This window comes from Lolium perenne, chromosome 3 (assembly GCF_019359855.2).
Source record: "Lolium perenne isolate Kyuss_39 chromosome 3, Kyuss_2.0, whole genome shotgun sequence".
In the NCBI taxonomy this organism is placed as follows: Eukaryota; Viridiplantae; Streptophyta; class Magnoliopsida; order Poales; family Poaceae; genus Lolium; species Lolium perenne.
Genome location: NC_067246.2, coordinates 217,513,097 through 217,585,185, shown reverse-complemented (window position 1 = coordinate 217,585,185; position 72,089 = coordinate 217,513,097). Strand labels below are relative to the sequence as shown.

General features: G+C 43.7%; 2 protein-coding genes across 17 annotated transcripts; both read left to right on the top strand.

The window, feature by feature from the left end:
* Positions 1-35,427: 35,427 nt before the first annotated feature.
* On the top strand, positions 35,428-39,261 carry LOC127343368 (protein DETOXIFICATION 12). Of its 2 annotated transcripts, none has more exons than XM_051369486.2 (7): positions 35,428-35,817; positions 37,198-37,742; positions 37,849-37,935; positions 38,020-38,076; positions 38,197-38,435; positions 38,520-38,725; positions 38,846-39,261. In XM_051369486.2, exons 1-7 carry the CDS (start codon positions 35,587-35,589, stop codon positions 38,915-38,917), a joined length of 1,437 nt encoding a protein of 478 aa, XP_051225446.1. In that variant the 5' UTR covers positions 35,428-35,586; the 3' UTR covers positions 38,918-39,261. The 2 variants fall into 2 exon arrangements, with proteins under 2 accessions (XP_051225446.1, XP_051225447.1); XM_051369487.2 differs by lacking the exon at positions 35,428-35,817 and adding an exon at positions 35,897-36,917.
* Positions 39,262-40,903: 1,642 nt separating this feature from the next.
* On the top strand, positions 40,904-45,053 carry LOC127343367 (uncharacterized). 15 transcript variants are annotated; one of them, XM_071828333.1, is made up of 10 exons: positions 40,908-41,295; positions 41,374-41,449; positions 41,596-41,701; positions 42,518-42,711; positions 43,045-43,154; positions 43,291-43,380; positions 43,465-43,545; positions 43,625-43,733; positions 43,834-43,907; positions 44,049-45,053. In XM_071828333.1, the coding sequence occupies exons 1-5, from the start codon at positions 41,123-41,125 to the stop codon at positions 43,075-43,077; spliced, it is 582 nt and encodes a 193-aa protein (XP_071684434.1). In that variant the 5' UTR covers positions 40,908-41,122; the 3' UTR covers positions 43,078-43,154; positions 43,291-43,380; positions 43,465-43,545; positions 43,625-43,733; positions 43,834-43,907; positions 44,049-45,053. The 15 variants fall into 15 exon arrangements, 14 of the variants coding, with proteins under 14 accessions (XP_071684436.1, XP_071684434.1, XP_071684429.1 ...); XM_071828328.1 differs by having other exon boundaries at positions 43,834-43,984; positions 44,060-45,053; XM_071828331.1 differs by having other exon boundaries at positions 43,834-43,984.
* The last annotated feature ends 27,036 nt before the right edge of the window (positions 45,054-72,089 follow it).

Sequence of the window (72,089 nt, the reverse complement as noted above, 5' to 3'; positions counted from 1 at the left end):
ACTTCTGGACATTGCCCAAACCTACTGGAAGTCAATGGAACAAAGAAATCCATCCAACATAGCAAAAGATGCAATGCGAAATAAAAGGCAGAATCTGTCAAAACAAAACAGTCCGTAAAGACGAATTTTTTAGAGGAACCATACTTGCTCAAATGAAATTGCTCAAATTGAATGAAAATTGCGTACATATCTGAGGATCACTCACGTAAATTGGCAGATTTTTCCGAGTTACCTACAGAGAACACTGCCCAAATTCGTGACAGACAGAAATCTGTTTCTGCGCTGTAATCCAAATCTAGTATCAACCTTGCTATCAAAGACTTTACTTGGCACAACAATGCAATAAAATAAAGATAAGGAGAGGTTTCTATAGTAGTAACAACTTCCAAGACTCAAATAGAAAACAAAATTGCTGTAGCAAAGTAAAAACATGGGTTATCTCCCAAGAAGTGCTTTCTTTATAGCCATTAAGATGGGCTCAGCAATTTTAATGATGCACTCCCAAGAAATAAAAGTTGAAGCAAAAGAGACCATCAAGAGGCAAATTAAAAACACATTTAAGCCTAACCCACTTCCTATGAAAAGGAATCTTGTAAATAAACAAGTCATTTAAGCATAATGCAACAAGCATAGGAAAACTAGACAAGCTCAACTTCAAGATTTTTAGCATATAGAGAGGTGTTTTAGTAACATGAAAACTTCTACAACCATATTTTCCTCTCTCATAATGATTTTCAGTAGCATCTTGAGCAAACTCAACAATATAACTATCACATAAAGCATTCTTATCATGAGTCTCATGCATAAAATTATTACTCTCCACATAAGCATAGTCATTCTTATTAATTGTACTGGGAGCAAATTCAACAAAGTAGCTATCATTATTATTCTCATCAAGTGTAGGAGGCATAGTATAATCATAAAAAAATTTACTCTCCATAGTAGGCGGCACCAAAAGACTACTATCATTATAATCATCATAAATAGGAGGCAAAGTATCATCAAAGAAAATTTTCTCCTCAATGCTTGGGGGACTAAAAATATCATGCTCATCAAAGCCAGCTTCCCTAAGCTTAGAATTTTCCATATCATTAGCAACAGTGGTGTTCAAAGCATTCATACTAATAACATTGCCATTAGCATGCAAATAAGGTTCCATAGGTTTTTCAATTTTTGCAACACACCATTTATGTCTTAACTCAGGAAGTAGATTAAAAAGCTCACAGTTGTTTTCCATTATGCCTTACTAGTGTTTAACAAGAAACAAAAAGATGCAATTGCAGGATCTAAAGGAAATAGCTTCGAGCACTCACCCAGAAAATAGCTTAGTAGCCGAGATCCGGAGTGTGAGTACCTTTTACCTTTCCTCAACGGCAACGGCGCCAGAAAATAGCTTGATGTCTACGCACACTCCTTTTCCTGTAGACAGTGTTGCGCCTCCAAGAGCAGAGGTTTGTAGAACAGCAGCAAGCTTTCCCTTAAGTGGATCACCCAAGTTTATCGAACTCAGGGAGGAAGAGGTCAAAGATATCCCTCTCAAGCAACCCTGCAACCACAATATAAGAAGTCTCTTATGTCCCCAACACACCCAATACACTTGTCAGATGTATAGGTGCACTAGTTCGGCGAAGAGATAGTGAAATACAAGTGGTATGAATTAATATGAGCAGTAGTAACGGCGCCAGAAAATAGCATGCTGTCTATAACTGGCGTGCAGTTGATGGTGGGAATATTGCAGGAAGTACAGATGCAGTAGAACAGTAAACAAGTGATGATTGCAGTATTTGGAAACAAGGCCTAGGGATCATACCTTCACTAGTGGACACGCTCAACATTGATCACATAACTGAATAGATAAATGCTATACTCTACACTCTCTTGTTGGATGATGAACACCACTAATTGTGTAGGGCTACAAGAGCACCTCAATGCCGGAGTTAACAAGCTCCACAACATTCGATATTCATATTTAAATAACCTTAGAGTGCATATAGATCAACACAACTATACCAAGTACTAACATAGCATGCACACTGTCACCATCAAGCTATGAAAGGAGGAATAGATCACATCAATACCATCATAGTAATAGTTAACTTCATAATCTACAAGAGATCGCAATCATAAACTACGCCAAGTACTACATGATGCACACACTGTCACCATTACATCATGGAGGAGGAATAGAGTACTTTAATAACATCACTAGAGTAGCACATAGATGAATAGTGATACAAAGCTCATATGAATCTCAATCATGTAAGGCAGCTCATGAGATCATTGTATTGAAGTACATAGGAGAGAGAGATTAACCACATAGCTACCGGTACAGCCCTTAGCCTCGATGGAGAACTACTCCCTCCTCACGGAAGATAGCAGCGGTGATGAAGATGGCGGTGGTGTCAATGGAGATGCCTTCCGGGGGCACTTCCCCGTCCCGGCGGCGTGCCGGAAAAGAGACTCCTGTCCCCCAGATCTTGGCTTCGTGATGGCGGCGGCTCTGGAAGGTTTCTCGTACCGTGGCTTATTCGTCTCGATGTTTTAGGTCATGGGGCTTCTTATAGGCGAAGAGGCGGAGTCGGAAGGGTTACGGAGGCGCCACACAACAGGGCGGCGCGCCCCCCTCCTGGGCTGCGCCAGCCACATCTGTGGGCCCCTGTGGCCCTCCTCTGGTCCCTCTCGGGTGTTCTGGAAGCTTCGTGGAATTATAAGATGCTGGGCATTGATTTCGTCCAATTCCGAGAATATTTCCTTACTAGGATTTCTGAAACCAAAAACAGCAGAAAACAGGAACTGGCACTTCGGCATCTCGTCAATAGGTTAGTTCCAGAAAACGCATAATAATGACATAAAGTGTGAACAAAACATGTAGGTATTGTCATAAAACAAGCATGGAACATCAGAAATTATAGATACGTTGGAGACGTATCAACGCTCCAAGTAAAGCACATAAGATGTGATGGAATAAAAATATAGTTTCACTAGAGGAACCTGATAATGTTGTCGATGAAGAAGGGGATGCCTTGGGCATCGCCAAGCTTAGATGCTTGAGTCTTCTTGAAATATGCAGGGATGAACCACCAGGGCATCCCCAAGCTTAGAGCTTTCACTCTCCTTGATCATATTGTATCATCCTCCTCTCTTGATCCTTGAAAACTTCCTCCACACCAAACTCAAAACAACTCATTAGAGGGTTAGTGCATAATCAAAAATTCACATGTTCAGAGGTGACATAATCATTCTTAACACTTCTGGACATTGCACAAAGCTACTGAAAGTTAATGGAATGAAGAAATCCATCAAACATAGCAAAACAAGCAATACGAAATAAAAGGCAGAATCTGTCAAAACAGAACAGTCCGTAAAGATGATTTTTTTTGGTGCACCAGACTTGCTCAAATGAAAATACTCAAATTGAATGAAAGTTGCGTACATATCTGAGGATTACACACGTAAATTGGCAGATTTTTCTGAGTTACCTACAGAGAACACTGCTCAAATTCGTGACAGTAAGAAATGTGTTTCTGTGCAGTAATTCAAATCTAGTATGAACCTTACTATCAAAGACTTTACTTGGCACAACAATGCAATAAAATAAAGATAAGGAGAGGTTGCTACAGTAGTAACAACTTCCAAGACTCAAATATAAAACAAAAGTGCAGAAGTAAAATCATGGGTTGTCTCCCATAAGCGCTTTTCTTTAACGCCTTTCAGCTAGGCGCAGAAAGTGTGAATCAAGTATTATCAAGAGATGAAGCATCATCATAATTTTCACAACTTGTCACATTAGGTATCTTAGATGCTCCCTTATCTATAGTGGTATTAAGAGCTTTATCAATTTTAGGCCTATAATGGTTTTTTGGTTTAGGCACCTTAGAGACATACATGAACTTTTGCTCCTTATCCACATAAGCTTTCTCTTTAAACTTAATAGAAGAAAAAGTTGAACCCAAGGTTCCCATAGCTTCTTCAAGTTCACTAATCCTTTGGGTTTGATTATCATGGATAGCTGATACGTCTCCGACGTATGGATAATTTCTTATGTTCCATGCCACATTATTGATGATATCTACATGTTTTATGCATACTTTATGTCATATTTATGCGTTTTCCGGAACTAACCTATTGACGAGATGCCGAAGGGCCAGTTGCTGTTTTCTGCTGTTTTTGGTTTCAGAAATCCTAGTAAGGAAATATTCTCGGAATTGGACGAAATCAATGCCCAGCATCTTAGAATCCCCGGAAGCATCCAGAACACCCGAGAGTCGCCAGAGAGAGGCCACAGGGGGCCCACACATGGGGCTGGCGCGGCCCTGGCCCTGGCCGCGCCGCCCTAGTGTCTGGTGGCCCCAGACCCCTTCTGACGCCGCCTCTTCGCCTATAAGAAGCCCCTCGACCTAAAACATCGATACGGAAAAGCCACGGTACGAGAAACCTTCCAGAGCCGCCGCCATCGCGAAGCCAAGATCTGGGGGACATGAGTCTCTATTCCGGCAGGCCGCCGGGACGGGGAAGTGCCCCCGGAAGGCTTCTCCATCGACACCACCGCCATCTTCATCACCGCTGTTGTCTCCCATGAGGAGGGAGTAGTTCTCCATTGAGGCTCGGGGCTGTACCGGTAGCTATGTGGTTAATCTCTCTCCATGTACTTCAATACAATAATCTCATGAGCTGCCTTACATGATTGAGATTCATATGAGTTTTGTATCACTATTCATCTATGTGCTACTCTAGTGATGTTATTAAAGTACTCTATTCCTCCTCCATGATGTAATGTGGACAGTGTGTGCATCATGTAGTACTTGGCGTAGTTTATGATTGTGATCTCTTGTAGATTATGAAGTTAACTATTACTATGATGGTATTGATGTGATCTATTTGGTTATGTTGATCTATCTTGCACTCTAAGGTTATTTAAATATGAACATTGAATATTGTGGAGCTTGTTAACTCCTGCATTGAGGGTTCGTGTAATCCTACACAATTAGTGGTGTTCATCATCCAACAAGAGGGTGTAGAGTCTAGCATCTATCTATTTATTCTGTTATGTGATCAATGTTGAGAGTGTCCACTAGTGAAAGTATGATCCCTAGGCCTTGTTTCCAATACTGCTATCGCTGCTTGTTTACTGTTCTACTGCATTTGTACTGTCCGCAATATTACCACCATCAACCACACGCCAGTCCTAGGCAAAGCACTTTTCTGGTGCCGTTGCTACTGCTTATATTTATTCATACCACCTGTATTTCACTATCTCTTCGCCGAACTAGTGCACCTATTAGGTGTGTTGGGGACACAAGAGACTTCTTGCTTTGTGGTTGCAGGGTTGCATGAGAGGGATATCTTTGAGCTCTTCCTCCCTGAGATCGATAAACCTTGGGTGATCCACTTAAGGGAAACTTGCTGCTGTTCTACAAACCTCTGCTCTTGGAGGCCCAACACTGTCTATAAAGAATAGAAGCTCCCGTAGACATCAAGCACTTTTCTGGCGCCGTTGCCGGGGAGGAAAGGTAAAAGGCACTCATACTCCGGTTGCAGGTAACTAAGTACTTTTCTGGCGCCATTGTGTGTGTACTCGAAGCTATTTCCTTTAGATCCTGCAATTGCATCTTTTTGTTTCTTGTTTACACTAGTTTGGCATAATGGAGAACAATGAGCTTCTTATTCTATTTCCTGAGTTAAGACATGGATGGTTTGATCCGAAAATTAAAAAACCCATGGAACATATTAGTATGAATACTTTGAACACCATTGTTGCTAATGATATGGAAAATTCTAAGCTTGGGGAGGTCGGTTTTGATGAAAATGATCTCTTTAGCCCTCCGGGTATTGAGGAGAAAGTTTATGTTGATTATGATATGCCTCCTATTTATGATGATTATAATGATAGTAGCCTTTTGGTGCCGCCTGTTATGGAGGATAAATTTGATTATGATCACAATATGCCTCCTATAATTGATGATGAGAATAATAATGATAGCTACTTTGTTGAATTTGCTCCTACTATAATTAATAAGAATAACTATGCTTATGTGGAGAGTAATAATTTTATGCATGAGACTCATGATAAGAATGATTTATGTGATAATTATATTGTTGAGTTTGCTCATGATACTACTGAAAGTTATTATGAGAGAGGAAAATATGGTTGTAGAAATATGTGCTGAAATTTTTGAAGCTACACTTGTTTTATCTTCCTATGCTTATTGCATTATGCCTACATAACTTGTTTATTTACAAGATTCCTTTTCATAGGAAGCATGTTAGACTTAAATGTGTTTTGAATTTGCTTCTTGATGCTCTCTTTTGCTTCAAATATTATTTCTTGCGAGTGCATCATTAAAACTGCTGAGCCCATCTTAATGGCTATAAAGAAAGAACTTCTTGGGAGATAACCCATGTGTTTATTTTGCTACAGTACCTTTGTTTTATATTTGTGTCTTGGAAGTTGTTACTACTGTAGCAACCTCTCCTTATCTTTATTTTATTGCATTGTTGTGCCAAGTAAAGTTGTTGATAGTAAGGTTCATACTAGATTTGGATTACTGCGCAGAAACAGATTTCTTTGCTGTCACGAATCTAGGCAAAATTCTCTGTAGGTAAATCATAAAATTATGCCAATTTACGTGAGTGATCCTCAGATATGTACGCAACTTTTATTCAATTTGATCATTTTCATTTGAGCAAGTCTGGTGCCCCTTTAAAATTCTTCTTTATGGACTGTTCTGTTTTGACAGATTCTGCCTTTTATTTCGCATTGCCTCTTTTGCTATGTGGGATGGATTTCTTTGTTCCATTAAATTCCAGTAGCTTTGGGCAATGTACAGAAGTGTTAATAATGATTGTGTCACCTCTGAACATGTGAGTTTTTGATTATGCACTAACCCTCTAATGAGTTGTTTTGAGTTTGGTGTGGAGGAAGTTTTCAAGGGCCAAGAGAGGAGGATGATATACTACGATCAAGAAGAGTGAAAAGTCTAAGCTTGGGGATGCCCCGGTGGTTCATCACTGCATATTTCAAGAAGACTCAAGCATCTAAGCTTGGGGATGCCCAAGGCATCCCCTTCTTCATCGACAAATTATCAGGTTCCTCCCTTGAAACTATATTTTTATTCGGTCACATCCTATGTACTTTACTTGGAGCGTCTGTATGTTTTTGTTTTTATTTGAATAAATGCTTGTGTGGGAGAGAGACACGCTTCGCTGGTTCATATGAACACATGTGTTCTTAGCTTTTAATTTTCATGGCGAAGGTTGAATCTTCTTCGTTAGATTGTTATATGGTTGGAAACGGGAAATGCTACATGTAGTAATTGGTAAAATGTCTTGGATAATTTGATACTTGGCAATTGTTGTGCTCATGTTTAAGCTCTTGCATCATATGCTTTGCACCTATTAATGAAGAAATACATAGAGCTTGCTAATTTTGGTTTGCATAATTGGTCTCTCTAAAAGTCTAGATAATTTCTAGTATTGAGTTTGAACAACAAGGAAGACGGTGTAGAGTCTTATAATGTTTACAATATGTCTTTTATGTGAGTTTTGCTGCACTGGTTCATCCTTGTGTTTGTTTCAAATAACCTTGCTAGCCTAAACCTTGTATCGAGAAGGAATACTTCTCATGCATCCAAAATCCTTGAGCCAACCACTATGCCATTTGTGTCCACCATACCTACCTACTACATGTTATTTCTCTGCCATTCCAAGTAAATACTTCATGTGCTACCTTTAAACCTTCAAAATGCTTCTCAATTTGTGTTAATGTTTTATAGCTCATGAGAAAGTATGTGGTGTTTATCTTTCAACCTTGTCATTTACTTTTGACAGACTTTCATAATGGACTAGTGGCACATCCGCTTATCCAATAATTTTGCAAAAAGAGCTGGCAACGGGGTTCCCAGCCCCAATTAATTAACTTTCATTAATAATTCTCTTCACATGTTTTGCTCTGATTCATCAGTAAGCAACTTAATTTTGCAAATAGACACTCCTCCATGGTATGAGATTGATGGAAGGCACCCGAGGATTCGGTTAGCCATGGCTTGTGTAAGCAAAGGTTGGGGGGAGTGTCACCCATAATAAAACTAAAGTACATGTGTAAACAAAAGAGAAGAGGGATGATCTACCTTGCTGGTAGAGATAACGTCCCTCATGGGAGCCGCTCTTGAAAGTCTGGTTGGCGAGGTAGTTAGAGTACCCATTACCATTCGTTGACAACAACAAACACCTCTCAAAATTTTACTTTTATGCTCTCTTTATGATTTCAAAACTTAAAAAGCTCTAGCACATGATTTAATCCCTGCTTCCCTCTGCGAAGGGCCTTTCTTTTACTTTTATGTTGAGTCAGTTTACCCACTTCCTTCCATCTTAGAAGCAAACACTTGTGTCAACTGTGCATTGATTCTTACATACTTGCATATTGCACTTGTTATATTGCTTTGCATTGACAACTATCCATGAGATATACATGTTACAAGTTGAAAGCAACCACTGAAACTTAATCTTCCTTTGTGTTGCTTCAACACCTGTACTTTAATTTATTGCTTTATGAGTTAACTCTTATGCAAGACTTATTGATGCTTGTCTTGAAAGTACTATTCATGAAAAGTCTTTGCTATATGATTCATTTGTTTACTCATGTCATTTACCATTGTTTTGATCGCCGCATTCATTACATATGCTTACAATAGTATAATCAAGGTCATGATGGCATGTCACTCCAGAAATTATCTTTGTTATCGTTTACCTGCTCGGGACGAGCAGAAACTAAGCTTGGGGATGCTGATACGTCTCCGACGTATCGATAATTTCTTATGTTCCATGCCACATTATTGATGATATCTACATGTTTTATGCATACTTTATGTCATATTTATGCGTTTTCCGGAACTAACCTATTGACGAGATGCCGAAGGGCCAGTTGCTGTTTTCTGCTGTTTTTGGTTTCAGAAATCCTAGTAAGGAAATATTCTCGGAATTGGACGAAATCAACGCCCAGCATCTTAGAATCCTCGAAAGCATCCAGAACACCCGAGAGTCGCCAGAGAGAGGCCACAGGGGGCCCACACATGGGGCTGGCGCGGCCCAGGCCCTGGCCGCGCCACCCTAGTGTCTGGTGGCCCCAGACCCCTTCTGACGCCGCCTCTTCGCCTATAAGAAGCCCCTCGACCTAAAACATCGATACGGAAAAGCCACGGTACGAGAAACCTTCCAGAGCCGCCGCCATCACGAAGCCAAGATCTGGGGGACATGAGTCTCTGTTCCGGCACGCCGCCGGGACGGGGAAGTGCCCCCGGAAGGCTTCTCCATCGACACCACCACCATCTTCATCACCGCTGCTATCTCCCATGAGGAGGGAGTAGTTCTCCATCGAGGCTCGGGGCTGTACCGGTAGCTATGTGGTTAATCTCTCTCCATGTACTTCAATACAATAATCTCATGAGCTGCCTTACATGATTGAGATTCATATGAGTTTTGTATCACTATTCATCTATGTGCTACTCTAGTGATGTTATTAAAGTACTCTATTCCTCCTCCATGATGTAATGTGGACAGTGTGTGCATCATGTAGTACTTGGCGTAGTTTATGATTGTGATCTCTTGTAGATTATGAAGTTAACTATTACTATGATGGTATTGATGTGATCTATTTGGTTATGTTGATCTATCTTGCACTCTAAGGTTATTTAAATATGAACATTGAATATTGTGGAGCTTGTTAACTCCGGCATTGAGGGTTCGTGTAATCCTACACAATTAGTGGTGTTCATCATCCAACAAGAGGGTGTAGAGTCTACCATCTATCTATTTATTCTGTTATGTGATCAATGTTGAGAGTGTCCACTAGTGAAAGTATGATCCCTAGGCCTTGTTTCCAATACTGCTATCGCTGCTTGTTTCTTTGTTGTCTTGCATTTGTCTTGTCGCAATATTACCACCATCAACCACACGCCGATCTGGGCAAAGATCTTTTACGAGTGCCGTTGCTCTTTGCTTATATTTATTCATACCACCTGTATTTCACTATCTCTTCGCCGAACTAGTACACCTATTAGGTGTGTTGGGGACACAAGAGACTTCTTGCTTTGTGGTTGCAGGGTTGCATGAGAGGGATATCTTTGACCTCTTCCTCCCTGAGATCGATAAACCTTGGGTGATCCACTTAAGGGAAACTTGCTGCTGTTCTACAAACCTCTGCTCTTGGAGGCCCAACACTGTCTACAAGAATAGAAGCTCCCGTAGACATCAATAGCACAAGCTTCTAAGATGGCAATTCTCTCATTAACTCCACCTAGAGATTTGTCAAGTTTACCAGTGCTATTAAGTAATTCTCCCAATTTAGTCTCAATACTTGGAAGATTTTTCTCTATGGCTTCCAACTTTTTCATGACATCTTCAAAAGAGATTTCAGTTTTAACTTCATTAATAGGTGGTATTCCAAATAGACTCTCAATAATGCAACTAGCTTCTAAAGCAGGAGTGCCTAGGAAATTACCTCCCGCGAGACAATCAAGAACATACCTATTCCAGCTAGAGATGCCAACATAAAAATTCCTAAGTAGGATAGTGGTGGAGTGTTTCTTAGTGCACCTATTATGAGCATCACTAATTCTATACCAAGCATCTTTTAAACATTCTCCGCCTTGTTGTTTAAATGAACGAACTTCAACTTCAGGATTACTCATTTTAGCAATAGTAAATAAAGCAAACTAGATAAAGTAAGAACAAGTAGCTAATTTTTTTTGAGTTTTTTTTAATATGGAGCACGCAAACAAGATAATAAATAAAGTAAAGCTAGTAACTATTTTTTTTGTATTTTGATATAATGCAGCAAACAAAGAAGTAAATAAAATAAAGCAAGACAAAAAAAAAGTAAAGAGATTGAAAGTGGAGACTCCTCTTGCAGCGTGTCTTGATCACCCCGGCAACGGCGCCAGAAAATGAGCTTGATACGCGTACAACACACGTCCGTTGGGAACCCCAAGAGGAAGGTGTGATGCGTACAGCAGCAAGTTTTCCCTCAGTAAGAAACCAAGGTTTATCGAACCAGTAGAAGCCAAGAAGCACGTTGAAGGTTGATGGCGGTGGAGTGTAGTGCGGCGCAAGACCAGGGATTCTGGCGCCAACGTGGAACCTGCACAACACAACCAAGATACTTTGCCCCAACGTAACATTGAGGTTGTCAATCTCACCGGCTTGCTGTAACAAAGTATTAGATGTATAATGTGGATGATGATGTTTGCAGAAAACAGTAAGAACGAGTATTGCAGTAGATTGTATTCGATGTAAAGAATGGACCGGGGTCCACAGTTCACTAGTGGTGTCTCTCCCATAAGAAATAGCATGTTGGGTGAACAAATTACAGTTGGGCAATTGACAAATAAAGATGGCATGACAATGCACATACATGTTATGATGAGTAGTGTGAAATTCAATTGGGCATTACGACAAAGTACATAGACCGCTATCCAGCATGCATCTATGCCTAAAAAGTCCACCTTCAGGTTATCATCCGAACCCCTTCCAGTATTAAGTTGCAAACAACAGACAATTGCATTAAGTATGGTGCGTAATGTAATCAACACAAATATCCTTAGACATAGCATTGATGTTTTATCCCTAGTGGCAACAGCACATCCACAGCCTTAGAACTTTCTATCACTGTCCCAGATTTAATGGAGGCATGAACCCACTATCGAGCATAAATACTTCCTCTTGGAGTTACAAGTAACGACTTGGCCAGAGCCTCTACTAATAACGGAGAGCATGCAAGATCATAAACAACACATAGATGATAGATTGATAATCAACATAACATAGCATTCATATTCATCGGATCCCAACAAACGCAACATGTAGCATTACAAATAGATGATCTTGATCATGTTAGGCAGCTCACAAGATCCGACAATGATAGCACAATGAGGAGAAGACAACCATCTAGCTACTGCTATGGACCCATAGTCCAGGGGTGAACTACTCACACATCACTCCGGAGGCGACCATGGCGGTGAAGAGTCCTCCGGGAGATGATTCCCCTCTCCGGCAGGGTGCCGGAGGCGATCTCCTGAATCCCCCGAGATGGGATTGGCGGCGGCGTCTCTGGAAGGTTTTCCGTATCGTGGATCTCAGTACTGGAGTTATTATCGACGAAGGCTTCTTATAGGTGGAGAGGTAGGTTTAGGGGCGACGGGAGGGGCCCACACAACAGGGCCGCGCGGCCAGGGCCAGGGCCGCGCCGCCCTACTGTGGCGTCACCTCGTCGCCCCACTTTGTTTCCCTCTCGGTCTTCTGGAAGCTTCGTGGAAAAATAAGATCCTGGGCGTTGATTTCGTCCAATTCCGAGGATATTTCCTTACTAGGATTTCTGAAACCAAAAACAGCAGAAAATAGCAACTGGCTCTTCGGCATTTTGTTAATAGGTTAGTGCCGGAAAATGCATAAATATGACATAAAGTATGTATAAAACATGTAGGTATTGTCATAAAACAAGCATGGAACATAAGAAATTATCGATACGTTGGAGACGTATCAACATGCCGCCAAAGATCTTGGCGAGTTTTTCGCTAGCCATAGTGTTGATGAAGTTTGGCAGCGAAATCTCCTCATCGCCTGACTCGATTGATGACGTTGAATCCGAAAAGTCAGGATCGACCGCTGATAATCCCGATGAGATTGGAATTTTGAGACGATACGATCCTTCCTTCTCGACACGGAAGTGGAACTTTCCGAGCATCATCTCCATGGGCTCCTCCAGATGTGCATATGCAGCCAAACGGGAGGGTGGGTGAGGAACAAAATCGACTAGATCAGTTTCGATCCGTTTACCTCTATCCATCGCGTTGCTTGCTACCGACGAAGTCGACGATTCTGAACGTGCCATCGAGATCAGCTCCTTGTCGCCTCTAATTCCCACAGACGGCGCCAATTGACAAGGGATTAACTTATCAATTCCTACGTATGGTGGACTAAGGTTTAGTTGGAAGTAGAGGGCAAGTAGATCTCAAAGGTTTCAGCCGAAAAGTACTCGACGATTGAGAAGCTAGGGTTATGTTGATGTTTGATTCGATCCTCTCTTTGTCCCTCGACTCCCCCTTATATAGGAGGCGGAGCCGAGGATACCGTGTTACACAAGAATACAGATTCCGGGGGACTCTTTGAGTTCAACCCGCAAAGTTACAAGTCTATATTTCCTAATACAACTCTAACTTTCCTTAATACTAACTGGGCTTCCAAACTTCATATTCTTCGACTCGTGGGCCTTCAGTAAACCCCGGGTACCATCTTTGGCAGGCCCATTGGGGGTGCCTATGTCAGATAGTTTGTGAGTATGTCCAAGATCAACTTCACAACTAAGAAAGCATATGGTAAAGGATAAGAGTTAACCATAATGTAAATGGAGATTCTTGAGAGATTTAATTTGTTACACCAATCATGCAAGGCAATGAATGGCATAACATGAAGCACATGATTTTCCAAAGAGTATATAGAGCTAGCAACACAATGTGGAAAACCATGCCAAGACAAACTCCCACAAACAAAATCCAAGAGAATATCAATAAGAGCATTTTAGGCAAAATGGGATTTGTTTTAGCAACATGTCACATAGGAACAAGATAATCTAACATATCAATTCTATGTGACACAACCTCAAGTGTTCACATTTTCTAGGCTTGTAAGATGCACAAAGCATAATACTCCCCCATAATGTGATAAAGACATTTTTCATACAAGAGGCAAATAACAATCACGTGAGATAATTAATGGACATTATAGAATTTTAATTCATCACGTCGCACATTTTAAGATTGTGAAATGCACAAAGCATATCACTCCCCCAAAATGGGATAGTCCATTAATTTCTCACACGAGCCAACAACTAAGATATCAACAAGATGCAATAGGCTCGACATAAGAACAATTGTACATGATGTGCCACCCCACATATATAAGCATGAATGCAAGATAAGCAAGTAGGAGGCACAACATACACAACCACATGCAAGGTACAAAACCAACACATGTAAAAGGGGGCGAGTAACTTTCAATGTAAAGGAGTTGAGGACTCGTAACCGCAAGGAGGAGCATGGGTAAAGGATGAACGGAATAATACTTGACTTGAGGAAATAAGAATGATGAAGATCCCCTAAGTCTTCATGAACTAGTCAAGTCTCCATGCCCTCCACTTGTACCTATTGATCAAATTTTGGCTTGATGGTCTCCAACCAAGTTGGGTCCTAAGAAGTTAGTCACAATAGGCTTGGCAACCCAAATGGTTCTCAAACCACATTGAGTGCCCATATATTTGGCAAACACATTTCCAACCTTATCCTTATGTAGAGAATAAGCACCATGGATCGAGATAGGGTTGGATGAGTTACCAATAGTGCAAAAGGAGGAGATGTGGCCCCTCTCATGGCATATGTAGCATGTCTTATCTTCTCCTTCTTCTCACTTGATTTCTCCACAACGGGAGCCTTGGCTTGACCCTTCTTGGGTAGCGGCCTTTCTTCAAGTCGCGGTAGACCATGAGCTTGACCTTGAGGTAGACCATGAGCTCCATCTTGAGGCTGCTTCCCTTGTTTCTTCCCGCCAAGTGGCTTCTTCTTCAAGGGGAGTGATCTAACATGATGCCCTCAATCTTGCACTTGAAGCACACAATCTTGGCGGGGTCCTTCACATGCTCTTGGCCCTTCTTCCGCTTGTGCGTGGTGTACTTGTTCTTGTTGTTGGAGTTGAATCCAAGTCCACTCTTGTCAATGGGGGATTGCTTCCCTTCATGACCCTTTACCAAGTCCTTCTTCAAACAAGAGACTTGGGCCTCGAGCTCTTCGATTTCCTCTACATGGTTAGTAACAACACAAGTGCTAGAGGAAGTGGAAGCTTCATTATTAGAGCAACAAGGCAAGGTATGTAAATCACCACAAGATATAGTAATAGCATGGGTGGGTGAATTACTAGCACTAGCACATGGATTTGTAGAGCAACAAGGCATAGAAGGTAGTTCACCACAAGATAAATCAATAGCATGAGTGGGTGAACTAAAAGCACTAGCACATGGCAAAATAGAATTTTGAGAGGTAGTGCTAGTACTCACATGAGGCTCACAAGATTTTACCTTTGACATGAGAGCCTCATGAGCTAACTTTAGCAAATCATGAGAGACTAGAAGATCATCATGGGAGCTAAAAGCTTTCCATGAATTTCTTCCAATTTCTCATAATTGCTTCTTAGCAAAGAAAGTTGAGCCCTTAGCTCAACATTCTCCTTCAAGATGGATGCTTCACAAGAGGTAGAGTTAGTATCACAAGCATTATCAATTATAGCACAAGGAGAAGGCAACTTAGCAAGCTATATTATGTTGAGAGCCTTAAATTGCTCATGTGAATCGGTGAGTTTGATGAGCTCACTCTCAATAGCCCTAGAGCCATTTTTGAGAAGCTCAAAATCCTCAAGGAGTTTAGCATGAGCACTTACTAGCTCAACATTTTTAATTCGAAAATCATGTGCCACCTCTAAAGCTCTATATATCACGAGATTCCTTTACTTTAGATAGCTCTAGAGTAAAGGTCTCCTCAAGAGTTTCATTGGTGGTTTGTTGTTCTTTAAGAGATTCACTAAGAGTTGCAATCTTGTTTGCATACTCGCGTTCATGCTCTTCCATTTCCTCAATAATTTTTGTGCTCTCAATGTCAAAAGACAATATTTTCATAAAGTTAGAGCAAGCAAGTTTCTTATCATGGAGATCATGGAATACTAACTCACCCATCATGTTTAAGTAAGAAACATTAAGTCCTTCCATATCATCATCCTCATCATCACTAGATAGAGAGGGTTCCAATGGAGGAGATACCTTTGAAGCCATAGCCATAAGGTATGTGTAGGAACCGTGAGATGACGAAGAAGATGAACTACTTGAAGATCCATCCAAGATCTTGTCTTGGCCCTTAGTATCCTTGGTTTCCTCTACATTGTTAGTCACACAAATACTTGAGGAAAGCAAAGTATTTTCATTATGGCAACAAGACAAGGAAAGCATATCAACATGGGATGAAGACATGCAAGGACTATCAACACTAGCATGTAAGATATTTCTAGTGCTATAAGTGTTCAAGTCCAAAGATGAAACATTGCAATGGTATAGGGATGTAGAATCATCAAGAGAGAGCTCACTATCATCAATACAATGTTCATAACCACTCACCATACCATTACCTTGTGTCTTACTACACATTGGTGAAGTGGAAGGAGTGCGATCATCCTCAATGGTCTTGGACCCACCATATGTATCTCGAAGCTTTGTCCAAAACTCATGAGCACTCCAGAAAGGTGCGATGGAGGAGATCACTACATCACTCACAACATGGCAGAGCACTTTAGTAGCTTGAGCATCTAGATAAGAGTTTTTATTCTCCTCAAAATTTGGATTTTGTGGATCCTTAGGAGGAGAAAAACCCATATGAAGAATTTGCTCCACATGTGGGTGCATGCCCCTAAAATAATCAAGCATGTAGAATTTCCAAGCATCATAATTAGTGCCACCAAATATAAAAGTGGTATTGTGCACTAATCCTCTAGCCGACGTCATTACTCTCTAGGCGGTGAAGCCCAACAAGATAAGAGAGCCCTAGCTCTGAAACCAATTGAATGTACAAGGACGTCGCCTAGAGGGGGCGTGGATAGGCGGGTTATAATAACTTCTACTTGAGAGCTAAACTAGGCGGAATAAAACTACTAAGTGTTTACTAGTTTAGCTCAAAGCCTATCAACTAGGGGTTTGCCTAAGTGCACCAACAACCTATGCTAGCATGATGAGCAACAAGGTGATAACAAGCTAGGTATAGAACATCAAGCATGATAGATATCACAATGTAAAGCGCATAGGTAAAGGAGCTCGGGTTGAGAAGTAACCGGTGCACGAGGAGACGACGATGTATCCCGAAGTTCATACCCAAGGGTTTTACGTCTCCGTTGGAGCGGTGTGGAGGCACGAGACACTCCAATGAGCCACTAGGGCCACCGTATTCTCCTCGAGCCTTTCCACCAAGGGGAAAGCCTCGATCCACTAAGGGACCCTTGAGGGTGGTTACCGAGCCCGTACAAGCTTGGGCAAACTCCCAAGTATCAAGCTTGAGGCAACTCCACAACACGGAGGCTCTCAAGTACAAGGCCACAAGAGGCTACAACACGCCACACCGGTGACAAGGCCACCAAGACACCAACGCGCCACAACCGGCTCCAAAACCACAAAGGCTACCACACTCCACAAAGGCAACAACGCCACAAAGGCTACCACGCCACAAAGACGACAAGGCCACAAAGGCTACAAGGCCACAAAGGCAAAAACACCACTAAGGTCAACACACCCTCTACGAGACCGAAACCCCAGAGAGAACCCAAACCGATGCACCTAGCGCAATGGCTAATAACACCACTAAGATGTCCAAGTTCTTCTCCCCAAATTCCAACAAAGCTACAAAAGCTATTGGGGGAATAAGGGAGGAAGAACAAAATAGAGGACGAACACCAAATTACTCCAAGATCTGGATCTAGCAAGATCCCCTCACTTGGAGAGGGATTCAATTGGTGAAGCTCTAGATCAAGATCTCCTCTCTCCTTTCCCCCAAAAATATGCAAGAAATAGTGGGGGGATCAAGAGGAGGAAGAAACTCTTCAAGGTAAACAATGGAGGAGAGAGAATGGAAGGGAAGAAGTAGTTGGATCGGAGGTGGAAGAGAGGTATAAATAGAGGGGCCAAAATATAGCTGTTGGGGCTGGAAAAACGGTCAGATTCGCGCCCGAGCGGTACTACCGCTCACACGGAAACTGTGCGAAAATCATGCAAAAAATCGGCCCAAACCGATAGTACCACTCTGCGGAGCGGTACTACCGCTTGTGCCACAAAAAGCAAATCTGGATTTGAGAAGAGAGAGAGAGTAGCGCAGCATGGCATCCAGCGTGTGCATGCGGTAGCAGCAGCGGCAGCATGCGGCGTGGGGCCAGCAGCATGCCACGCACTCGCGGGCGGGAGCAGCGACGCGGGGGTTGAGGCACTCCACGCACGCTCGTGCGGGTCAACGTCCGACAGTGAGCGGCAACAGCGATCTGGCGAGCTGGCGGCGGTGGCCTGGCGTTGAGCTGGGCCTGCCAAGGGCAGGCGGCCCAGTGCAGGGTGGAGCAGGCGAGGCCCAGGTGCGGGCGCTGGCTGGCGGGCGAGCTGGGCTGGATGGCCGGTGGCGGCCCACACGGGAGAAGGTGGGAGGCAGCTGGGAAGAAAAGGGAAAAAGAAAAAGAGTGGGCCGGTAGTACCGGCCCCGGTACCGGGTCGGTACCGTAAGTGGGCTACGGTACTACCGGGCCGGTACTGGCCTGGTACCAATTGCGATCCAGTATACAAAACTGCGCGTGCGGTACTTTGGCCGGTACCGCCCGACCCAATAATATTTATTTTTGTTTTCTTTTACTCTGCAACACGGAAAACGCAATATCTCCAGCTAGGAAACTCGGAATGACATGAAACCAATTTTGCCGGAAATAGGACGACAAGAGATACCAGTACACAAGGTAAAAACATGGAAAATAGTGGATGCTGATTTTCTCATGGTCATAGAGGTGTAACCTCTCAATATGGTATATCGGGAAAATCATCACCCTCGCACACGCAACATGCGATGCAACCGAAATCCGTTTCCGATGAGCTTGCCATGAGAATGAATACAAGGTCTAACTCATCTCATGGATAAGAACCAAGAACAACCAAGAAACACGATGCAATGCATGCAAGGTTTGAGCTCTCTCCGATGATGCGATCCACTATCCTATCGAGCACAAACCTTGTCCTTGCGCGTTCCTCTCGATTCGGCAAGCTCCGTCTTCACCCTCTTCATCATTGTACATGCCACCGTCTTCCTCCAACATACACGCCACCGTCTTCTTCCATATTGTACGCACGTCACCGTCTTCATCCATCTTCTATGTCGTCTTCATCTCTCTTCATCTTATACACCGTCTTCGTCTCTCTTCGATACCGTCTTCATCATTGTACTCGATCTTATCCATCTCACAACCTTGAGACCATCATATGGCTATGGACATGTCCTAAGATTGATTCTCAATGCAACCCTTAGTCCATAGGGATTGTCATCAATTACCAAAACCACACATGGGGCAATGGACATGTTCTTTCAACGTGGCCAGACTGTAACCCAACAAATCGTGGGCTTCGCTCTTCGTTCTCCACTGACCCGACCACTCCCCTCCATATCCGCTCCTTGTTTACGATCTTCAACGGCAGTGACAAATTGGCTGCCCACGAATCGAGCCCCCTCCTCTGCCTTTGTCGTGTGCCTCAGAATCTCCTCCGGCGCGTGCTGGCGGCGGATGCGCCCGTCTCCCCTCTGATGGGGCTCACCTCTCCCTCCCTTCTCGCCGTAGCCTCGACCCCTCATCTGGCCGCTGCTTCGCCACGCGCATGTGCGCCACCGCCCCCGTCTCACCTCTCCCTCCCTTCTAGTCCCCGCCCCCGCTCGAGACCGCCATGGCCGTGTGGCCCAGCACGGACTAGAGCCACACGCGCAGCACCGAGCCCCCTAGCCCCAAAATCCTTTTCCCTGGCCGCGGTGGGGCGCCGCCGCCGTTCGCCATCTTCGACCTGAGCTCCGGCTACTACAACGACCATCGTGATTATGGGTGCTTTTCCCCTAAATTCTCGCACATCTCTAGCTCCTCCACTTCTACATCCAGTGATCCCGAATGATGTATTCTACTAGTAATTTTTAGAGCTGGGATGTATTTTTTGATCTTTTTTTTACATCCAGAATAATGACAGTTGATGTATTTTCCCCTTTTTCTACATCTATGATCTCTTTACTTCCTTTTTCTACATGTAGGATATTGAAAATAGTATGTATCTCCAGATTTGGATGTAATAATAGTAGGTTCGCCGAGACCTAGATGTCATTTTTTTGCATTCACCGTTACTATTTTTGCAAAAAAAGAAGGTGGTGGATATGCATTGGTTTTCAGTTTTTTTGTCTGGATTTTTTGTCCACAGACGTGGGTGTATTGAGAAGGTGCGACACGGGAGAATTGCAATGGAGCACGGGAAAAAGAAGCACGACGCGGGGATCAGTTTCCATTTTTGGAACGTGCGAGCTGTCGGAATATTTTTTTCTATATTTGGGTGGGGCACCCCGACTAACCAGTGCTAGGGCATTGTGTAGCAATGCCCTTAGTTATGTGAGTTTTCTTTCCTTTTCTTACTTACAGTGTTATGCAATTTTTTTGGCTAAGATATTGCTAAGACCTTAGTTATGTAGCAAATGTGGTTCTAATTTTCCTTGACCTGAGTTAGCTTTCTACTCGGATTTTAATGTCGTTTTGTAATAACAGATTGGAAAAATTATGCGTGATTTGTAAACATATTGAACACAACTATTCCTTAATGGGAAATTCTACAAGGAGGCGCCGCACGCTACGTCTTTCCATTCGGCAGTTCCGTGTCCGTTCGATCAGATACAAATGTCCAATAGAAACTGCCTCTCTTCACCTTATGTCGTCACTCAAAACCGACCACAGCCACACAAACCTTGCTTCTCCTCTCCCTTGCGGTTCACTTTATTCGTCCTCCCATGTTTGACCAGAAATTAGGTGGGGAAGGAGATGGGGTGGAAGGAGGCAATGATTTTATTTCAGGTGTGTATAAAACCTTTTCACAGCCAAACCCTAGCTGTTCATCGCCAGATTCTTCAAGGGTAAGAACAGCAACAACAGCAAGAACAACAAGAACAGGAAGAACATCCAGAGCTACTCAACCATCCAAAAACCACCAGAAATTAATCAAGACAAGCCAGCGGGAGGAGCAGGGCAAGCCTTGACCATTTCCCAGAAGCAAAACCTCTACACCAACACAAATTTCTAGGAGCTGGAGTGAGGTATTGAAGGAGATATGCCCTAGAGGCAATAATAAAGTGGTTATTATTTATATCTTTATGTTTATGATAAATGTTTATATATCATGCTAGAATTGTATTAACCGAAACATTAGTACATGTGTGATATGTAGACAAACAAGAAGTCCCTAGTATGCCTCTTAAACTAGCTTGTTGATTAATGGATGATTAGTTTCATAATCATGAACATTGGATGTTATTAATAACAAGGTTATGTCATTGTGTGAATGATATAATGGACACACCCAATTAAGCGTAGCATAAGATCTCGTCATTAAGTTATTTGCTATAAGCTTTCGATACATAGTTACCTAGTCCTTATGACCATGAGATCATGTAAATCACTTATACCGGAAAGGTACTTTGATTACACCAAACACCACTGCGTAAATGGGTGGCTATAAAGGTGGGATTAAGTATCCGGAAAGTATGAGTTGAGGCATATGGATCAACAATGGGATTTGTCCATCCCGATGACGGATAGATATACTCTGGGCCCTCTCGGTGGAATGTCGTCTAATGTCTTGCAAGCATATGAAAGAGTTCATAAGAGACCACATACCACGGTACGAGTAAAGAGTACTTGTCAGGAGACGAGGTTGAACAAGGTATAGAGTGATACCGAAGATCAAACCTCGGACAAGTAAAATATCGTGAGACAAAGGGAATTGGTAATGTATGTGAATGGTTCATTCGATCACTAAAGTCATCGTTGAATATGTGGGAGCCATTATGGATCTCCAGATCCCGCTATTGGTTATTGGTCGGAGTGAGTACTCAACCATGTCCGCATAGTTCTCGAACCGTAGGGTGACACACTTAAAGTTGGATGTTGAAATGGTAGTTCTTGAATTATGGAATGGAGTTCGAATATTTGTTCGGAGTCCCGGATGAGATCCCGGACATCACGAGGAGTTCCGGAATGGTCCGGAGAATAAGATTCATATATAGGATGTCATTTTATGTGAAATAAAATGTCGCGGAAGGTTCTATGGAAGGTTCTAGAAGGTTCTAGAAAAGTCCGGAAGAAACCACCAAGGAAGGTGGAGTCCACAAGGGACTCCACCTCCATGGCCGGCCAGCCCTAGTGGGGGTGGAGTCCCCAGTGGACTCCACCAGGGGGGGCCGCCAACCCCACATGGGAGGTGGGAATCCCACCTTTGGGTGGGAGTCCTAGTTGGGCTAGGTTTGCCCCTCCTATGGAAGGTTTTGGTTTCGGGTCTTATTCGAAGACTTGGACACCAACACTTGGGATCCACCTATATAATGAGGGGCCAAGGGAGGGGGCCGGCCACCCCAAGACCATAGCTTGGCCGCCCCCCTTGAGTGGCCGGCCACCCCCTCCCAAACCCTAGCTTTGCTCCTCCACTTCATATTTCCCGCGTAGCTTAGCGAAGCTCCGCCGGACTTCGACACCGCCACCGCGACCCCGCCGGCGTGCTGGCGGATGGAAGAGGAGCTACTCCTTCCGCGGCCCGCTGGAACGGGGAGGTGGACGTCGTCTTCATCAACAACCGACCGTGTGACCGAGTACGGAGGTGCTTTGCCCGTTCGTGGCGCCGGAACCGATCGTGATCAAGATCTTCTACGCGCTTTTGCAAGTGGCAAGTGATCGTCTACCGCAGCAACAAGAGCCTCATCTTGTAGGCTTTGGAATCTCTTCAAGGGTGAGACTCGATACCCCCTCGTTGCTACCGTCTTCTAGATTGCATCTTGGCTTGGATTGCGTGTTCGCGGTAGGAAAATTTTTGTTTTCTATGCAACGTTATCCTACGGTGGTATCGAGCCGTATCTATGCATAGATGGTTGCACGAGTAGAACACAATGGTTTGTGGGCGTTGATGCTCTTGTTATCTTTAGTTTGAGTACTTTGCATCTTTGTGGCATAGTGGGATGAAGCGGCTCGGACTAACTTTACATGACCGCGTTCATGAGACTTGTTCCTCGTTTGACATGCAACTTGTATTGCATAAGAGGCTTTGCGGGTGTCTGTCTCTCCTACTATAGTGAAGATTCAATTTACTCTTCTATTGAAAACATTAGTATCAACGTTGTGGTTCATGTTCGTAGGTAGATTAGATCTCTCTCGAAAACCCTAAACCACGTAAAATATGCAAACCAAATTAGAGACGTCTAACTTGTTTTTGCAGGGTTTGGTGATGTGATATGGCCATGATATGATGATGAATATGTATGAGATGATCATTATTGTATTGTGGCAACCGGCGAAACCTTATGGTTGTCTTTAATTTTCATGTTGAGTAGTATTTCAAAGTAGTTGTTATAGTTGCTACATGAGGTGAACAACCATGAAGACGGCGCCATGAACCTTGACGCTACACCGACGATGATGGAGATCATGCCCGAAGATGATGGAGATCATATCCGTGCTTTGGAGATGAAGATCAAAGGCGCAAAGACAAAAGGGCCATATCATATCACATATGAACTGCATGTGATGTTAATCCTTTTATGCATCTTATTTTGCTTAGATCGCGACGGTAGCATTATAAGATGATCCCTCACATTAATATCAAGATAATAAAGTGTTCTTCCCTCGTATGCACCGTTGCATTGTTCGACGTTTTGAAGCATCTCGTGATGATCGGGTGTGATAAACTTGACATACAACGGGTGTAAGCCATGTTGCACACGCGGAATACTTGGGTTTGCTTGACGAGCCTAGCATGTACAGACATGGCCTCGGGACAACGGAAACCGAAAGGTTGAACACGAGTCATATGGATGATATGATCAACATGTTGATGTTTACCATTGAAGCTACATCATCTCACGTGATGATCGGTTTTGGTGTAGTGGATTTGGATCGTGTACCACTTAACAACTATGAGGGATGTTGTATTAAGTGGGAGTTCATTAGTAATTAGATTAAAACATGAACTAATTATCATAAACATAGTCTGAGTAGTATTTTGAATTAATTTTGTAGTATTGGCATCCGTTTACTACTATGCGCTAGTCTTGTTATTGAGATAGAAATACTGTTAAAATCTGACAAGAAACTTTACGGATTGGTACCGTATTGTTAAAGAATCAAGTATTGATTAAGTCCTATTGCAAACTTTTAGTAAACCTCACATTGTTGATTCAAAGAGCTATGGTTTCAATTAGTACCTAAAGTTATCTTGTCTCCATGAAACTTGAAAGTTCAAATATGTTTGAAAAATAAGGAGCTGAAAATTTAGTTTTCAGAAATAATCAAGGTATGAGATATATGTGATATCTAAGACCTTATTGCAAGATGATAGAATATAATTTGGTGAGACTACATAAACTCATAAGTTTTATGGGAATGTATGAAGGTTGAAGACGCAAGACGTCACAATCCTCCAGCTATTGGGGCACTAATGATATTCGCATATCCATGAAGTTATCATCCTTAGTATGCACCGTTGCTAAGACTCGTCGTTTCGAAGCATCACGTGATGATCGGGTGTTATAGATTCTACGTGTGCTTACAATGGGTGCAAGCCTGATTTGCACATGCGAATACTAAGGTTAAACTTTATGAGCCTAGCATGTCTGAGACATGGTCTCAAAAAGTTGTCATGAATTGATGGATAAAATTATGAGTGAAATTGTTCATCATAGTTACTAATATGTGAAATCTAGAACACTTGTCATATGATGATCAACTTCAAAGTAAGAACCTCAAGGTTATTGGTATTTGACCAACAAACCTAGAAGTTATTGATGTTGAAATGTTTTTCTGAATAATGAGGAAAGCTAAAAGAGAAAGCGCAAAAGATATTTTGGCAACAGAAAAGAAAAGACTAGAAAGTCTAGCTCAGGTGTATATAAATGATATACATGTTATGGTTGTATTCCTAGTTAAGTCACACAATGAAATTCTTGGGTATTAATACCATATTGGTTGGTATGAAGTGTCATACAAAACAACGCAATTCAAGAATACAATGGCCTAAGTGACTGACAAGGAATATGATAAGAATGTTCGCCTGGAACAAAAATAAAGTGTTATTATGTTCGTCGTTGGCATTCTATCTAGCCCTTAGAATTTATAATAAAGAGCTTAATAAATTGTTATTTTGCTCTGGTCAAATGAAAACAATGAGTTGTTCAAATTATGACATTACTCCATGTATGATGGATAAGTTATTATAAATCTTAAATGGTGAAACACACATACATAAAAATGACGCTAAAAATGCCATAAGGCAAATGATTTGAATTCCACTTATTTGTGGAACCGCAATTTAGGTCATGTTAGAAAGGATCGCATGAAGGAACTCCATGCAAATGGATTTTTGGAGTCATTCGATTTGTTGAATCGTTTGGCACTTGCAAAATCTTTTCTAAAAGGTAATGACTGAAATACCGTTCATAGGCCGAAGAGTTGAACGGGCAACTAACTTAGTGAAAACATACATAATGATATATGTGGTTCACTGGGCATAGTTGTGTGCGGAAGATTCTTCTACTTCATGAAAACTTTCAAACAATGAATTGAGTATATATGTGGATATATTCAATAAGGAAAAGTTTGAAACATTTGAATAGGATTCAAATAAATTTCAGCATGAAGTGGAAATCATCGTAATAGAAATCAAATATCTATGATTGGATCATGGTGGAAATATTTGAATTACGAGTTTTAGCGAACATCTAAGAGAGTTATGAAATTGTTCTACAACTTACGTTTCTTGGAGTATCATAGTGATGATGAAGTATCCAAGAGATATATCCAAACTTTGTTGGATCAATGATGAGATAAAATATTGATGCCATTATATTTTTGTGGATTATGCTTTAGTGACTACCGCTTTTACACTGAATAGAGCATCATCATGATCCGTTAAAATGACACCATACAAGTTATGGCATGGGTATAAACCCTAATAGTCAACCAAAATCGGATGAATGTCTTTGTTGGTTATCCCAGAGATTTGATTGGGAATTCTTCCCACGAGACAAAGAAAAAAGTGTTTGTCAATGTTTCTTATTTCCGAGAAATTGTTTCTAGTGAAGTATTTGAGTGGGAGGACAATATATTTTGATAAGGTTTATGAACACGAGCATAATGATCGAGTAGCGCAGCATCGGAATTGGTTTCGAAAGCGGCCACAACGATCATGGCTCCCATGACTACAAAGTGTTTTAGCCATGGAGATCGAAGTACATATTGAACCTTGTAGGTATGGTTTACTTTGTGATCAAATAAATGATTTGTGGACAAAGGATTGATTTTGAACAATGATAAACCAACTACAAAACAAAGAAGTTATGATGGGCCACGACTCAGTTAAAATGGCCATACGCCATGAAATCCAAGATAGATGAATACTTTTTGAAAGAAAATAGATCTATAAAATTGATGGACTTGGATGAAATATCCTTGAAGAAGCTTAACTTGTCGAAAAGTTGTTTACGACAAAGTTCAAAGAGTTGACTACGACAAGATTAGATCTTCCGTAGCAATGCTTAAAGTCTATATGGATTATTCTAGTAATCACCACATATTTCCTTTATGAGATATGTTAGTAGGATGGCAAAATACATTACTTATCAGAAGTGTGTATTAAAGGTGTATACAAGATACAACCAAGAGTTTTGCTGATCCGTGGAATACTAGATAGGTATACAAACTTCAATTTGATGAAGTAAGTATAGCGGAGTTTGAATCTTCACTAGATGAAATAGTCAAAGAGTTTTTGATTTCATCGAAACAATGAAGAGGCTTGCATTTGCAAGAAATTAAGTGGGAGCGCTAAGACACATTTATAATACTTTATGTAGGTGACATATAGTTGGTTATAAATGATGTAATTATATACTTGATTAAAAGGTTTCATTGAGAATTAACTTCAATGAAAGGATATGGACTGAAACAAATTTAGTGTCAAGATCTATGAAGATAGATTGAAACACATAAATAAGTTTAAGTCAAAGTGCATATGATGGATATTGAAGTAGTTCAATATAGAAATATTAAGAAAATGTTCTTGTCATGTGAAGGTTTAACAAGACTTGAGTGTATCTGACACTCAATGATTAAAAACACATGAGTGATTATAGATCACGAATAATATGTACACAATCAGATATCATGTGCTATAAAGTGTTATGAGCATATACGAGAATGATTCATATGATGATCATTGGACGACAGATAAGAATATCCTTGAGTACTTTAGAAGAACTAAGGATATATATATATATTTTTGTATAAAGAAATGACAAACAAATCGATGTAAGGTGTTACACCGATATTGGTTTTATCACATATAAAATATAAATTCAATCTCAAATTAGACGAAGTGTTGTTTAAAAGGTAGCACAATGAGCTAGAAGTTGTCTATGCTAGATTTAGAAGGGTTCTAAATGTGGTGACGGATTCTACAAAAGAAGGCAGAGTATGTCATTGTTTTGACAATGACAAAGGATGTTAAGTTAAGAGGTTCTTTGAGAACTTGGTGTAGTTCCGATGAGTCGAACTTTGAAGCTATATTGTGTGTGACAATATTAGTGACATATTTCAGACAGCGGAATTAAGGTTCCACCGAGAAGATCAAACATATTTAATGCCAGCTCATTTGGAAATGAGTGATGCGTTGAGACGCAAATGAATTACAAAATACATACGTTTACGAGCGTGTCGGATCCGATGACTAAAAACCTCTCCCGTGAGCAATACATGATAAAGCACCGAGAAGGCCAAGGTGTTATATCTTTACAAATGTAAACTAGATTATTGACTCTAGTGCAAGTGGGAGGCTGAAGGAGATATGCCCTAGAGGCAATAATAAAGTGGTTATTATTTATATCTTTATGTTTATGATAAATGTTTATATATCATGCTAGAATTGTATTAACCGAAACATTAGTACATGTGTGATATGTAGACAAACAAGAAGTCCCTAGTATGCCTCTTAAACTAGCTTGTTGATTAATGGATGATTAGTTTCATAATCATGAACATTGGATGTTATTAATAACAAGGTTATGTCATTGTGTGAATGATATAATGGACACACCCAATTAAGCGTAGCATAAGATCTCGTCATTAAGTTATTTGCTATAAGCTTTCGATACATAGTTACCTAGTCCTTATGACCATGAGATCATGTAAATCACTTATACCGGAAAGGTACTTTGATTACACCAAACACCACTTGCGTAAATGGGTGGCTATAAAGGTGGGATTAAGTATCCGGAAAGTATGAGTTGAGGCATATGGATCAACAATGGGATTTGTCCATCCCGATGACGGATAGATATACTCTGGGCCCTCTCGGTGGAATGTCGTCTAATGTCTTGCAAGCATATGAAAGAGTTCATAAGAGACCACATACCACGGTACGAGTAAAGAGTACTTGTCAGGAGACGAGGTTGAACAAGGTATAGAGTGATACCGAAGATCAAACCTCGGACAAGTAAAATATCGTGAGACAAAGGGAATTGGTAATGTATGTGAATGGTTCATTCGATCACTAAAGTCATCGTTGAATATGTGGGAGCCATTATGGATCTCCCGATCCCGCTATTGGTTATTGGTCGGAGTGAGTACTCAACCATGTCCGCATAGTTCTCGAACCGTAGGGTGACACACTTAAAGTTGGATGTTGAAATGGTAGTTCTTGAATTATGGAATGGAGTTCGAATATTTGTTCGGAGTCCCGGATGAGATCCCGGACATCACGAGGAGTTCCGGAATGGTCCGGAGAATAAGATTCATATATAGGATGTCATTTTATGTGAAATAAAATGTCGCGGAAGGTTCTATGGAAGGTTCTAGAAGGTTCTAGAAAAGTCCGGAAGAAACCACCAAGGAAGGTGGAGTCCACAAGGGACTCCACCTCCATGGCCGGCCAGCCCTAGTGGGGGTGGAGTCCCAAGTGGACTCCACCATAGGGGGCCGGCCAACCCCACATGGGAGGTGGGAATCCCACCTTTGGGTGGGAGTCCTAGTTGGGCTAGGTTTGCCCCCTCCTATGGAAGGTTTTGGTTTCGGGTCTTATTCGAAGACTTGGACACCAACACTTGGGATCCACCTATATAATGAGGGGCCAAGGGAGGGGGCCGGCCACCCCAAGACCATAGCTTGGCCGCCCCCCTTGAGTGGCCGGCCACCCCCTCCCAAACCCTAGCTTTGCTCCTCCACTTCATATTTCCCGCGTAGCTTAGCGAAGCTCCGCCGGACTTCTACACCGCCACCGACACCACGCCGTCGTGCTGTCGGATTCAAGAGGAGCTACTACTTCCGCTGCCCGCTGGAACGGGGAGGTGGACGTCGTCTTCATCAACAACCGAACGTGTGACCGAGTACGGAGGTGCTGCCCGTTCGTGGCGCCGGAACCGATCGTGATCAAGATCTTCTACGCGCTTTTGCAAGTGGCAAGTGATCGTCTACCGCAGCAACAAGAGCCTCATCTTGTAGGCTTTGGAATCTCTTCAAGGGTGAGACTCGATACCCCCTCGTTGCTACCGTCTTCTAGATTGCATCTTGGCTTGGATTGCGTGTTCGCGGTAGGAAAATTTTTGTTTTCTATGCAACGTTATCCTACAGGTATACCATGAATCATGAGCAAGCAAGGTTTTGCTCATACTAATCCAACATATGCATAAAGCAAACAAGCCAAAAGGGTTGAGACATCCTGTTTGTATCATCATTTGGCTACCAGCCATAAGATGCAAGCAAAACAAGGGTAAAACCATCAGGAATTTATCCAAGGGAACACTGATTAAGCCAACAAGAATTAAAAGTGACATAACCAGGGAAATCCAGCAAGGAACCGATCCCTATCCAGCCACCCAGATTCACCTAGCACCACACAGGTAGCAAAACCATCAGAATATTGGACAGTTATCTGTCTAGTATGATTTCAACATCAAATAACCTAGCAGCCTATGGAAGACTACCAGGATTAGTGCACAGAAGCATCCACTAGAGGCAGGAGCAACCATTTCCAGCAGACAAAGTCTGCTAGGGTCACAACAGCTACCTAGCCACACATGAAAGTCACTAAAGCATCACATCATCACCCAGTAGGGTTCAGTATGAGCTAGGGTACCCAACCAGTGGTTGACATCCCTCTAGCTACATCAAATCCATCCATGAGATCACCACTGCTCAGCAGTTCACATCATTTATCTATTCAATTCATCAGAGCAACACAGATAAATGAAACAGATAAGCAAATCAAGCAATATCAGTAACTTGAGCAAGCACAAACATACACCAGCACATACATGTGTGTCACACAGACACAAGGGAGAGCATCAGTGAGACACAAGCATGGTACAACAGCCAATTATCAAGCAAATGATGATCATATGATCATCAGAGCTTGACAAAGCATGCTAGAGCCAAGCCTAGCAATAACAGCAGCATCCAGAGCTACAATTAATCAACTTATATATCACAGATAAGTAAATAGATGCATTAGAATTGTATCCCGAAGCACACCATCAAGAGAGGGAGCTGTCTAGTCGACATCTATGCTCAATGGAGCATTTCCATGATTCACAGCTCAATAAGCAACATTCCAGGGGCACTGGCTCTTGCAGATGGCAAGGATTACACACAGTAATCAAGCCAGGGGCCAAAATTATGAACACACAGGATAGCCTAGCAGCAGTAGCAATAACATGAGCAATCCAATAGACCATGAGCATCACTGGATACTCATGAACAATTACAGGAGTGCCACAGCATTGTTACAGCATGAACAGAAGCAGCTAGGAAGCACATAATCATGCACATATAGTCAAGTAGAGCAACACAAGCTAGGGCATAGAACATGCAACAGCAAGGCAGAGAACAGAGCAAGTAGAGCAGCAACAGCTAGTATCCATGGCACATAGAGCAGCAGCAGCTAGCACACTAGGGCAGCACAAGAGGTAGCATGGCGCAGAGCACATAGGCGCAGGAGCAGCAGCAGCACAACAACCTGGACACCAAGGCATCCAGTGGAGGAGGAGGAAGAACAGATAATAGAGAGAGAGAGAGAGAGAGAGGTAATGGAACACGTACCAGGGCGAGCAGACGGCAGTCGCGGCCATGGCGGCCACGGCGGCACACGCCGGGCGCACGGCAGCGCCAGGCCAGGCCAAGCCACGCCTCGACCAGCGCCGCGGACCCATCACCACTACGGCGGCGCCATGACGTCAGGAACGCCGGTGAGCGATGGATCGCCACGGATCCGTGCGGTTGAGACGCAGAGAGGTTGGGGGCAAGCGGGGACGACAGCGAAACACAGATCGACGCGGACCAGAAGGTGCATCATCGAACGCCGGTTCGATTGCCACCCATCTCATCGCCGGAGTTGGCCGGAATAAATCAGCGAAGGCGGCGGCGACCATGGATCGCGAGAGCACGGGGAGAGTTAGGGTTCGGAGAGGAGAGAGTGATGCGAGCGACTGGGTCGGTTGGACCGAGCCCAGTGGGCTGGTCCAACCTAACCAGTTCGGCCGCCTGGCAGGTGGGCCCGAGGGGCATTTTTGACATTTCAAAAATGCCAAATTAAGTGAATCTTCACTGAATTTTTATAAAATAAATATAGTTCTAAAAAATAAATAAAAATATGAAAATCACTCAGCATAAAATTCTCTATCATAATAAAATATGAAATGGAATTTTTGAGACAATTTAAAATGAGTCATATTTAAATGCAAATAATTAATCATTAAAAATTAAACCTTGTATTTTTAATGATAAAAATAAGTCCATAAATACTTTTGGACTTTAAAAACACGTTGACAACATTTCAAGGTAGTATTTTACTCTAAGCAGAGTATCCCTAAATTGTTCTTAGTAATTACCTCTTACATGAAATAATAAAGCATCGGGAAGGGGGGAACAAACACTAAAAGCTGAATCATGCATAAATGCTTCTTTAACCATTGCTCTTATCGGACAATGATGCTATTTTTTAGCAACAGAGGACAAGGGTCAGTCCACACCATCGAACTGCAACACTTTGCAGTCTTCAGGCAAGTTAATCGCTTGCTCATGTCATTTGAGTATTTTTACCAAATTACTTGCAAAGTACTATACTTATCACTCTTGCATGAAAAGCAAAAGTATTACTTTCATAACTATGAATATGATTATGTCGTTGGCAATGGAACCATGGAATGTGTTGACATGGTGGAGGTTCCATTGCAATGGGTTTATATCCATCTAGGATTAAACAACAAATGGCGTCCAGTGATTCTTGTGCCGTAAAACTCGTGTTAACCATAAGATCTGGAGTGGGACGGAGTAGTCAATTGTATTTCCACCTCTCGTACATCAACATATGCGCTTACCGTAGCAGTTGTATCTTGCGAGAACAACCGGTGGGTGGGGATCCCCCTCTAATTCCCCACGGTAATGCGGTCTATGCTGGATTGCATTGCCCGGCGAAGGACCATGGTTGCGACCTGTTAGTTGTCGAGGTCGGAAGAGATCCAAGTGATATAGCCTGGCGAGGACCCAAGGTCGGATTTGCAACAAAGGGTGGGTGTGCGAGGTAGCGGAGGAATATGATTGGCTAAGACCTTATACCGGGCCTCACACCAAAGGAAGTGTGGACGGGAAAGCTGCCCGGTTGGCACCATGGTTAAGATCTCTTATGGGTAAAGCAACACACCTCTGCAGAGTGTAATGAATCGTGACCTGTCACTCCCTGTTCCGGGTTTGGAACTGCGAACGCTGCCGGAAAGGAACTCCATGAAGTTCTAGTAAACCGGTGAAGGCTGACGGACATAGTTCTTCTAAATAAAATCAACCTCTTGAAGAAATGATTATCAAAACATGCATTGGTATTAGACTTTCTGGTCTGATATCGTAGCTAGTGCATTAAACACCTCTTTTCTATAATGAACTTGTTGAGTACGCTCGTACTCATACCACTCTTAAATCCCCTGCTTAGATTGCCTGAATCATCTTGAGGAGGACACTGACAACCAGGAAGGAGCAGAAGAAATCTGCTATGAAGAGCCAAACCTCTCTGGAGGTATTGAAGGTGTAGACTACCTCATAGTCTACGGAGCCGGGAACGGTTCCGAAGGATAACAAGCATAGAGTACCCTACTAGTAGTAGTAACCGAGTAGTGTGAAACCTTTAGTAATTAGCTGCTCGATGAGAATAAATGTATAACCTGCTAAGACTTATATATTGTAAGCTAAGCTGGGTTCACTTCGAACCCAGGAGTATTCCTCTCAAGACCCAGGAGGAACTCCGAGATGATATGTATATGGTTTGTAATAATAAATGAATAAGTTATGGACCTGCTATGTTCTGTTGTACTACTCTGAGGGATGTAATATGTGCGGATTGGTACTTCGTGAATGTTATATCAACGACATGCATACTACAACATGCAGTGGTATGCAGGGTCACCACACATGATCTCATGGTCGAAGGACTAGGTAACTATGTATCGAAAGCTTATAGCAAATTGAACTTAATGACTTGATCTTCTGCTACGCTTATTTGGGTGTGTGTCCATTATATCATTCAACTAATGATATAACCTTGTTATTAAATAACATCCAATGTTCATGATCACGAAACCATAATCATCTATTAATCAACAAGCTAGTTATACAAGAGGCTTACTAGGGACTCCTTGTTGTTTACATAACACACATGTATCAATGTTTCTGTTAATACAATTATAGCATGGTATGCAAACATTTATCATAAACACAAAGATATTATAATAACCACTTTATTATTGCCTCTTGGGCATATCTCCAACACTTCACACCAAGACCTCCGAACTGAATGGGCTTGCATATGGTGTCCCAAGCTACCATGCATTGCCCACCACTCACCTCCTTCTTGCCGGCCCAGAAAAAAGCTCTCATCCACTTTACTAACTCCTCATGCACCCAAGCTGGCACCTCTGCGACCATGAGCTGATGTATTGGCCGCGTGCTTATCACTGATTTAATGAGAATAAGCCTCCCAGATTTCTGGATCATGCCTCTTTGCCAGGCCGGAATAATGAGAATAATTCTTTGACCTTGTCAATCAGCAGAAGGAGAGCTTTTATGCAAAAAAATTATAATTGCAGTATGGAGTATCTGGAAAGAAAGGAATAATTATATCTTCAAGGGTGTAAGTCCTACCGGGGCTGTTTGGAGAGCTAGAGTGGCAGCTGATCTGCACCTTCTTAGATACAAAGTCTCTCACTTCACTTTTTTATACTTTCAGTTGATGATACCATCTGAACTTCGTAATCCTGGGATTCGAAAGGATGTTACACCCAACGATGTAAATATCTTTCTGTACTAATATATATACCACAGTAGTAGCCTCTCCTATTATTTCGCTGTCAAAACAAAATCTACTCTCCCCCGCAAAAAAAAAAACTACTCTGTTTTTTCTACTATTTTTCTATACCATCAGTTTTAACATCCTCTTTTATTTAGTCTGGCTATCTGGCACACAGAAGGATTCTGAGTTAGCACATCGCATCTTATTCTCTTTTCATACCGTTTCATATTTTCATTGGATGCAGGCTGCGATGATCTCAAAGTTTCATGCTGGTCTAGCAATGCTGAATGGCTATGGACATTTATTATTGTAAAAGCATATTGAATGGTTATAGCATTTTGGTTTTCCGCTGCTCTTAGTTTCAAATAAGATGTCCATAATTGGTCTAATGTTGGGAGCTCTAGTGAGGGACAAAGCGAGCCCTCAACACTGCAAGGAGCATACATTCCATCCATCAATTTCCTGGACAAATAGGTAGCAACATAAGCCACACACCCATCACTAAAGCAGGAGTCGTCAAGATTGTCCACGGGTGCCACCTCCGTCACTCAACTAGCCAATGCCTCCGTTTTATCGAAGACAGTTTCAATGTGGCGGCCCGGTGAAGCCTGCGCCGGCCATACCAAACAATTGACCTTTCGTGTAGAAAACCGGCGGCTCCGATTCTAAAGACGAGCTTCGAAGAGGAGATATGCAGGATGAAGATCTTCACACCAAACCACCTAATATTGGTCATCGTCGCTCGAGAAACACGACATCAGATCGAATTCCGCAGCGGCAACACCAAGACCCGTCAGACACACGCCGAAACAAGCGCCGACTGCCAATGTCTTGCCGCGACCAAAGCGTCACTCTTCGTTGCCGCAGCTGCCGTGCGAGCCACCAGTGTTTCATTTTCTACTTTTATTCTACGAAGTTTGTGTCTCGCGTTGTTGCGACCACGGCCTCAGATGTTGCGCAGCACTCTATTGAATATTGCACTCGGGTCACAATGATGTATCATAGGTGGAGCATACAGCGAAGGAATCAGCGTATATCTGGCAGTTTCCATATGTTGTGCCGTCACCGGCACGGATGTGGGCCAACATGGAGAAGATTCACGTTAACATACCCCCACGGTACCATGTTTTCGTTAAGCGTGTGTCACCAATCACCATCACGACGACGGCAACGACTCGTCGCCGTGCCCAAGCAGCCGTCCTGACCAAAACACACACACACGTTCCACCGATCCCATCCCCCAACCCCCCGCGCGCGCGCGTATAACTCAGCTCTCTGCCCGCGACCGCAGGCACACAACACAAGCGCTAGCTCCGACATCCGAGGCCCGAGCTCCCAAGTCCCAATCCCACCCGCAGAAGGATCAATATCTGCGAGCGCTCGCTATGGCGGAGGCGCCGCTCATGCCGCGGAAGGATCAGCGGGAGAAGGGGTACTGGAGGAGCGAGACCGGGAAGCTGGCGTACCTGGCGCTGCCCATGGTGGCGGTGAGCCTGTCGCAGTACGCGGTGCAGGTCTCCTCCAACATGATGGTCGGACACCTCCCGGGCGTCCTCCCGCTCTCCTCCGCCGCCATCGCCACCTCCCTCGCCTCCGTCTCCGGCTTCAGCCTCCTCGTCCGTACACTCGCTTATCCCCACCGCTCCTCTTTCCGTTCATTTTCCTTTTTTTGCGCATATTCCGCATTCTGTTTACGGTTTCTTGTTGTTTTTTGCCTGGTATATAAACAGCGTCTCGCGTTAATTTCATTTCTGAGTGTTGCATGTCGTGGCATTCCTCGGCTGTGGTCGCCGTCGCCTAGTTCGATTAGGCCACTGTAATGCGGAGTTCTTGGCTCATCCAGGCTGTTGCCATCTCGAAATTCAGACAAGGAAAACACTAAGAGTCCAGCCCACTAGTTCTTTATTCCGTTTATTTACTACTTTTGGGTGGTTGAGTTTAGTAGTATAACCTGTTAAGCTGGATATACTTGGACGACCATGTGACTTTGATTTTTCTAGTGTGAATTATGAGACTAACGAGACTCAACTAGTGGCCGCTATGAGAGATTTCCGATCGGTGTATTTCTTATGCCAACTAGTCTGCTGCCAAGGGCGTGATGACACCGCTGGAAAGCTACGTGTTCCGCAGCCACCGAATGGTAGTCAGTTTTCAGGAACCATTCAAAGTACAGTATCTTTTTTCTTCTCTGAAACGGGTTTCACATACTTTTGTCGGGTGTGCGATTTCTTCCACCATTACTTAGAGTTTGTTTTCTTGAAAGAGAACTTGTGGCACCTACCTCCAAAGGTCATTTTCCATTGTGTGATATGATATCACGTAGTGAGGGGTCTTGAAAGATGAAGTACTTGACATTAGCATACTCTGCTACCAAGGGCGTGGCACTGCAGGAATGGTTCTCCACAGCCATCAAGAGTAGGAGTATTCAGTTTTCAGGAACCATTCAAAGCATGTTTCCTCTGAAACGGGTTTTACATACTTTTGTCATGTTTGATTTCTTCCACCAGTAATTTAAAGTTGGTTTTCTTCAAAGAAACTCTACATTACCTACCTCCAAAGGTCATTTTCCATTGTGTGATATGATATCACGTAGTAAGGGGTACGACCGGACTATGAGGTACTACTTGATTTTAGGCGAGTCATCAGTGTCTTGGAATTTCTTTAGTCAGCCAATTGACATCTAGAAAGATGAAGAAATTGGCAGACACCCCATTAGGTGAGATCAGTTTTTTTGTCACAGTTACTCTGTCCGTTCCAGACTAGTTGCCTCTGATTTAATAGGTACTAAATCAGCGACAACTAATATGAAACTGAGGAAGTATTTGGTAGACAATAGCTTTTGTAAATATATTCTTTATCAGAGCAGGCCATATTTACTCATCTACCTGCTACTAAGATATTTTCACTTGACTTGCTATTTGGCTACTGTTTATCAAAGCACTGAATAATATCCTCGAAAAAAAAAAATCAAACCACTGAATTGATTTGTGAAACAGATCGGCATGGCAAGTGCACTGGAGACTCTCTGCGGCCAAGCCTACGGTGCAAAGCAATACCACAATCTCGGGCTGCACACCTACAGAGCCATCGTCACCCTCCTGGTGGTGTGCGTCCCTTTGTCACTGATATGGGTGTTCATGGGCAAAATCCTGGTCCTGATCGGTCAGGACCCCCTGATCGCGCATGGAGCTGGGAGATACATCGTCTGGCTGATCCCGGGACTGTTCGCAAACGCGCTGATCCAGCCGATCACCAAATTCCTGCAGTCTCAGAGCCTGATTGTGCCACTGCTCCTGTCTTCCGTGGCGACGCTGGCGTTGCATGTACCACTGTGCTGGGTGCTGGTGTTCAGGACCGGAATGGGGTACACCGGCGCCGCTCTGGCGATCAGCGTGTCCTACTGGCTCAATGTGGCCATGCTCGTAGTGTACATTGTGATATCGAGCTCCTGCAGGGAGACGCGCACGCCGCCGACGATCAAGGCCTTCAGGGGAGTGGGTGTGTTCCTGGGCTTAGCTCTGCCCTCTGCACTGATGATGTGGTAATCACCGGAACCTGACTGGGAACTGCATTGCCTCTGCTTTTGAATTTCCAGTTACCTGTTGCCAATCATGTCATGTTTATATTTGCTTTGTACTTTTGTTCAGTCTTGAGTGGTGGTCATTTGAGCTCCTTATTCTCATGTCGGGGCTTCTACCCAACCCAGAGCTTCAGACCTCAGTTCTATCAATTTGGTAAGATATGGTCATTGTATTATGTGGCATAAATCTGCTAGTCCAACAATGTTTGACCTTATGTTACATACTCTTTTTTTACAGCCTCACGAGTATAACATTACTATTCACTATACCCTTTGGGCTTGGAGCGGGTGGAAGGTATGAACCATTAAGCCAATTAATTACATGGAGGATACATTTTTTTCTTTTGCTGCTTGGAAACAATATCTGTTTGGTAATTGATTCTGTATTTTTTTACTTTTGTTATTTAATGAGCAGCACACGAGTAGCAAATGAACTGGGTGCTGGAAACCCTGAAGGAGCTCGATCGGCAGTCCGTGTGGTGATGTCGATCGCAGTGACAGAGGCAGTGATCGTCAGTGGAACTCTTTTGCTGTCCCGGCGCCTCTTGGGTCATGCTTACAGCAGCGAGGACCAGGTCGTATCCGCCGTTGCGGCGATGGTTCCTCTGGTCTGCATCACTGTGGTTACGGATGGTCTCCAAGGAGTTCTCTCAGGTCAGTCACCTGAGATCAAACTGTTCCCTATGCCCAGTCCTGACAAATGTTTGCGACGGCGTGTAACATCTGTTTCTTTGTTAGGTATTGCTCGAGGATGTGGGTGGCAGCACGTGGGCGCTTACATCAACCTCGGCTCGTTCTACTTGCTTGGGATCCCGATGGCGATGCTCCTCGGTTTTGTTCTGAACATGGGAGCAAAAGGGCTCTGGATAGGTATCATATGTGGGTCGATCTCACAGAGCACGCTTCTCTCCGCCGTCACGTTTTTCACCGACTGGCAAAAGATGGTTTGTTCTTCATCTCCATCTGAACTGAACCCACTTTCACACCTAAGACTCATAACGAACAGCCCGATGCATCGTTGGAAGAGTTATACCTATCTCACGGTTCATTGCATCTTCGTGCAGGCTGACAAAGCTAGGGAGAGGTCGCTAAGTGAGAAGGTAACGGAGTCTGAGTCGAGATATCTACTAGAATAGTTGTTACACTGCAATTTTGTGCATCTCATCGCTGTCGGGAGTCGGGAAGTGATCAAGTAGATTGTAGATGAGGAGGAGGAGGACACCGTGAACCACTGCTTTCCTCCATCTTTACATCTACGGAGTCCACGGCGGCGGTGGAATGGCACGGGATGATTTCCTGAATCCCTTGGTCCTCATTTCCACTTAGTTTTTGCTCGACAGGGTACATGCTGGGCAGCTCGAGACTTGAGAGTTGCCCCTCCACGTTTTGTGTGCATGTGTTGGCTGTAACATCTTGATGTATAGACTGCAGGATAAATCCGTGCTGTTTCTAACTGAATCATCTCATGTTCTGAAGGTCATTTCCCCTTTCACTCCTAGAAATAACCAAGCAGGTTGGGGTATTGTTGCTCGTGATCACAGGGGTGAGGTTGGGGTATTGCTGCTCGCGATCACAGGGGTGAGGTTGTGGCAGAAATGGCGGGGCGAAGCGACTGCGTTTCTGATGCGTTTCATGCTGAGCTGAATGCAGCAGTAGAGGCGGTGCGACTGGCCGAGCAACTACGAGTGATTCATGCTATCCGTGAGACAGATTCTCAGCGCCTGATGATGGCGCTGAACAAAAATTGTGCTGACTCTTCCCCGCTGAGCGTAGTCATCAACGACCTGAAGTTTTATATTAGGACCAAGTTTGCCTTTTGTGGTAAGGTCGTGTAGGCGTGAGTTGAATCAACCAGCCCATGAACTTGCAAAAATCGGGTGGTCATGCGATGTAAACAGAGCTATGCTCTAGGGGTATGATGTACCAATGTCTACTGCTGGTCTTGTGTTGGGCGAGATGCCCTAATGAAGCCTAGGCTTTCTCTCAAAAAAGGAAAAAAGAAAAAAATTGGTAGTTTTAGAGTGAGGTGGCGAAGAACTGCAATCTTCGAGGGGTGATAGTATATGTGTTCCCCTTATTATCAGCGTGTATGAATTGGATTTATTGGCAATTATATATACTATATATAAAAGCTGACCATGTTTGCTCTCCTCTCAGCCCTTCAATCCACTGTTCATTTTCGAGCATGAACAGTACCATGATGAACAGTAACATCCTGCTACAGTAATTCCTGGCAATGAAAAATATCATCTTTGCTATATGTTTTTTTACGTTCACCTCCTTTCATTTTTCAACGGTAACTTTTTGACGCAACATACCGGCCCGATGATACTTACCCTATGGCAACGATCTTTTTCTACATTACTTTTTTAAAAAGTAATTATTCGACCGTGATTCTTCGACACACTTTTTCGACTGTAATAGTTCCAATGGCAGCTACCGTTTAGTAATACATCCGTGGTGACGGTGATTCGCCGATAATATTCTATCTATTATTTTGCCATAGATTTTCTTTTGCTATAGGTTTTCGAGATAACTTCCCTGCGTAATTTTCTACCATTAGTAACCCCACATTATACTTTTTCTATTTTCAATAGTAGTTCTTGGACATATTTTTCGGGCTAATCTTACCACGGTAACATTGACAATGATTTATCGACTTCTTCGATAAAATTTCAATGTGCATAATTCTTGAATGGTAATTATTACACAACAACAAATGAAAAAAATCAGGCACACAAGCTGATTAGGAAAACCTAATCACATGCACGTCCCTATACACAAATCATCGTCGTAAACTATAAAAAGACAGCTCCTAAAAACCAAAGCTTGACTACACATTCTACATGATCGACACCACGGGCGCGGCGTGCGCCGCGCTACAATTCCTAGTACCCTATATAAAAGACAATCAGTTTACCACATTCCATAGCAATTTGGTAACTGTAGATGGGCTATTTTCTCTCACTTTCCTTCAATCCTTATATATGTGACACGTCAGGTTCTCCATCCAGTAACTGCAAGTTCATAATTTTTTTTGCTATTTATTCTTTCCGGTGATATCCGGTTACCGGTCATCCCGAATGGTCCACGCAAGAGAAAAGAAGGACAAGATTTTATTCTTGTGTCGGAAACTCTCGTGCTACTTTATCTTCTTTCTGTCTTCTAGAATTCCACCACCGCTTTTTCTCGAGCACCTCACGAGTCTCGGAGCCTCAGGTCGGAGAGGAGGCGGTGCGGAGGTGGCATGGCTTCTAGAGCCGTGACAACCGAAGAGCCAGGGAGCGGCATCGAGCGGAGGATGCTGGCGGTGGCCGTGGCATGGGTCGGGTTCTCCTTCGATGTCCCGGCCGTTGCCAAGGCGCTCTGGTTCCCTCGTGTTGATTTGGCCGTCACGCGACATTGGGAGGGGCTTGGGCTGGAGGCGACGCGGTTTTCATGGAAGCCGGACGGCGAGCAGGGAGAAGCGTCCACCACGTGTCCGGCGGCGACCATCAGCGTCAGTGGCAAAAAGGTAAGTAGCCGGCTGTTGAGGCTCTGCCTTTTCCTCTCCTCTCTCCCTTCTCTGACCCCCCTATTTCTCTTCTTTCAGCAGCGACACAGGACGGGAGGATCTGGTGCTTTACCAGAGCGGGACGAAGAGCGCGGCCAAATCGCCTCCATTCCAGGTTCACCTCAGCGCCCTTTCTCTCTCTCAGCCGTCGGCAGCGACAAATCATGAGGAGCTCGACCTCAGTAGCGACCTCGACCTGCCGTGGTGCCGTCTGGTTCGCCGTGTGGCCTGTCGATGAACACCACTATGGTTGCCTGTTAGGGATCTGGGAACACGACGTCGACTGGAAGCCACCGCCTCCCTGCCGACGGCCAGGGTCCATCTACTCTGCCTCTGCTACATCTCACCATCAGCCCTTCCTTAATTTGTGCGGAGCCCCTGCTATTTCTCTCTCAAATTTGGGCTTTGCTTTTGATGCCTGATGCATATAGCCATATACCATTGGTCACTATTATGATGGGAATTTTACACATGACAAATTTTCCTTTCAAAAGTACACGTACGGCAATATGAATTCTGAAATGCGTACATAAGCAAGGCATGTATGTTGGTACAGCTTTATTGTTGGTTATTTTGGCAAATTGCTTCACGAGGCTACCTTTGGTGATGCTTTACATACCTGTGTTACCGCCAAGTGTCCACAAGATAATCCTGATTATGGTTTTACGTTCAGAGTGATAATTGTTGTTCCGTTGGTAATGACAGTCCATGTGTTTCAGTAATATTAGATATCATTTGCCTGATTTGTCAACCAGGCGAACTGTCGAGGATAGTCAACAACCTAATAGGCAGGCATAGAGTTAATAATCTCAGAGTACTGTATGTAGTAAACAACATAATAGGTTCACTCTTAATCTATATATGTACAAAATGAAGTTCATGCCCTGAATGATTTTTGAGCAAAAAGTGTAGAAACTGAATACCAACATTTAGTCTTCCTTATGTTCTATCCTTGAAGATCCGAAAGAACAAAGTGAGTCTGATGTTGCATAGTTATGTTAAATGAGTTTACTTGGACAAAAAATGTAGAAACTGAGTACTAACATTTGGCCTCCGTTCCGCCGTTCTGTATATCGAAGAACAAAGTGGGTCTTATGTTGTACAGTTAAGTTATATAAGTTTATTGGCAATGTTGTCACTACCATTGGATTAAAATGCTTTTCATGTTACCAAATTTATGCAGGGTTCAGCCACCGAGCTGAAGTGTCATGGTTTCGCCATTCCAGGGTCCCAAGCCAGTATGTGTTCTCCAGAAGCCAGAATTTGCTTATGTATATAGCTGGGGTGATGGCGGTATGCCATGCAGTTTGCATTACCGCAACCGCTGTGCGGACTCCTGGTGTGCACAAAGATCGCTCATCTGTCTCTCAAGTATTTGTATGTAATTTTTCATCTCAACATTGAGTTTGATCTACACGAAATTGGATAGGCAGCAGACAAACAGTGTATACTTATCTGCTGACAGAATATATTATGTGGTTTATTTGAACTAAATCGGAAGATTCACAAAAAACATTGGTTCATCCTGAAGTTACACTCATACTTGCAGCTTTTTGAAGTAACAGAAGTTCACAAAAATTAATATAACAGTATATGTTCATCCTGAAATTACTCTTCAATCTTATGGTACTATGCTCAGCTGATATTCAGGTAATTTGCTTCATCCGTGTACTATGGTTCTAAATGTAATAATTTTTTCCTTGACTGCAGATCTCAGTGGTGGTACCGGCAGATAAGACATGAAGCTGCATGAGGCTCTACCAGAGTCTTATGCCATTCCTCTGGTCGCATATAGTGCACAGCCCTTGAGCGTCTTACAAGTACGAGCATGAGACAGCAAGCTTCTGTCAGGAGACTTGCGCTTTATTTCTTAATGATCTTACCATTCTTTTGAGACCGCATATATTTTAACGGCGTGTTTTCATTATAAGTGGAAATTCCATTATCGTTATGCAGAGAACTTTGATGAGGACTCTGTCCGTGCAAGTTCATCGCAGGGCTGTGTCGGCATACTATTTGTAGGCATGGCTGTTGCTTACTACTCAGGTTTGTTATTGTACATGCAACAACACACTGCTCATAAGGCAACTCCATTTACCATCCCCTGACAAACTGCTTGCTCCGGTGCAGGAAACTGTGCTTCAAAAGCACATCTCTAGCCCGTTCGTACATAAACATTTCCATTCCGGAGGTATTTGATATACATGCCAGGTATAACACACCAACTCATCAAACTGATATCTACCTTCACTATATACATGCTTAGCACACAAATGGCCACTTATTACAGATACGGGAATCAGCCATATGAAGTAGAATGGCACGGATCAGATGCAAGGGCTGGCCCTGTTGAGATAACATTGTATGCTTTGTCCAAAGAAGAAAGAGATTTCACTATGGTAACCTTTTAAAATTATTGATAAAATAAAACATGGAAATAGCAAAGATGCGTTGTGCCTGCTTATCCCTAAACATATCAATTGCATTGATAATATGCAGGGAAAGTACTATAAGATGACATTTAATTCCACAGAGGTCGAGAATTCTGATGGCTGCTGTTCATGACCTGCAAGGTATGCTGGAAAAATATCCCTAATGGAAATGCTTACAGATGCACCTACAACTGCTTCTGCAAAGAAGAGAGGCATGGGTAAGCAACTAGGTTGTGTACACTGATGAAACCGTCCCTGCTCATATAAACCAGAAAAATAAAGATTCTTTGCAGGTAATATTGCTAAGCTGACGCTGCCATCAGAAAGAAACACAAAAAACTGTCTACAGAAAAATCTTCCATGGCTTCTCCATCTGGCGAATCACCAAATACAACAGCAGATAGCAGAGCTTTAGGCACCACACCAAGCAAAGACATGATAGAAAAAGGCCGAATCCAATGTAGACGATGTAAGTACAAACTGGATTTATCCATTCTCTCAGTTCCCAGCTGCATAAGCTTAAAAGGGACACATTTATGCCACAATGTAGATCGAATAGCAACATTTTTTTCTACTGAAGGATGTCAGCTCTGTGTCTGAGAGAAAGAAGAGCAAGGCCACTGACTCAGATTCTACATCGCCTAAGAAACAGGTCAGCAAGGCGCTCTTCCCATGCCAATAAAGAAGATGTCATTTGCCAGTAAGCATAAACCTCAAAACAGCGGTTACCCAGAAGCAATGTAGTTGTAAGAAAATACTCGACATTACCTTTCTCTTCGCATTCGACATCCGCACATATCCTCAGTTCCAAGAACAGGTCAATTCAGACCGAGAAGAGAAAGATTGGTTAGGGGCAGATTTCATAGACTACTACTGATCTGCTATGTGTAATATTATGGAGCTACCAACTACTCTAGACAATATGTGCCTTTGATGCATTGTGGATGACGGAGTAGTTGTGACCCATCTGTGTGTAATAACATATCCAATGTTCCACAATAGCACGAAGATATCTACCACTCCAGCAGCAACAAGCCCTCCTGCTATGTCTTCAGTTCAGATCCATCACTCAGATGTCTCGCCACGGGCGCGGCGTGCCGCCGCGCCAATGCCTCCTAGAGTCCTAGTACTAACTCAAAGTTTATGAACTAACAATTCAGTGGACATCTAACGTGTTGTATTCATCTAATTCAATATCAATTCCCCAATTATGTACTCCCTCCGATACAGAATTGTACTAAATCACCATACACTTATTATTTTTTTCCGATAAGGAACACTTTATTACTTAAATTTTTTTAAGCATTACACCTAACCTCTGCATAACTAGAATGTACATATCCGTTCGAAAGTCTAGTATCAAGCAAAAAGAAAGACGAAAACGATAGGAAAAAGCCAGCTACTCTAAAACTCTGTTGGCTTCGATCCTCCGACTATGCAGCTATCCATGTGGGGAAATAAACTCCGTGGCTGTATTCTCTAACCGTGTAGACACCTTCATAAAGAGGTTGCGATCCCCCAAGCGCAGAAGTGGCGACCATAAACGGAGCAAAGCTGTACACCGGTAAATGGCCTGCATGATAGAAGAATTTTTGTTATTAAAGACCTTGTCATTTCTATATAGGCAAAACGACCATGCTACCGCAATCGCTGATAATCGTTTTGTACCTAGAATCCACCCCATTTGGCCAATTGTAAAAATATTTGCAATGCTACTCGGAAAGAGTACATAACTCATACATCCAAACGTGTTGGTATGGATTCAGGATTTCAGGTAAGCATTACAAGAATATATATTCACAACTGAAAGACAAATCCAATTCACAAGAATATATAATTTCAAGCCTCATTGGCCTTTCATCTTTAATGTCATTATTGAAAGTCTAAACCTGAGAGAGATTGCTCTCTCAGGAAGGCAATTCACTTGGGCTAATAGGAGGGGCCATCCAACATATGAGAAGCTTGACCGTATACTCTCGACTGTAGAATGGGAACAAAAATTTCCTTTAGTTACAGTCAGAGCCTTGACAAGGACTGGTTCAGACCATGCCCCTTTGTTAATTGATTCGGGTAATCATGCTCATATCGGCAATAAAGCTCACTTTTCTTTTAAAACTTCGTAGTTGAAACATGAAAATTTCTATGAGATAGTGAAAACTGAATGGAGGCTGAAATGCGTGGTAATACACCTATTGCTAAATGGCAGTACAAAATCAGGCACCTTAGGCGTTTTTTAAAGGGCTGGGCTAAATGTTTAAGAAAAAGAAAGATTGCTATCATTAATAGATGAATTGGATTTGAAAGCAGAGTCAATTCCTCTAGATGATGATGAGAGAGCAAAATTAAGAAAGGCAAATGATGATTTAACAAAACTTCGTAGAGATGAGGAGACAAAATGGGCACAAAGGGCCAAGGTAAAACATATTCAAGAAGGGGGTAACAATACTAAATACTTTCATTTCATTGCTAATGGAAAACATCGCTGAAAAAAGATTTTTCAATTAGAGCAAGAGGAAGGAACCATAGTGGGTGATGAAAACTTACAATTATATATTTCTGAATATTATAAGAAGTTGTTTGGAGAGCCAATTACTTCTACCCTCACTTTGAATGAGGAGTATATGCAGGATTTACCGCAATTAACCCTAGAAGAAAATAATATCCTTGTTGCTGAATTCACGGAGAAGGAAGTTAAGGATGTTATTTTTCAGATGGAGTTAAATAAATCTCCACGACCTGATGGCTTTCCAGCTGAGTTCTACCAAACCTTCTGGGAAGTTATCAAGGGTGATTTAATGCCAATGTTCTATCAACTGCATTCAGGGGAATTACAGTTGTTCAAATTGAACTTTGGTGTTATTACCATGTTACCTAAAAAGGAGAATGCGGTTCAAATCCAGCAATATAGACCAATTTTCCTTCTTAATGTTAGTTTTAGAATATTCACGAAAGTTGCTACTATTAGAGCTACTACAGTTGCCAAAACAGTTATTAGTCCTACACAGTCGGCTTTCATGCCAGGACGTCATATTGTTGAAGGAGTAGTTATCTTACATGAAACCATTCATGAACTTCATCGGAAGAAAATGGATGGGTGATTTTTAAAATTGATTTTGAGAAGGCTTATGATAAGGTAAAATGGCATTTAATTTCTTCAACAAGTTATGCGCATGAAAGGTTTTCATCCTATATGGTGTCAACTTGTCGAGCAATTGTTAGGGGAGGAAGTGTAGGGATCAAGATCAATGATGATATTGGTCACTACTTCCAAACCAGAAAGGGGATTCGACAGGGTGATCCACTGTCACCTATGTTATTTAACATTATTGCAGATATGCTAGCCATCCTAATAGCAAGAGCGAAATAGGATGGACAGATAGGAAGTCTCATCCCTCCTCCGGTTGATGGAGGAATTTCCATTTTGCAATATGCTGATGACACAATACTTTTCATGGAACATGACATTGAAAAGGCTGTAAATATGAAATTAATATTGCGTTTCTTTGAAGAATTGTCGGGATTGAAAATTATTTTTCAGAAAAGTGAGATTTCCTGTTTTGGTAAGGCTAAAGAGAAAGAGGAACAGTATAAACAACTATTTGGTTGTAGATCTGGCTGTTTACCCTTTAGATATTTGGGTATTCCAATCCATTATAGAAAATTTAATAACTCTGAGTGGAATCCAGTGGAAAGTAGATTTGAAAACAAACTAGGGTGTTGGGCTGGAAAATTATTATCTTACGGGGATCGCCTTGTGTTGATTAATTCAGTTCTTACTAGTTTACCGATGTTTATGCTATCCTTCTTTGATTTACCTAAAGGGGTAAGGAAGAGGCTAGATTTTTTCCGATCACGTTTCTTTTGGTAATGTGAGGAAAATAAAAAAAATAGGTTAACTAAGTGGAATTTGATTTGCAGACCTAAGGACCAAGGTGGTTTGGGAATTGAAGTTTTGGAGATTAAAAATTCCTGCCTTCTTAGTAAATGTATTTTTAAACTTCTTTCTGAAGAATGATTATGGCAACAAATGTTAAAAAATAAGTACCTATCACAGAAAACATTGGCTGAAGTTGAAAGTAAGCCGACTGACTCACCATTCTAGAAGGGACTAATGAAAATCAAGGGGAATTTTTTAGTAGAGGTAAATTAATGGTAGGCTTCGAAGAAGGAGTGTGTTTTTGGGAAGATAAATGGCTAGGTGATCAAACACTTGTAGCTCAGTATCCCCAACTATACAATATAGTCCACCGTAAGCATGATACAGTGGCAAATGTTATGAGATCAACTCCGTTAAATATTGGTTTTCAGAGAAGACTAATTGGTGATAAATGGGAACAATGGACACACCTATGCCAACATTTAATGGTGATAAATTTAAATGATATCATGATAAGTTTGTTTGGGGTTTAACATCTTTAGGGAAATGCACTGTTAAATCGATGTATGCAGATATGTTAAGTGGACATACAAGATATCTTCGTAAGTATCTTTGGAAAATAAAAATCCCACTGAAAATAAAAATCTTTATGTGGTTCCTTAGTAAGAAAGTCCTATTAACCCGTGATAATCTAGTAAAGAGGAATTGGAATGGAAATACGAAATGTTCGTTCTGTGACGCCGAGGAATCAGTAGAACATCTGTTTATTTCCCGTCCATTTGCTAGGCTTATTTGGCGGGTTATTTTCGCTGCTTATAATATTCCACCTCCATCCAGTGTGACAAATATTTTTGGAAATTAGCTTAATGGAATTGACAAAAATGATAAAGCTAAAATTCGCATTGGTGTTTCGGCTTTATGTTGGTCAATTTGGAATTGCAGAAATGATATTTTTTTAACAAGGACTCTAGTAATTTTTTGCAGGTTATTCACACTATGGTCCACTGGATCCAGCTTTAGCGTTTCTTGCTCCCGGAGAATCAGCTGGAGTGCATGGTTTCTGGATGCAACCGTCTTCGAATGGTTGTCCAAGATGTTTTCTATCAGGCTACTTAGCGGCCTGTTAAGAGATTACATGATGCCTAGATTGCTTAGCAATCTTTTATTGTTTCGATGGTTGGTTTTTGTATCGGCCCTCGTTGATCTTTGAATTGTAAACTTTGAATATTTCATTTTTTAAATAAAAGGTTGTGTGCATCAACCGATGCAGAGGCCGGAGTATACCCCATTTCGAAAAAAAAACAGTCTTCTTGTCATTTTTCTGACATGCCATCACGGTCAAATTTTCGCTACTCCAGACAGATAGAAGAATTTGGTGTACTTTCAGCCTTGCTTCAAAGACATAAATAATATATCTTTATTAGATGTCGGGATAAAGGAGATCCAACGAAAATGCCTGACTAGACAATGTCTTGCAGAATTTCCGAAATAAAGGATGCTCAACAATTGATAGTGGATATTCATGAACACAGATCATTAGGGCAAGTTCCTTCCTTGCAAGCGCTGCGTCAAACACACCATCATTATTCCCGAAATTAACACTCCCATCAACATTCTCTGTTAGCTTTAATTTCTGTTGTTTTAGGCCCACTGGTGCACACTTAGCACCACAAGTTTTTAAGTGATTTGCTAAGTGAGTAGTACCACCTTTACTTCCTGCACTAAGCCATTTTTTACAATACATGCATTGAGCGAGCTCATTTTTAATAAACTCATCCCATACTGCAGATGTGAGCCTTCTCTTTGTGCCTCTAGCAGTAGCAGATACACTAGCACTTGCAGAAGGTTCTGTACCAGTACCTTGAGCTTGGTTGGAAGGAGAGTTACTAAGAACACCACTGGCAACAGCCGAGCTTGACACTTCCGGCTGAGAAGAAGTGTGCTCCGGGTAAGCCATTCAACTCCTGCACAAAAACACAGCAAATGAGATGGCAGTGGCCTCAAATATTCACAAATTTGCAAGCAGTACACATGCCAAACAAAGCAAAAAATACCAAAACCCTAACCTAATGCAGTGTTGCTGGCAGTGGCGTCCGTGGGAGATGCAGGGGCGTCGTCCCGGGAGATGCATGGCAGCAGGCAAGATGCAGCAGGGCGTCTAGGGTCAGGGAGATGCAGGCTAGGCGATGTGGCGGCATCCAGGGTCGGGGAGACGCGGAGGCGGCATCCAGCGTCAAGGAAAACGGGGCGGCGTGCAGTTGTCCGGGGGTGGCGTGCGGAGGCGGGGCCGCGGGGAGATACAGGCACCGGGCGGCACCATCCGTCTAGATGGAGGACGACGGGACGGTGGCGACGGACGCATCTCGCGGGGCGGCGTGCGGAGGCTATGCTTGTGAGGCAGTGAAGAGGAGAGGAGGATTCGGGAATTGGGGTCTCCCTGGCGTCAAATTGCGGCTAGGTTAGGATTGGGGAGTGGTCGATGGGCACCAAAACCAACTCGTCCCCAGTCCCCACTCGGCACGGCAGATGGCCTGATGGGCCAGGTTGGGTGGTGGGTGACATAGGCATCCCCCATGGGCCTGCCGAAGAAGGTACCCGGGGTTTACTGAAGGCCCATGACTCAAAGAATATGAAGCCCATAATCCCAATTAAGTGTCGGTTTGGAAAGATAGAGTTGTATTAGGAATAATGACTTGTAACTATTACGGGACGAACTCAAAGAGTATCCCGATGTTTGTAACTTGTACATCACAAAACCCTCGGCTCCGCCTCCTATATAAGGGGGAGTCGAGGGAGAAAGAGAGGATCGATTCATTGTCAACATAACCCTAGTTTTCTAGCAGTCGAGTACTTTTCCGGATGAAACCCTCGAGATCTACTTGCCCTCTACTTTCCACGAAACCCTAGTCTACAACTTGTAGGCATTGACAAGTCGATACCTTGTCAATTGGCGCCGTATGTGGGAATTAGAGGCGACAAGGAGCTGATCTCGATGGCACGTTCAACATCGTCGACATCTTCAGTGGCAAGCAACGCGATGGATGGAGGTAAACAGATCGAAACTGGTCTCGTTGATTTTGTACCACACCCTCCCGCCCGTGTGGATGCATATGCGTATCTGGAGGAGCCAATGGAGATGACGTTCGGAGGTTTCAACTTCCGCGTCGGGAAGGAAGGATCGTATCGCCTCGCGACACCGGTTTCGTCGGGATCGTCGGTGGTCGACTATGATTTCTCGGAATCATCATCATCGTTCGAGACGGGCACCGAGGAGATCTCGCCGCCACGCTTCGCCAAGTCTGCGTCAAGAGGAAAACTCGTCGACATCTTCGGCAACATGTCCTTCGGGTCGCCTGCATATTCTGATCTGAGCAGCGACTCAGAGAGCATCGATAGCTTCGGCTTCATTGATAGATCCACTTCAGTTCGAGCGGGTATTATTGATCCGCGCGATGGTGTCACCAGCTTCAGGAGGACCAACCCGACAAAATATCATCAAGTCTATGTAGTCGGAGAGACGAGTCGCCCAGAGGAGGAGACATCAGAGGCTTTCGATGATTTGGGAAATCCATACATCGATCCCGCTGATCTTATTGAGGTTTAGGCACCAAGTACGTTGGGCCTACACCGCGCCAGAGGGTGCAACTTTCGCAAGCAGCTTGGGACAGAGCATCAAGATCCTTGAACGGTACAGATCCAATGACCACCACGGCTACGACGGAGGAGTTGCAAGCATATCAATATAGACTCGGGCGTGCTGGCCGAGAATTGGAAAAACAAAGGGTGATACTCGAGCAGAGAAAAGTTGCAGCTTCCGCGTCAAATAGGTGAAGAGCTGAAGAGAGTCGACAATCAGGAACCTCGGGAGATAACCATAGAGAAGCCCGCAGTAGGGGACGATCTCGGCTGCAGAATATACCTGAAGGTGAGAGGGAGCATCTGATCCAAAATCTCGACATGTCTTTTATGTCAATAGACACAAGAAAGAACATTATCTCCAAAACACCGGAAGCTGGATATATGGCGACGCAGGCCTTTATACTGGCAAACAGGCCACCTCCCGGAGATCCAAGAGAAGCGTTGTACAACATGGCTATGGCAGAAGTTGGAGTCATGGGGACAGCGTTCGCAAGTACAAGTGCGCCTCCTGAAGGCACTCCAAGGCAAAATAGCCCACGACCAGCTGTGACAATACAATACCCTCCAAGAACGGGTGGTTCAAGAGATGCTGCGACGCAAGCGCAGGTCGATAGAGCGCAACAAGAAAGGAGAGAACGTCGGCATTTACCAGAAGTAGATGAGGAAGACATGTGCGGACTCCCTTGCTTTACTCGACGAGTTCGTAAAACTCGGGTCCCGTCTAGGTTGAAATTGCCCGACAACTATAAGAAGTTCGATGGTTTGCAAGATCCCGAGGACTGGTTAGTCGACTACCTGGAGACAGTAAAATTGACAGGTGGAATCAAAGCAACTGCTATGCAAAGCATCCAGGTTCACCTAAGTGGAGCAGCGAGGTCATGGATAAAAAAGCTACCACCAGGGTCAATCGACAGTTGGGAAACTTTCGAGGACATGTTCGTGAAAAACTTCTTATCCACATGCAAGAAACCCGTGTCAATAGAGCAGCTGAGGGCCTGCAGACAGAAGTATGATGAGCCAATGAGGATGTACATCCAGAGGTGGAACATTATCAAAAATTTGGCAGAAAACATATCTGACGAAAGAGCAATAGATGCGTTTGTTGCTGGAATCCGAAGGAACAACTTAGTCGAGGATTTGGGAAGGACTAACCCAAAAACAATAGCGGCACTCATGGAAATAGCGAATCGCTGGGCAGATGGAGAAGATGTTATTCACAACAAACGGCATAGGTCTCCTGAGGATGATCGTAACCGAAATATTCAAAATAGACGATGTTTTTCTCGCCAGTTCTCAGATTATGATTGACCTGGCCAAATATCAGCTGGCTTCCGAGGAACTAGTGGAGGTAATAATCGAGAAGATTATCAAAAAAGTGGTGAGCAGCGTAGTGATTACAGAGACGGTCCCCGTCCCAGCAGGCAAAATAATGGACCAAGATTCCAAAGGCCGTATGTGTCACCCGAAGATCTCCTGAACGGACCATGCGAAATGCACTTCTTTCTCGGCAACAAAGGAAAGAGGCAGTCGGGGCATTTACAGAAGGATTGCCGAACTTTCCAGGCAGTACATAGGTACGCAGGGCATGCAAACGCACAGGCAGCAAACAGATACCCCCAGGGGCCAAGAAGTGAGATCCACCTCCCACCTCCACCCGCAATCACAGACGAAAATCGACATCAATTACAATTGGTGGCAGACCCAACCAACGGTCCTTATATCGACACCAACGGGGCAGTCTCGATGATTCAGAAAGGCAGACCCTCAAATAGGACTCAAAAAGTGATTTCGAGAAAAGTTTATATGGCAAAGACCTCCGCCAACGGTTGAGTACTTAAACTGGTCGGGGCAGGACATCGGTTTCACCATAGCAGACCACCCGCAGCAAGTGCCACGACCATGGCAATCAACTTTGATTCTCCCAGCGGTGATCGCAGGATTCGACGTTTCACGAGTGTTCAGAAATGGTGGCAGCAGTTTGAACCTTATGTATGCAGATACATTGCGAAAGATGAACATATCGTTGGAAAACTTTACACCAACTGACATGCGTTTCCACGGTATCACTCCTGAGAAGCCAAGTTACCCATTGGGAAAGATCAATCTCGACGTTCAGTTTGGAACCCGAGAGAACTACAGAAGGGAGAAGCTGGAATTCGAAGTTGTAGACTTCCCGTCGCAGTATCATGCTCTGTTACGAGAACCCGGTTATGCCAGATTTATGGCGGTGCTGCATTATACGTACTTGCTATGGAGGCTCCCTGGACCCAAGGGCCCAATTACAGTAAAGGGTAGTTTTGCCCTGGCAGATAAGTGCGACAAGAATTTTCATCGGCTGTCAGAAACTTTCGGGATGCAGGCGGAGTACATGGCGTCGAGGCTAACAACTGATTACGATGTGCTGCCTAACGGAGGGAGGCCATTGAAGGAGCAAACTTTCGACACCACGAAAAATTCGAAAGAAGTGCAGATTCACTCGACAGATCCTAAGAAGACGATAGCTATCGCAACAAACATGGATAGCGCATAGGAAAGCACGCTCGCCGAGTTCCTCCGTGAGTGCTGGGAAATATTTGCATGGTGTCCAGCTGACATGCTAGGATTACCCAGGGAACTTGCCGAGCACCCTGTTAATTTGGATCCAATGGCTAGGCCGATTCGACAACCTTTGTGGCGTTTCTCAGAGCCAAACCGCAAAGCTATGCTATCTGAGATTAATCGACTCAGAGAAGCAGGATTTATCAAAGAGCTACACACAGAAGCCACGTGGGTAGCTAACCCAATGCTGGTCTCGAAGAAATACACAGAGGTCCTTCGCATGTGTGTCGACTTCACGTGTCTCAATAAACACTGTCCAAAGGATCACTTCCCCCTCCCGAGGATCGATCAAATTATCGACTCCACGGCAGGCTGCAAACGTCTTTCCTTCCTGGATGCATATTCCTGTTACAACCAGATCTGACTAAAAGAAGATGATGAAGTTAAAATAGCTTTCATAACCCCCTATGGCGTGTTTTGTTACAGAACAATACCTTTTGGGCTGAAAAACACGGGAGCAACATATCAACGGATGATGCAGAAATTTCTTGCCACACAGATTGACAAAAATGTTCAAGTGTACATCGACGATGTCGTCATAACAACAAAGCAGGGTTCAACCTTGATCCAGGATCTCAAGGAAACTTACGACAACCTCGACAAGTTCTGCCTCAAGCTGAACCCGATGAAATGCTCTTTTGGCGTCCCTGCAGGAGAGCTTCTCGGGTTTCTGGTGTCAGCAAGAGGAATCGAGGCTAACCCGGAGAAAATTCAGGCCATTATAACAATGTGGAAGCCAACCAAGCTAAAGAAAATACAACAGCTAACTGGGCGAGTCGCAGCTTTAAGCAAATTTGTCGCCAGGCTGGGAGAAAAGGCATTGCCATTTTACGCGTTGATCAAGCAAGGGGAAAGTTCGAGTGGAACGAAGAGGCAGATAGAGCCTTCGGGACCTCAAGCGCACAATTTTGACACCCCCAATATTGGTGGCTCCAAAAGATAAAGAACCTCTCCTCTTATATATTGTGGCCACACCTCAGGTGGTCAGCACGGTCCTCGTGGTAGAAAGAGAAGAAGAAGGGAAGATCCATGGAGTTCAGCGCCCGGTATAATTCATCAGTGAAGTTTTATCGCCTTCTAAGCAACGTTACCCGCAGTACCAGAAGTTGGCATATGGCGTGTTTACGACAGCAGGAAAGTTCCGACATTACTTTTCGGCACACCCGATAGTAGTTGTCAACGAGGCACCTCTCTCCAATATTCTGAATAATTCAGAAGCCAAGGGGAGTGTCTCCCTATGGTGAATAGAGCTTTCCCCTCGGGACATCACGTATGAAGAAAGAAAAGCAATAAAGTCGCAAATCTTGCCAGACTTCGTCACAGAATGGATGGAGTTACAAAATACGGGACCCCCTGTTTTGTCGAGTACTTGGACCATGAATTTCGACGGGTCCAAAAGAGTAGAAGGAGCTGGAGCAGGCGTGGTACTAGTATCACCCCAAGGACAACAATCTGAAGTATGTGTTGCGGATGACGTTCCCTAATGCATCAAATAATGAGGCAGAGTATGAAGCGCTCATCCACGGAATGAAGATGGCAAAGGCGTGTGGTGTAACCCGACTAAAAATCTTTGGCGATTCCCAACTGGTGGCTCAACAGGTGATGAACCAGTGTGATGCAGTCAATGACAGCATGATAGCATACAAAGAGGTATACAATGAACTCGAGAAACTCTTTGATGGATGCGAAGTGAACCATATTAGCAGACTCAACAACGATGAAGCCGCTGTTTTGGCAAACATTGGGTCACAATGCTTAGTAATACCACCGGGCGTATTTTGGGAGGAAATAACTGAGAGATCAACCAAGGCGAAGAAAGCACCAAAGCAGTCGAAGAAGAAGGAAATGCTTGAGAAAGACTCGGGGGCTCCAGCAGACCCAGAAACGAACACATCTGAAGATGACGAAGAACCACATGAGGTTATGATGGTGCAAATTCCTTGGATGCAAGTTTACGTAGCATATATATTAAGGAAAGAGATACCCGAAGATCCGGTAGAAGCAATGCGAGTTATTCGACGATCTAAAGCGTTCACTGTGGCCATGGGAGAGGTGTACAAACAGAGTATATCGGGATTTTTGCAAAGGTGTGTAACACCCGAAGAAGGAAGAGTAATACTGAAGGATGTACACGAAGGAGTATGTGGCCACCACGCGAGTAGCCGAGCAATAGCAGCCAAAGTTTTCAGGGCAGGTTTTTATTGGCTGACTACAATAGAAGACGCGAAAGATATAGTGCGTACCTGTGATGAATGTCAAAGGTTTGCGGCAAAACCTCATTCTCCGGCAGCCGAGCTGATGCCAATACCTTTGTCGTGGCCTTTCGCACAATGGGGCCTCGACATGGTGGGGAAGTTGCATAAGGCTTGGCCAGGAGGATACGTGTATATGCTCGTAGCTGTCGACAAGTTTACCAAGTGGATTGAGGCAGTACCAGTAACATCGGCAGATGCAGCATCGGTGGTAAGCTTCATCAAGGGCATAATTTTCCGATTCGGTGTTCCTCACAGCATCGTCACAGACAATAGCAGCAACTTCACCTCCAAGGAATTCAAAGCGTATTGTGCAGAGGTAGGCATCAAATTACACTTCGCATCAGTGGCGCACCTGCAATCCAATGGCCAAGTCGAAAAAGTAAACGACATCATTTGCAATGGCATCAAGAAGCGGTTGTTAACACCACTAGAAAAAGCTCGACACACTTGGCCAGAAGAGTTGCCTAGCGTGCTATGGAGTATACGGATGACACCCAATATGGCAACACAAGAAACTCCATTTTTCCTTGTCCATGGAGCCGAGGCAATGCTCCCGATAGAAATAGAACACAATTCTCCGAGAGTGGCGGAATATGATGAAGAAACTTCAAGAAAAGCGCTGGAGGATGATGTTGACACACTCGACGAAGCTAGAGATGAGGTGTTGTCAAGAGTCACCAAGTATCAACAGGACTTGAAAAACTACCACAGTCGACGTTTGGGACCAAGGTCTTTCCAAGTCGGCGACCTGGTTCTTCGGCTTACGCAGGATAGCCATGAAAAATTCGAGTCACCATGGGTAGGCCCATACATCGTCACCGAGGTGATCGCATGAGGAGCATACAGAATAAAGGACAAAAAGACAGGGGTCGCAGAACCAAACCCCTGGAACGTGGCGCAGCTTCGGCGTTTTTACGCATAAGTCAAAATAGAGTTATACATGTAAACATACAATGTACTGAAAAGCTCGCGAGTTTTCAGACGCACTCTTTTCCTTTCAGGGCACCGAGTGGGGCTGAAAGGTTTTTAATGAGGCGGGCTCGCGATGCTGCAATATAGTAAAGATATTTGTGATATACATCTTTTTCTTCGACAGGCCCGGAGGCTTGCAACTCGCAGATTAAACAATATAATACACGATCCTTACAACATATAACTTACAACTCATTTGCTTTGGTTTAAACACCTCACAAGAAAAATACATATGCCCACCGAAATACTCGGGGGATAAAGGAGGAGAAAAAATAAACACAACTCATTTTGACTATACATAGTTCTCGCAATATATACAATATCTCGCCTTTATTTCAGGGATAAATTCGGCAGAAGGGAAAAAATCTTCAGTCCTCTTTTATCAGGTCATCTATGTTTATTCTTTCATCCTCTGCAGAAGCACCCATGGAGTCGACATAATGGCTCTCAGTAAAGTAAGCAGCGTCCATCTGAAGAAGATCGTCAATCATCTTTTCAGCCATGGGAGTCACCACGTCATTGATCCTGTCGATGTTCCTTCTCCGTTTCCTCAATCGGGCATGACAAAGATCCACAATGTTGGACATGTCCAACTTCGGGTAGCAGATCTGCAGCATGATCATAGCAAATCTAGCACCATCCATTAATTGGGCCTTCACAAAACCATGGATTCGATGAACACTTTTGAATTTATCCATCAAGTCGGGGAGAGTTTTGGGTTGAGTGTTCCGAGGAAACATGGCATTATAAACCATGGCAGCACGATCCTGAAATCGCACAATTTGTCGGGTTCGGTCCGGGGTAGCCCAAAAATTGGCGTTGTTCTACAGAGCAAGTCGAATAAGAACCTTGGACCTCGCATCAACACGTTGATCTTCGGCAGCAGCGTCCGAGAAGGAGCCTAACCATGTCAAAGGATACAGTTAGTTTTGCAAAAAAGTGGCTATGGATAGTGATACGCGTACAACATGCGTCCGTTGGGAACCCCAAGAGGAAGGTGTGATGCGTACAGCGGCAAGTTTTCCCTCAGTATGAAACCAAGGTTTATCGAACCAGTAGGAGCCAAGAAGCACGTTGAAGGTTGATGGCGGCGGGATGTAGTGCGGCGCAACACCAGAGATTCCGGCGCCAACGTGGAACCTGCACAACACAACCAAAGTACTTTGCCCCAACGAAACAGTGAGGTTGTCAATCTCACCGGCTTGCTGTAACAAAGGATTAGATGTATAGTGTGGATGATGATTGTTTGCGGAAAACAGGAGAACAGTATTGCAGTAGATTGTATTTCAGTAAAGAGAATTGGACCGGGGTCCACAGTTCACTAGAGGTGTCTCTCCCATAAGATAAACAGCATGTTGGGTGAACAAATTACAGTTGGGCAATTGACAAATAAAGAGGGCATGACCATGCACATACATATTATGATGATTATTGTGAGATTTAATTGGGCATTACGACAAAGTACATAGACCGCTATCCAGCATGCATCTATGCCTAAAAAGTCCACCTTCAGGTTATCATCCGAACCCCCTCCAGTATTAAGTTGCTAACAACAGACAATTGCATTAAGTATTGCGTACTGTAATCAGTGCCTACATCCTTGAACATAGCACCAATGTTTTATCCCTAGTGGCAACAGCACATCCATAACCTTAGAGGTTCTTGTCACCCCTCCAGATTCACGGAGACATGAACCCACTATCGAGCATAAATACTCCCTCTTGGAGTTACTAGCATCAACTTGGCCAGAGCATCTACTAATAACGGAGAGCATGCAAGATCATAAACAACACATAGACATAGCTTTGATAATCAACATAACAAGTATTCTCTATTCATCGGATCCCAACAAACGCAACATATAGAATTACAGATAGATGATCTTGATCATGTTAGGCAGCTCACAAGATCCGACAATGAAGCACAATGGGGAGAAGACAACCATCTAGCTACAGCTATGGACCCATAGTCCAGGGGTAGACTACTCACACATCACTCCGGAGGCGACCATGGCGGCGTAGAGTCCTCCGGGAGATGAATCCCCTCTCCGGCAGGGTGCCGGAGGCGATCTCCTGAATCCCCCGAGATGGGAGTGGCGGGGGCGGCGTCTCGCAAGGTTTTCCGTATCGTGGCTCTCGGTACTGGGGGTTTCGCGACGGAGGCTTTAAGTAGGCGGAAGGGCAAGTCAGGAGGGGGCACGAGGGCCCCACACCACAGGTCGGCGCGGCCAAGGCCTGGGCCGCGCCGCCCTAGGGTTTGGGCGCCTCGTGGCCCCACTTCGTCTCCTCTTCGGTCTTCTGGAAGCTTCGTGGCAAAATGGGACCCTGGGCGTTGATTTCGTCCAATTCCGAGAATATTTCGTTACTAGGATTTCTGAAACCAAAAACAGCAGGAAAGAGCAACTGGCACTTCGGCATCTTGTTAATAGGTTAGTTCCAGAAAATGCACGAATATGACATAAAGTGTGCATAAAACATGTAGATAACATCAATAATGTGGCATGGAACATAAGAAATTATCGATACGTTGGAGACGTATCAGATAGCAAACAGAAGAATACAATAGATAAAACTTACCCGCCATATCCAGGCTTGCGTCATTCAGCAGTTCAAGCATATAATTTTCTCAAGAAGTAGCCTGTAAAGCTTCAGCAACCGCATATTGTTTTAAGTCTAAGGTTTCTTGAGCCTGCTGAAGAGCTATTTTCTCCCGTTCGGAAGATTTGCGGGATTGATCCATGACAATAATGGACTGCTTCTTCATGGCCTGGAGTTGCTGGCGAAGTTCAGCTAATTCTAGTTGTTCAGAGTTAACGCATGAAGAATCGTCCAAGAAAACGTCGTCAGCTATCCGTTTAGAGCGAGACGTAGCAGGGGAAGCAAGTGATGGTCCATCAGTCTTAGAGTAATTATCAAACACCAACTGGAAGAAAGAAAAAATCGACATCAATTACCACACAATGATTCATTCCTTTTCATTGATAAGTCGATATATTTACATGAGTAGAGGTCCATTACAAAAAGTCGATTCCTAGCGAGTCAACAAAAGTAGTCGTACATCATGAAGATATTGACAACTACCAAAAGAGAAAGAAAAGAATGGAGGAATAAGTTGGTCTACTTGACCTCCGGCTTGGCGGAACTGGAGGAAGCAGTTGGTTTCTATCCCAGGAAGGCGAGGATCTTCTTAGAGTGTGGCTTGCCAGCCTTCACCAAGGACTTCCACTTCTCTTTGTTTATTCCCTTCGTCTCACCAGCATTTTCCCAGTCGACATTATGGTGACTCTCGGCAACCAGGGCTATGGTTCCTTCGACCCCAACCTTCAAATTCTCCTGCCGAAAAGTCAACCAAGATCTTCCTGGGGAAGGAAACGCCTGGCAAGCTCAGAGAAGGTAGTTGGTTGTGTTTGCTTGGGGAAGAAGTAGGGGAAGAGGCGCATGAACACGGTCCGCGCATCGACAATACTGTTGCGCGCCAGATCCCCATGAAGTTCGAGGATGGAGAGGGCATCGAGGAGACGATCATCCTCAGCTTCCTGAAGTGCAAAATCTTCACCCATCTTTCCCGCTGAAACAAAATTCGGGTTCATCAAAAAAATGTGGAGAGCCAATCGTAGAAGAAGCTTGAGAAAAGTGATCAAATAACTTACTGACAAAGCGCTGATTTTACGACTCTAAGCGGCCTATGATGGCCTCTTCACGCGCAATTTGTTGAGTTGTCTTCTCGCTCAAAGCAGTCTCAGCATGATGGAGCCTTTTTCGAAGATCTCTAACATAGGCAACATCCTGCTCAGTTTTCTTGCGAGCCTTCTCGCTTTGCTCGAGCTTGATGACGAGATCATCATCGCGTTTGTTGGCTTTTGGCGAGAGCCTCTAGCGGAAGGAAACGATGCAGGAGTGTTAAGTCAAAAACTGCAACATAGTCTACTCGATGAAAAATAAAAATATCTTATTTACATGAAGGTTTACCTTTCAAATCTTCGATAGTATCACGGTACCCAATAAATTGAGTACCGAGATTGATGAAATGTTTCATCAAAGGTTGTAGAAAGAAAGACGATAAAAAGGTTCAGAAGGGAAAAAAACTCGACAAACGATAAAAAATACCTGCAAGGGTTCTTACATCATCCAAGGAAGGAGTCGTCGAACTCCCGGCCAAAAAGTCGTTGCTCTCGCCAAGTTCAATCCTTGCTCTTTTTGGCGAAGGGGCTCGGGGGCTGGCAACAGTAGTCGACATTTCCAAATCTTGATGCTGAGGAGGTGAGGTTTCCTCAGCAGCACGACTAGCTTCCAAAAAACTACAGTATTTGACGTACTCGTCGGAGCAGTCACATTGGCAGCGGGTTCTTCTTCTTCGCCACTGTGCACAAAGATAACATGAGAATATTTACAAGAAATAAACAAAAAGAAAAAGGGGGAAGAGTAACTTACGAGCTAATAATGGCATCTTCATAAGACAGAAGCCACCCTCTTCCTCGGGAGAAGTTTTCTCGGCAGGTGACCCACTGGGTTTGGAGCTGTGATACGCGTACAGCACGCGACCGTTGGGAACCCCAAGAGGAAGGTGTGATGCGTACAGCAGCAAGTTTTCCCTCAGTAAGAAACCAAGGTTTAATCGAACCAGTAGGAGCCAAGAAGCACGTTGAAGGTTGATGGCGATGAAATGTAGTGCGGCGCAACACCAGGGATTCCGGCGCCAACGTGGAATCTGCACAACACAACCAAGATACTTTGCCCCAACGAAACAGCGAGGTTGTCAATCTCACCGGCTTACTGTAACAAAGGATTAGATGTATAGTGTGGAAGATTGTTTGCAGAGAACAGTAGAACAATTGCAGTAGATTGTATTTCAGATGTAAAGAATTGGACCGGGGTCCACAGTTCACTAGTGGTGTCTCTCCCATAAGATAAATAGCATGTTGGGTGAACAAATTACAGTTGGGCAATTGACAAATAGAGAGGGCATGACCATGCACATACATGATATGATGAGTATAGTGAGATTTAATTGGGCATTACGACAAAGTACATAGACCGCTATCCAGCATGCATCTATGCCTAAAAAGTCCACCTTCAGGTTATCATCCGAACCCCTTCCAGTATTAAGTTGCAAACAACAGACAATTGCATTAAGTATTGCGCGTAATGTAATCAATAACTACATCCTCGGACATAGCATCAATGTTTTATCCCTAGTGGCAACAGCACATCCCCAACCTTAGGGGTTCTTGTCAATCCCCCAGATTCGACAGAGGCATGAACCCACTATCGAGCATAAATACTCCCTCTTGGAGTTACAAGCATCAACTTGGCCAAAGCATCTACTAGTAACGGAGAGCATGCAAGATCATAAACAACACATAGGTATAAATTGATAATCATCATAACATGGTATTCACTATTCATCGGATCCCAACAAACACAACATATAGCATTACAGATAGATGATCTTGATCATGTTAGGCAGCTCACAAGACCCGACAATGAAGCATAATTAGGAGAAGACAACCATCTAGCTACTGCTATGGACCCATAGTCCAGGGGTGAACTACTCACTCATCACTCCGGAGGCGACCATGGCGGTGTAGAGTCCTCCGGGAGATGAATCCCCTCTCCGGCAGGGTGCCGGAGGCGATCTCCTGAATCCCCTGAGATGGGATTGGCGGCGGCGGTGTCTCTGGAAGGTTTTCTGTATCGTGGCTCTCGGTACTGGGGTTTTCGTGACGAAGACTATATGTAGGCGGAAGGGCAGGTCAGGGGGCCACACGAGGGGCCCAGATGACAGGCCGGCGCGGCCCAGCCCCTGGCCGCGCCGCCCTAGTATCTGGCCACCTCGTGGCCCCACTTCATCTCCTCTTCGGTCTTCTGGAAGCTTCGTGGTAAAATAGGCCCCTGGGCGTTGATTTCGTTCAATTCCGAGAATATTTCCTTACTAGGATTTCTGAAACCAAAAACAGCAGAAAATAGCAACTGGCTCTTTGGCATCTTGTTAATAGGTTAGTTCCAGAAAATGCATAAATATGACATAAAGTATGCATAAAACATGTAGGTATCATCAATAATGTGGCATGGAACATAGGAAATTATCGATACGTCGGAGAAATTATCTTTATCAACGCATCCGTCGCCGTTTTCTCTTCATCGGTGGCTTCGGCATCCCATGATTGGCGCCGGAGAATTTTTGCGGCACCATCAAAGGGAGCAATGTTGTATTCTTGCGAGTTGACGTCCTCCTCGTGGATGTACAACCACCTTTGGCGCCATCCTTGAACTGAGTGAGGGAACTTGACGTCAAAATAGTCTACTTCGTCACGGACGCAGATAACAACGCCACCCATGTTGTAGGTGACATTGCAAGAATTGTTGCGCCGGAGGTAACAAATGCGTTTCCACAGGCCCCAATGAGGATGGGTCCTGAGAAAGCATTTGCATAGCATGATGAAAATCGAAATATGGAGGATGGAGTTGGGGGTCAGCTGATGTAGCTGAATCCCATAGACAAAGAGAAGTCCACGAAGAAATTCGTGGATAGGGGTGGAAAGGCCGCGGATGAGATGGTCAACGAAGGTTACCCGATATCCAATGGGCGGCGTCGGGAAACTTTCATCACCGGGGAAGATTAAGGCTTCCTTCTTCTTCAACAGCCCAAGCATCTTGAGGGCGTTTGTGTCTTGGTTTGAGATCTTGGATCTCTCCCATCCAGAGATCTCAATCTCCTCTTTCGCCATGGTGGTTCCTGGAGCGGTGTGCCTGAGGAGTTTGGTGCGCGGTGGCATTCAAACAAGTGTTGGAGGAAAGTGGAGATAAGAAGTGCAACGAGCTTGGGGGGACGGCAATGGAGCTTTTGCGGCGAGGAAGAAAAGATGAGCGGCGGAGCGAAGGGAAAGATTGAGGAAGAAGGAGATCATTTATACCAAGAAAGCGATGCGTCGCACCGTTGGATAAAAAGGAAATGAATCGGATGCTTGAAGTTACTGGACAGGCACCGCAGCGTGCGTGCCGGGAAAAGCGGAGGACGTGTGTCCCCCACTTGCATAACGTGTCCAACGACGCAGAGTTTTGGGCCCATATGTCAGCGAAGTGACATGACTCGCGCCTTCCCAATACAGAGTTCGTGGCTGTTGTCAGTACTGACGTAATCATTGGAAAATCTCGGATAAGTATTTCAAAATAGCGGCAGAGAACTGTTGATGATTCAAGTAAGAGAAACTTCGAGAGCCTTTGATCAAATACTTATATTTGTTCAAACGCTCGGGGGCTAGTCTTATCCGAAGTTTTTTCTTCTGATAAGAGGACGGCATAAAAGACAGAAAAATGGTGGTTCAGAGATGTTACAAAATTGAGCCTACATCCAAGAATAAAATACTTGACTGTAACCTCGGGGGCTACTTCCATCGGAAGCGCTGGTCGTGCACCCGATAAAGATGGAAATAGTAGAAGAGTTGACAATATAGCGACAAGATAATAAAAGGTGAGCCTACAACCAAGTACAAGCACTTGGTTGTAGCCTCGGGGGCTACTCCCATCGGGAACACTGGTCACGTACCCGATGAAGTTGAAGGAGTCAAAGTGAGTATATTTCGAGTTATGATATAACTCTTCGTATACTCCCATCGGGAGGTCAAGATAAAAAAGTCATCATATGACTCGAATAAATGTGCTATTCCAACAGCCGAAAAAGGCACTCGATAATATATTATCAGAACGCCTCAATGGCGATTAAATCTCTGAATGTCGTAATACTTTACGAAGGTAAGACCCCGGGATTCGTCCTGCGTGGCGTGGTATCACACACGAATGCGCTCTGCTACTTTTTTCTGTATCAACAAATGCGAAGAAAAATCCTAACGGACGCGTTAGGTACCCGATAAAATATGACTGGAGTTCGGCATATGGTAAGACCTTAAACGGCACATGTCGAATTACGCCAGTATACCGAGATAATGTCCAGGGACTTGATCTTGAAGTAGGTTTTTGCGGGATTTCCACGAGAGCAGTTAACTGGTACCTGATCCGTCAGATGAACCAACCCCAACTACCATTATTCCTGTACAATATATGATTATTTTATGAAAATTATTTAGTGACTCGAAGAAATCATGTGTTAAATGTAGCGATGAAGATTTTTCTTGATTCTTCGATTCAAATAAAATCTCGGGGGCTACTGACATAGGCATCCACAATGGGTCTGCCGAAGAAGGTACCTGGGGTTTACTGAAGGCCCATGACTAGAAGAATATGAAGCCCAGAAGCCCAATTAAGTGTCGGTTTGAAAAGATAGAGTTGTATTAGGAATAATGACTTGTAACTATTACGGGAAGAACTCAAAGAGTATCCCTGTCAACACCCGGATTTTTAAGTCCAGATGCCTATTATGCCGTACATCGCAATCCCAGGAATATTGTTTTTGCGAGACATAATAGTAAGTAGCATAGAGTCATCATTTATTACAACACATACTTGTCTTACAACCATAGATCACATGATCCAATATTACACAAATATATTGTTCAACAACACAATTAGTAGCGGAAGCGAAGTAGTAGTGGACTATCTATTCCATAGGCAACGCTTGACGTTAGAAGACGATCCTAGTTATCGTAGACGTCCCGCTGTCCGTCATCCTGATACTGTTGCTCTCCTTCAAAGTCTGGCATTTGAATAGCCAGGGCAAAGCCATGAGTACTTTAAAGTGCTCGCAAACTAATGATACGTCTCCAACGTATCGATAATTTCTTATGTTCCATGCCACATTATTGATGTTATCTACATGTTTTATGCACACTTTATGTCATATTCGTGCATTTTCTGGAACTAACCTATTAACAAGATGTCGAAGTGCCGATTCTTTGTTTCTGCTGTTTTTGGTTTTAGAAATCCTAATGTAACGAAATATTCTCGGAATTGGATGAAATCAACGCCCGGGGTCCTATTTTGCCACGAAGCTTCCCGGAAGACCGAAGAGGAGACGAAGTGGGGCCACGAGGTGGCCACACCCTAGGGCGGCGCGGCCCCCCCTTGGCCGCGCGGCCCTGTGGTGTGGGCCCCTCGTGCCGCCTCTTGACCTGCCCTTCCGCCTACTTAAAGCCTCCGTTGCGAAACCCCCAGTACCGAGAGCCACGATACGGAAAACCTTACTGAGACGCCGCCGCCGCCGATCCCATCTCGGGGGATCCAGGAGATCGCCTCCGGCACCCTGCCGGAGAGGGGATTCATCTCCCGGAGGACTCTACGCCGCCATGGTCGCCTCCAGAGTGATGTGTGAGTAGTCTACCCCTGGACTATGGGTCCATAGCTGTAGCTAGATGGTTGTCTTCTCCCCATTGTGCTTCATTGTCGGATCTTGTGAGCTGCCTAACATGATCAAGATCATCTATCTGTAATTCTATATGTTGCGTTTGTTGGGATCCGATGAATAGAGAATACTTGTTATGTTGATTATCAAAGTTATGTCTATGTGTTGTTTATGATCTTGCATGCTCTCCGTTATTAGTAGATGCTCTGGCCAAGTTGATGCTAGTAACTCCAAGAGGGAGTATTTATGCTCGATAGTGGGTTCATGTCTCCGTGAATCTGGAGGGGTGACAAGAACCTCTAAGGTTACGGATGTGCTGTTGCCACTAGGGATAAAACATGGGTGCTATGTCAAGGGATGTAGTCACTGATTACATTACGCGCAATACTTAATGCAATTGTCTGTTGTTAGCAACTTAATACTGGAGGGGGTTCGGATGATAACCTGAAGGTGGACTTTTTAGGCATAGATGCATGCTGGATGGCGGTCTATGTACTTTGTCGTAATGCCCAATTAAATCTCACAATACTCATCATAATATGTATGTGCATGGTCATGCCCTCTCTATTTGTCAATTGCCCAACTGTAATTTGTTCACCCAACATGCTGTTTATCTTATGGGAGAGACACCTCTAGTGAACTGTGGACCCCGGTCCAATTCTCTTTACTGAAATACAATCTATTGCAATACTGTTCTACTGTTTTCTGCAAACAATCATCTTCCACACAATACGGATAATCCTTTGTTACAGCAAGCCGGTGAGATTGACAACCTCATTGTTTCGTTGGGGCAAAGTACTTTGGTTGTGTTGTGCAGGTTCCACGTTGGCGCCGGAATCTCTGGTGTTGCGCCGCACTACATCCCGCCGCCATCAACCTTCAACGTGCTTCTTGGCTCCTACTGGTTCGATAACCTTGGTTTCATACTGAGGGAAAACTTGCCGCTGTACGCATCACACCTTCCTCTTGGGGTTCCCAACGGACGCGTGTTGTACGCGTATCAACTAACACTAAAGTAATTACTTATTGAGTGTAATAAGGGGGTGCTAATCTCTAGGTTTATTTGCATAAAGCCAAGTTTTAATTTGATAAACATTTAGTAAGCCTTATCATTTGCTAGACTAACTCAAGTGGGAACATTAGTGTCATCCCCACAACTCATTGTAATTCACCTCACTATCACCTTCCAATTCATCATTCCTTTTTAAGATCAAAATTTCTGATAACGGAGACATTATGGCCTTTCCAATCGTTCGTAACCGTGGACACGGCTATTCGAATAGGTTTAACACTCTGCAGAGGTTGTACTCTTGTGCCACAACTTTTGATTACATCCGTCGAGGATAACCCCGAATCATCGTAACTCAGTACGCGGATCATCAACCATAACCTTACACTTATATATGCTAGTATGAGCACCTCTCCCCATGAGCTTGGCCTCCCGGTGAAAACCAACAGTTAACCCGGGAACTGCACAGGGCTTGGGCCGTACATTCACCTCATATTCACATCATTCCACACTTAACGGAGGCAGCCTCGGCGTAACCCCTATGATGCTTGTTTAGAGGGAACCCATACTAAAATACACAAGTTTCTAGTTAAGCCCTACCCATAATCAGGTATTGTGGGGGTACTTGTATAATTGGAAGGGTATCGCATTCAAACCCAATCATCAGTTTTCATTTAAATTCACCAAGTCAACCATGTCACCTTCAACTCCACTTTTTTTCAAAGTCATTTCACTTCACCATGTTCCCATCTAGAGTAGTCAATTTTATTTGATTAGCACTAGCAACTATTTCATGAGGGGTGCTATCTAGCTTTGATTTGTTCTAAGCTAACTTTGAATATTGTTCTACTCTAGACCAAGTGAATCATAAATCAAAAAGTACTTTGAAATAAATAAGCGAAAGTAAATGTAAAGTAAAACATGGGATAGGTAAGACATAAAAGTAAAGTGTGATGGTGCCTTGCTCTTGTAGAGCTATGCACTTGGTGTTTAGCAAGGGTTAGCTTGCCTTGAGCTGGGTAGTTGTCAAAGTTCTCCTCTTCTTCCTGGGAGTAGGCTTCCTCCTCTTGATACTCCTCGTTACTAGCGTCTATATACGAATACGAGGTATAAATACTAAACCAAGTTCACATACTAATCTAAAACACTCAAAAGAGTTCACACACTAATCCTATCATCATATCAAACATGGCATGGTGGATTACTTGGTTGGTTCTTATTTAAGAGAAAAATAATTTTCTCTCATTATTCTTATTTCTTTAATTTGGTATTTAGATCCTTAGAGAAAATAATTTCCTATCATTAAATATTATTAAGATTTAACCTCCTCATATAATAATCAGGTATGAAATCTAGGTTGACCAAGGTCAACATTCCATATCTATTATATGTGAGTATAATTTAATTGAAGTGCTACACTTCACATAATTTAAAACTAACAATTAAATGATTTAAATCTCTAAGTAATAATAATCAGAGGTTCATTAGCCTAAGGTCATTTCCTCTGGTTGTATTACTTAGGATCAAAATTTAAATGAGAGAGTAGCTCTCATAACTATTTGTAGAATTTGAATTTCAATATTTAGTTGCACTAGATTTGACTACATAGCCATTATTTTGATCTAGTCCATGATCATACAAACAACCTGTCTATATTATTGCATAATCAAATAGAGGACATCATTTGTGATTTATTTGAGTTGGAATCAATTCAAAATCAATTATGGTTGAATTTTAAATAAAGTTTCAATTTGCAAAAGTCCCTGTCTTGTTATTTTTATCAGATTAATTCTACTTTGAATTTGGAGATGGGACCAGTGGCATTAGTTATATAAATTCATTAGCTTTCCAATGGTATAAAGTTTGCTAAATTTGGATTGGTAGATTTCAAACTATTCAAAATTTACAAAGTCATCTGCAGGACATTTGAATAATTGTTAAAACTAAATTTGAATTCGTGGGCTAGGCGGGAAACGCTACTGGGCCGAAACAGAAATTAAAAACACTGCGCGGCCCAACAAGCAACGGGTGCATTTGGGCTGCCCTGGCAAGGTGGGGACCACCCGTCAGTGGCTCGTAACGAAGCGAAACAGTATGCGTGATTTAGACCGTAGGATTAGAACAGAACCCAACGGCGTGTGATCGTCGTCGTCTCCGACGAGCGACGGGTGCACTGGCGGCGAGCCTAGGGGGTCGGAGGGAGTACCAGGCCGTCGGAGAGGGAGCGCAGGCTGCTCGGTGAAGTGGAAGTAGATGGGGAAGCGTCTGGTGCAGCGGCGGAGCTCGGCGAGGCTCCAGTCGATGCAGAGCTTCCGCGGGCTCCGGCGGCTTCGAGCTCTCGATTCGAGCTACTCCGGCGAGGTGGGGTGAAATTGACTGGGGGAGAAGGATCAGTGATGAGAGGGGAGCGAGTTGCGTGAAGAAATGAAGGGCTGATCGTCTCTATTTATAGCTGGAGGGAGGTGGCCGAAGGGTGCTGTGGAGGAGCGTCCGTGGCGTGGCGTTTCTGGCGATCGAAGGGGCAACGCGAGGACGGCTAGAGGTAGGCATCGTCCTGGCGATGCTCAACGTGCAGCGACGCAGAGAAAAGGGCGACGGGATCAATCACGAGCTTGCAGGGAGTGCGGCAGAGCGTGCGGCATGATTCGGTCGAGGACGACAGCGACGATGCAGGGGCAGGCTATCGACGTTGTCTAGCATGTAGAGGGTGGCGAGTGGATGCTCGACGCAGGCGTAGCTGGTGCAGAGGAGGACGACGTCGCTCGAGCGCGCGACGTACTGGCGCGGCCAGAGCGCGGTGAGCGCGCGTGCTGGCATGTCCTGGCAACACTTGGACGCGCGCATTCTGGCCAATGCCGTGGCTTGGCGAGCTGGGGCTGGGTACGGTGAGGTTCCTCGTGCTGCAGAGATGCTCCAGGACAAGGAGAAGAGGCGAGATGGTGGCCAGAGAGGGATTGGCCAAAGGTGGCCGGCATGGTACGGGTTAGGGTTCATCTCCTCACTTTTCCACTTTAAACGCTGGTGACAAAGGCTAGGCTTGATGCAGGGATCATAGAGGGAGCTGATGATCACCAGGGAAAGTTGGTTTAGGCTAATATCCAATGGACAATGGTGTGTAACACAAATCTGAGAATATGCCTGCCAGGTGTTCGATCATATGGCCGCATGAACATTTTTGATGAATTTTGGAAATCTTTTTGGTACATCTCATTTATATAATTAACGCGAAAGATTGGTGGTGGTGGGGTTCATTTTGGAGTTGATTTGCAGAATTTCAAATTTGAGATGATCTTGTTTTCATTCTCGGGTTCCATCTTGGCACCTCATTTCTGGTCAACCTAGTCAACTCTAGCCCTGGTGGTCAACACCAACATTGTTCATCATCACTTGGTCTTGGATGAGGTGGCCTTAGTTGACCAAGTCTGGTTTAGGAATAAAAAGATAAGGAGGTGCAAAGTGGTGAAGAAAATATAAAAGTGACATATGACCATTATCATATGTGTGCAAGTTTTGAGATTTTCTTTGGTTTGATTCTTGTTTCATTGATGCAATTGTGTGTTTATCATATCTAAGCACTCTACAAGCAAGAGATCAAACAAATATGGCCTTTGGTGATGATTTGCAATTTGGCCTAATGTGTATGTGAGTGAGATATGAGTTTTTCTCATTTTCTTCTATTCTTCTCAAATTAGGGTTAGGTGATCTTAGTTTAGGGTTTAAGCACACTTGATCAACATACTAACACTCATCATGGCAATTGCACAAAAGAAAATCACTCAAATGCATGAAACTATATGTGGCACTATATGCATAGAAAAAGTTTTTGTTAGTTGCAAATTTTGAGTTTGGGGAATCTTCTTTCTTGATTAATATTGTTGAAACTTGGGATGTTACAAACCCTTCCCCTTACAAAAGATCTCGTCCCGAGATCTGAGAGAAAACTAGGTACTAAAGAGATCTGGGTACTCAGTCCTCATGAAGTCTTCTCTCTCCCAAGTGGCTTCTTCCTCGGTGTGATTACTCCATTGGATCTTCAGAAACTTGATACTCCTGGTGCGGGTGGTTCTGAAAGGTTCTTCCAAGATGCGAATAGGTACTTCACGGTATGTCAGATCTGAGTTGATATCCACAGCTCGATGATCGATGTTCTTGAAAACCTCGGTCTTCTCAGGCACTTCTAAGCACTTCCGGAGTAACGAGATGTGAAACACATTGTGTACCGCTGCCATTTCTTCCGGTAACTCCAGTTGATAGGATACTTCTCCTCGGCAGCTCAGGATTTTGAAGGGTCGGACATATCGGGGTGCAAGCTTTCCTCTAAGCTGAAATCTCTGCATTCCTTTAAGGGGGGACACTTTGAGATACACGAAATCTCCGATCTCGAAGGTCATCTCTCGGCGTCTCTTGTCGGCGTAGCTCTTCTGTCTGGATTGGGCGGTCTTGAGGTACTCGCGGATCTTGTGAACCTTCTCTTCAGCTTCTCGGAGAATATCTGGTCCAAAGACTTGACTCTCTCCTACTTCCGATCAATTCAGAGGGGTACGGCACTTCCTTCCGTACAGTGCTTCGAAGGGGGCCATCTGCAAGCTGGCTTGATAGCTGTTGTTGTACGAGAATTCTGCGTACGGCAGGCAGTCTTCCCACTTAGATCCATACTCTAGCACACATGCTCTCAACAT

Excerpts from the sequence above, each read along its gene's own strand:
- LOC127343368 (XM_051369486.2), top strand. The coding sequence starts at position 35,587 with ATGGCGGAGGCGCCGCTCATGCCGCGGAAGGATCAGCGGGAGAAGGGG. Across the intron at positions 35,818-37,197 it reads TCTCCGGCTTCAGCCTCCTC|ATCGGCATGGCAAGTGCACT; the intron begins GTCCGTACACTC and ends TTTGTGAAACAG. Across the intron at positions 38,436-38,519 it reads TCTCCAAGGAGTTCTCTCAG|GTATTGCTCGAGGATGTGGG; the intron begins GTCAGTCACCTG and ends TTTCTTTGTTAG.
- LOC127343367 (XM_071828332.1), top strand. The coding sequence starts at position 41,123 with ATGTCCCGGCCGTTGCCAAGGCGCTCTGGTTCCCTCGTGTTGATTTGG. Across the intron at positions 41,450-41,595 it reads CCAAATCGCCTCCATTCCAG|GGATCTGGGAACACGACGTC; the intron begins GTTCACCTCAGC and ends GTTGCCTGTTAG. Across the intron at positions 42,712-43,044 it reads CATCTGTCTCTCAAGTATTT|ATCTCAGTGGTGGTACCGGC; the intron begins GTATGTAATTTT and ends CCTTGACTGCAG.